The sequence below is a fragment of the Mycena indigotica genome, assembly GCF_014461135.1.
Source record: "Mycena indigotica strain 171206Taipei chromosome Unknown Mind.scaff0013, whole genome shotgun sequence".
Taxonomy (NCBI): domain Eukaryota; kingdom Fungi; phylum Basidiomycota; class Agaricomycetes; order Agaricales; family Mycenaceae; genus Mycena; species Mycena indigotica.
This window is the reverse complement of record NW_023503012.1, coordinates 2,540,001-2,608,158: the sequence shown is the minus strand read 5'-3', so window position 1 is coordinate 2,608,158 and position 68,158 is coordinate 2,540,001. Positions and strand designations below refer to the sequence as shown.

At 51.4% G+C, this 68,158-nt stretch overlaps 3 protein-coding genes across 3 annotated transcripts; 1 reads left to right on the top strand and 2 right to left on the bottom strand.

Moving 5' to 3' along the window:
* Positions 1-23,515: 23,515 nt before the first annotated feature.
* On the top strand, positions 23,516-24,813 carry MIND_01289400 (uncharacterized protein; the record flags this gene model as incomplete). Its single annotated transcript, XM_037369359.1, has 3 exons — positions 23,516-24,334; positions 24,396-24,681; positions 24,734-24,813. 3 exons carry the CDS (start codon positions 23,516-23,518, stop codon positions 24,811-24,813), a joined length of 1,185 nt encoding a protein of 394 aa, XP_037214565.1.
* A 19,121-nt stretch (positions 24,814-43,934) lies between these two features.
* Positions 43,935-48,573, bottom strand: MIND_01289300 (uncharacterized protein; the record flags this gene model as incomplete). Its single annotated transcript, XM_037369358.1, has 9 exons — positions 43,935-44,524; positions 44,598-45,288; positions 45,340-45,363; positions 45,429-45,609; positions 45,663-46,008; positions 46,053-46,387; positions 46,441-47,053; positions 47,112-47,592; positions 47,653-48,573. 9 exons carry the CDS (start codon positions 48,571-48,573, stop codon positions 43,935-43,937), a joined length of 4,182 nt encoding a protein of 1,393 aa, XP_037214564.1.
* Positions 48,574-60,601: 12,028 nt separating this feature from the next.
* MIND_01289200 (uncharacterized protein) lies at positions 60,602-61,588 on the bottom strand (the record flags this gene model as incomplete). Its single annotated transcript, XM_037369357.1, has 4 exons — positions 60,602-60,837; positions 60,881-60,950; positions 61,001-61,407; positions 61,462-61,588. The coding sequence occupies 4 exons, from the start codon at positions 61,586-61,588 to the stop codon at positions 60,602-60,604; spliced, it is 840 nt and encodes a 279-aa protein (XP_037214563.1).
* Positions 61,589-68,158: the final 6,570 nt, after the last annotated feature.

Sequence of the window (68,158 nt, the reverse complement as noted above, 5' to 3'; positions counted from 1 at the left end):
TGTCCGAATTTGTCTCCAAGTCCAGACCGTATTTTCGGGGGTCCTGTCACCATCAATCACGGATGGCACTTCTGGCACGAAAGAAGGCCAATTCTTCCCACCCTTTTTCTTCCTCCCCCCCCATCTCCTCTCGTCGTTCGCCCGCTCCACACATCCCCAGCCACGTCAAGGGCAGTTCAATGCACTTCAAGTGTTACTCAGGCTTACCCTCAACATCTCGCTTCAAGTCATTCAAGTTCGCAAGTTCCGCAAGCATACCAGCAAGTCGCAAATTCACAAGCAGCAAGAGCGCAAGTGCTGGGCCTCTGCGTTATAACTCACCGCTCCCACCCCCGCCATAACCCATCCTTCCCCCTGGCTCCCCCATCGTGGATTCACTTCCCCCCTATCGCTGTCCCCTTCCATGCCAACGCCAGTCCCGGCTTGTCTAACGCCACATTTGGTCTCACACCCACCCAACACGAATACGAAGGGGGAGGAAATGGACAGCGTAACGCAACCCGGTTGTGTGCGGCGTGCTCCGGGTCCCGGGAGTGTCACTGTGAGGCACCCTGTTTCAAGGGTTGAATGTAGGGGGGCATGTTTCGGGGCTACACGTAGGTGTTTAGTCTGCCAATGTACATGATATCGTTGAATAATACCGCTTCGTTGTTATATATCTGTGTAAAAGCCTGTATGAGTACTATCCGGCTGGTATTGTGGGTGTTGCAACATATCGTTCTGGGGCCAGAATTCGTTCTGGGGGTGTTCTGGATCCCTGAGCGCATTATGCTTCCAAAAGTAATTCTGGGCCCAAAATGTGTTTTGGGCTACTGGGTGACCTGGGATGTCTGGTCCCAGACCGCCCAGTAAAATGTAGTTTTGCTGATGTAACGTGTCCTACTTATGCACACTGTAGATGGAGATTTGCGTGAGTATCCTCACTTGTGGGCGTTACCGGGTTTTGAACACAACACAACAGGATACAAGAAATGCACATCATCGCCGCAGAGCTGATCTGCAACTTCGCTTTCATGCCCGCTGCTGATGGCGTCGTTCACGCGCGACTAGGGACATTTCTCATGCCGACGGACTCGACCGGGCGGAAGTGTGCTTTGTTGAGAGTGAAAAGGGAAGCTTCAGATGTGTCGACACAAATATGAATATTATTATTTTGTTACTAGCCTGAGCCTGAGGGCCCCAGATATCAGAATACTTCAAGTTCGGGGGCTAAAATGTATGATTTCAAGTAAAGCGTTAGACAGTTTCAAGTTGGGTTATTTGATGTTCATAGACCAGATCCGTGTTACATGAACTGGTATAGTGCTGTCCAATTATGATTATGAATACGAAATTTTCATAATTTATTCATATTCATAATATATTCTCCCTGCTGGAGCATATTATAATTGTATTCATATTCATAATCATAATCGAGCTCAGAATATGAATATATTCAATTATATTCAAGCTACACAAGTTTGTACATAGGGCATATAATCCACCTTATCTTGTGGTTTATTCAACCACTCCTTGGTTATGCTTGCTTCTGTCACCAGTTTTGCAGTCATTGAAGCATACATATCTGTCATCCTATGCTTGATGCTGTAGAACAGGCACTCTACAGAGATACTCCTTGCAGCAATGACTAGGATTAATAACATAGCCTGGATATCCGACAATAAAATATTAACCTAAACAAAACTCTAGATTAATCATGATACCTTTATACCCACCAAGAGTGTCATCAAAGTTTGGGGCAACAATGTAAAGGTCAACTTCAGCCCTCTGTCAGGGCTGGATACAGATGTTGTTCTGCCTGATTTACTGCTAAGAGTCATTGATATTGCAAAGACTGAGTTTGAAGATGTTGTCACTGCTTTATAGTAGCCTGCTACAGAGCTAGTACTTCTGGCTGAAGGGCTTGCTGGTGTATTTGAATATGGTCAATTATGGCCAGGGTATAATATATTATATTCATAATATATTCATATTCATAATCACTCATATTCAATGGGTCTGAATATGCAGAGGGCATAATATAATCATATTTATTCGAATATATTCAAAATATATTCTAGCATAATATAATTGTGGACAGCACTACATGAACACATTGTTAACAAACTGCATTTCATGGGCCTGGCCACTTTCGTTGCAGCAGGTTCCACTTGTCAACGTCGGTGAAGCACCTGTGCGGGTTCCATCGTAGGAAGTCTTCAAGCTCCGCATATTTGCTCCAGTTGCGCATCGTTTGCAGTCGAAAGAATTAAATTTTGTTAGAAACTTTTAGCGCCGGGAATTAATTCTGAGCTAGAAATTGCTAGTCCTAAGTTGTGTACTGTACTTGTGTAGTGGGATTAATCCTCCCCAATTAATTCCAATGTGCAATTAATCCTACCTTGTATGTGTAAATCCTGCCTGTGTTAAATCCCCCAGGATTAATTATGCCCTCAATTAATCCTGCGGGACCTTCCTCATAACCCAACTTGAAGATTCATCCAACCCAGAATTAAATTCCGAAAATTAATCCTAATCCTGACTTCAGAATTAATTGTGGCACCGCACAGCAAAATCGTGACATTAAGATTGTAGGACAGTTACAAGGCTATTTCATCTCTTCTTTGGCGGACGGCTGTCGTCATCAATACCCACCTCTTCTTGTGTGCGCTTTCGGGCGCGAGTCATATGCACTGTTGGCGTAGTAGGTGCCACACGAGTTAGGCTACGACCACCACGACCGTGACCACGGCCACGGCCACGATGGACTGGTGTGGCTGGTGGTGGGGTTAGACGCGAGCTTCCGAATAGCTGCCCAAGATGTGCTGGAGCTCCTTGGAGTGGTGTCACTGGAGGCGAAGTAACCACTGGCAGAGGCGGCACAGGGTCACGGTATTCGGTGGTGGAGTAGTCGACTGTGGAGTTGTGGGCGGGGTCACAGGGGGTGGAGTCGAGGGAGGCGGGGTCGAAGGAGGCGGTGCCACGAGTACCCACCCGGGGTTCCCATGCATCAATGTCTCTGACAAGAGACATGCAATGATGAATCAAGGTCTGTGGTTGAGACCTGCCCATGATGCATCATTGTGTCTCTGGTTCGCTGGGTGATCTTCCTGGCATTGGCAATGTGGCCGTTGTATGACAACCTTCCTGTCAGCGTCCATCACTGTGATCAATATCCGTCGCCACCGCCATCAACGTCGTCGCCATCGCCATCAACGACGTGAACAAGGTGTTTGTAAATAATCCTAAAAAATCTGAAAAAATTGTGGCATCTAGGGACGTGAAATTAAATGCACGAACGATGGTTTCTCGTGACGAATTCGCGGCCAAAAGCACTCAAATCCCGATATTACCCTCTATCTGGGCACCAACAAGCCACTGGTTGGACCCAATAGGACGCGTGCCTGCCTAAACCATCCACCACTCTGTTGTCTCCTTCTGAGTTGACCCCCCCCCTGCCCGCCGGAGGACTCCGGCGGGAAACCCGCGCACATCTCGCCCACATGTTCTACCTCCAACCAGCCAGCCTCGGCCTCGGCCTCGTCCCTCCCCCCTGGCTTTGTACATCACCTGCTCACCCCCGACAGCCTTCAAAGCTTCCGCCCGTTCTCCCCGACAGCGCTAGCCCTGGCCGGGTCCCCGGTCCAGGGCCAGCCCATTGCCACGGCCGTCGCCGTTGCCCTACCCGGCACACCATCTCCCCGCAAAGCTCTCTCCCTACTCTACCTGGACGCGGACTCCAGCTTTGGGGACGATGCGCTCGCTGGTACTAGCACTCATGTGCGATTCCCGATATTGGGGATCCAGGAATCACGCCGCGCGGTCCGCTTTTAGCGGGACTGTTTTGGCTAGAAGCTTCCCTGGCACATCCCGGCCTTTGCCAGAGCCAATCGCGTGCCGTGCCGGGCGTTTGTGCGCACCTTCCGGGCCCATCCGGCATGCTCCAGTGGGCCGCCGGGCGTGGCTACAATGCGCTTCTCCGCCTTGCATTTTGTTGTAATGTGGACCCGGAGGTGGTCAACGGTCTGCCGCCCTGCCCCCCAGCTGGTTTTGAGCTCTCTGATCTTGTCCATCGGCTCACTTACTTGCTACATACTTGCCGCGGCACCGGCCCGGTGCCCGCTTCTGGCATCCGCATGCTTCCGGGCAGGCACTAGTGGGTCGTATGGACCCGGATCTGGCCTGCATTTCGTATCCCCATGGTACCCATGCCCCAGCCTCTCGATCCGAGCTCACCGGGCGTTGTCTGCTGGCGGCGCCGCGGCAGCTCACTCTCCCCTGCCATGCAGACCAGTCCCTCCGAATGCACATTTGCACAGCGCCCACTGCCCGCATGGCCGCCACCAAGCTCCCACCATGTATCCTATATCACAGAATGTAGGATACTTGCAGCCTGTTACTTTGGGAGCTTGTCCAATGGTCCTGCTCCGCGCTTGGTCAGGCCGGCAGTTTCCCCTCGACTCTACAACAACCACTCGGAATACTAGGGCCAGGGGAGGCACTAGGGCCATAGTCCTGCTTATGAATATGTAGACAAATCCATTAGTAGTAGTTCATAATAATAGATGAAGTTCTTCAACAGTGGTTGGAATTTAGTAGTGGTCTGCACCAGTACTTCTGCAATATACAAGTTCGGATAAAACTGCTGGATTTTCATTCAGAAATGTGTACATAGGCGGGGGCTAACTACCAGACACAGATGGTATAGATCTCCTTGCATAGTTGGGTCAATTGAAGTCATCAGCGTTGGTTTACCATGCCCCGATGCTGTGTCATCAGCGCCGTGTCATCGACACCGAGCCATGATCAACGGCGGCTGTCATCGCATAGTTGCAAATGGGCAGATATATTTCGCCGCCCACCGCCGCCCACCAGCCGCCCACCGCCGCGTCACCTTACCCCATCGCCGCCCACCTGTGTCACGCTGCCGCCGCAGTCACACCAGGGGGTGGGCGGCGGGGTGGGCGGCGAAGTGCACGATGTGACGTAATCCTGCACTTCGCCGCTCGCCGACGTTGATCAATGCCAGTAGGACTCTGGGCGTTGGCGCCAAGTGCTGGTCTTGCAGCGCTAGATGATGGATCTGTGTGGCAGACACTCGCACTGACAGCTAATGTCGTCTCCGTTAGCTCTGGGGCCGCGGCGGCCATGTTCGCGTGCCGCCCAGAGCGCCCGCCTAGGGGTGGGCGGCGAAGTGCTCAAATTTAGTGTTTTGAGATTTTGGTTGGATTGTATACTCTTGGGTGCTCTGTATACAGCAGTGAAGACCCCGATGCGTAATTTGTAGCCAATGTGCTGCTATTCCCATTCTAAGTAATGACAAATTTTTAGGGATTGTTGAGTTGATGTGTTATATTAGATGGATAACCCCTCAGCTGGTAGAGTTGAAGTGTCCAGCAACTAGATAAGGCATGAAAATCTAGTGGTCCACATTCTACTTACGGTATACAGCATATACTAGTACCGTCACCGGGTAGCCAAATCTCCTCCTCGGTGCCGCCTCTTCCGCCGTCCCCTGCAGCTGCAGCGCCATCATGGGGCTGGCCAGCGTCCTCGGGTGGGCCTGCTGCTGTCCCGCGCAGCACCATTGGAAGAACGTGCAGACGCTGAGGCCCTGGTCGTATATGCGGGGGGTTGGTGAGTTTGTATGCGAACCAATATCAAGAGCGCAGTCATCGCGGCTGCGAGACATCGAAGAACTCCCGCCGCTCATGCCAAAAAGCCGCTGACCCAGCCGCGAATAAGACGCCGCATAGCCATAGCTGGCCATATGCGCAGGGCCATTCCGCCAGCGGGTTGTGCGCGCAATGCACGAGGCGCGGGCTACAGGGACGGTGTCACGGTGCGTGAGCGCGCGGCGTGGATGCCTGCAGCCCGGGATGTCTCCCGGGAGAAGGTCGAACTCTCGACAAGATCTGGGGCCGCTCATGCCGCCGCGTACCAAGCGGCGGCGATAGCGATGGAAACCTTGTCGGCAAAAGCCGCATTCTTGGAGTCAAGGCGGGCAATGACTGAGGATGGTGGTCGAGCGTTGCGCGGCGATCATGTGCGCTGGACACCACGTCGCACCCTGGCGTTTGCAGCCGGATGTATATCGCCGCTTGCGCTGCACACCGCCGCTGACCTAGAAAGATGCTCGGATCCGAGCCGCTCCAAGTGACTGGGCCGCGCACCATTCGCCGCCACAGCTCATGGTGAGAGCTAGCTTGCTGATCGTAGTGCCCTGTCAGTAGCGAGAACGAGTGCAGTGTTGCGACTTGCTGCGGAAGAGGAACTTGAAGGCGCAGCGCAGCGGCGGCGGCAATATAGTAGTGCTGCGGTACGATGCAGATGGCGCTGGGACGTGCACCACTGGCATTCACCGCCGCGGATTAGGTGAGAGCACCAGGGTCGTCGTTGGATATGCTGCTCAAGTCCTGTGAAGACATCAGCCTGGCATGTGCGATGATGCTCGACACCCAGGCATTCTGTGTGAATAGCTACGCTGCTCACTCGGAGTCCTTAACCAAGTAGGCGGTGCAGTGGGCGGCGCGAAGCAAACCAGATAATAGCGCCGCAGCTACCGTCGGTTTCGTGCAAAGCAATTTGGCATGCCGATCCAGATGGGTGATGCCGCGGGGTGGCGGGGCTCGGACTCGAACACAGCTTGACGTCCGCGCAGTCTAATGCAAGCAGCTTAGCGTTGTTGCAACAAGAAGCCGCAAGTAGGTGATGCACGAGAGACTTGGCAGCATAGCGGCGACGCTACATCGTCGCCCTCAACCTAGAATGTTAGCTCGCCGAGCCGCTCACTGAGCCGTCTGCAATGAGGACAAGCGTGGCGCTGCGAAGACGGCGCGGCGCGGAAGCCATACTAGTGGTGCTGAAGGCCGGGAAAGCTGCGCGCTGCCCAATTTGAGCATGCGGGCCGGCGTCGTTGTCGTCCGACAGTCGCCATGGAGGATGTTGGCCAAGTCGTGGTGGTGGAGCAAAGACAAGATGCAGAGATGTCAATCACTGATCATCTGTCAGCGTCGACGCCGCCGGCGAATGTTGATGGCGACGACGACGACGGCGCGGGCAACGCAACATGCGTTCACGACGCGGAGAAGTGGCCAGCGACGAAGGCGACGGCCTTGTGGTGACGAGGAGTGATGTTGATCGAAGAGAGCGGCGCCGCAGCTGCCGCTGACTAGGGTGGGCGGCCATATTCATCGCCGCCCAGGCCCGCCCTCCTCGCTTGGTTGAGAGCCGCCCTCTGTCACACGAGCGCCGCTTCCACTTGTGCGAGAGCCGCCCACAGCCGCGGCAACACTGCCACCAGCCGCCCACCACGAAAAGAGGGCGGCGAAATTCAGGCAAAAAGCCGCCCACCGCCGCGTCCAAGCCGCCCACCCAAAAAGTCGAAGGGCAATGCTCGACAACGAAGCCACCGTTCGAGCCGCTCAATAGCGCGTTCGAAAGGGCTCGTCGGGGGCTATCGAACACCCCGGGAATGTCGTTATCATGTGAAGTACTTACAAAGATATTGTCTACAGAACTTTGGTGGAGCCGCCCACCAGCCGCCCCCGAGCCGCCCACCCCAGAAGCGGCGAAATATTTTTGCCCGTTGCAAATCTGTAGATCTTCAACAATATTGACACCGGCAATGGTCGAAAATAGCACGGCACCTAATTGCCAAGCATCTGCTAGGCAGCGTGGGTGCGCCATAGGACCAGCACGGGCGCATCGCCGCAATGAGTACTTATCCTAAGGCGACCCGTTAACCCTGGAGGGCGGTAAGCTAGGCTCGTCAAGCGGCGCAGCGCTAACCGATACCCATGATGTGGCATGTCCAAGCGGGCAGGCAAGTCACCAGTGAGGTCAAGCGGCGGGCAAGCAGAGCGGCGGGCAAGCAGAGCGGCGGGTGGGCAGAGCGGGGGGGTGGGCATCCTGGCATCCGGGCATCCACGCATCGGGCGGGGTGCCGGCCCTCAGAGATTGACATCAGCGGAGGAGGCGGGAAGTGGGCAAGCGGGAGCCGATGGGCGGGAAGGCGGGGGCGGTCGCGTGGGTGACAGCATGGTTGGGATGGCTTCAGAGAGATGCCATGATGCATCAGAGCAGGTCGGTGCGAGAGACCTTGATGCATCATGGCATCTCTCTTACAACTGTAATTTGATTGATGGAATCCCCAGGTACGCCTGGCCACGAGAGGCGGAGTAATGGGAGGCGGAGTAACGGGAGGCGGCGTAACGGGAGGTGGCGTAACGGGAGGTGGCGTCGCAGGAGGCAACAAAGCAGTATCTGCGGAACCCTTGGTGCTAGTACCAGCTCCGGAATGTTGCTCTTTCAAAATCTGCTTGTACTTCCGTCGGATTAGTTGAGCTTTGGCATCGTCAATATTGATCGACTTGTCGCCGTCTTCAATTGTAAATGTTCGTTGCAAATCATCACGACCTGGAGGTTGTCAGTGGAATGCAGGCCGGGTTGGAACTGCTCACCCTTGCCGCGCTGCGCGTACTCCTTCAACAGCCGACGAAGGTCTACAACATCCGTCTTGTTGACCTTAACATCCGGTAGCATGATTTTGTTATTTGCGTCGACCTGGAGTTGAAGAGGTGAGTCGGCTGTGGATATGATTAGAATTCAATGATCAGCAGTGCTACAGTACTACGAACCATTGAATGTGCAACGGACCAGGCCATTGAACTCGGTCACATTAGTGTCTTCTTCCGATGGGGCAAACGGCTCTACTGTTGTGCTGGGTCCAATCGTGAAGCTGGATATACTCAGTTATGAAATGGAAACTCGATGCAACGCACCAGAATGAGTGGACTGTGCCCGTTTTGAGGTATCCACCACGAATGAACAGAACCATGTGGGCCACCAGAAATTGGCGCTTCACCGCTGGAAGCGCCAATCTGTCACGCTCAGAGCGCCACTTGTGACGTGTGAAGCGCCAAGGCTGTGACAGATAGTGACAGTGTAATATGTTGCTCACATCAAGGAGGACTGATGTGAAATGAGTGGACGCAAATGTGCCAACCTCTTTCTTTACCACTGAATTAGTGGGTCAGATATATAAAACTGCTTAGCTAGCATAGCTACATGTGGTTTGCACCTCAATATACAGTGTAATAATGACAGAATTCAACAAAATCCCCTTTCCTTCGTTGACTTAGAATTGAATTATGGGGCTTATTATGAGCAATCTATGTTAGAGCCTGTGAGGAAACTATCTACTAGGTCTCATACTATGTATCTAGCACATTTCCTCCTTGTCATAAATTTTGCACTTGGTGCATTGTAACACTGCAGCGCCAAAGTGTGACCTACATGTCACCCTGCAGCGCCAGATGTGTGACATGTAGCGTCAAGCGTGGACGCGCAGCGCCAATGCAGCGTCACAGCAGCGCCAATGCGACGGAACTGCAGCGCCAGCATGACGTGACTGAAGCGCCAGTATCACATGTTGCTGCGCCAACATTCTGTGGCGCAGCGCCAACATTTTGTCAGTGCACGGCGTTACTAGTAAGGCTTGACTGGGGTGCTGCAACTGACCATTGACAGTTAATACTATTGGTAGTTACTACACTGATGCCTAGCTCTGAACTTCACGCAAGAAGCCGCTGAGGAAACAGGCTGGGTGCCCGGCCCCGGATCCAAGTCGGAATTCCACGATTAGCGTTCGTCCAGACGTGAGGGCGCCACCGGGGCTCGCTGGCCGCTAAACGCGGAACGACAGCTCACGCTGTCGCGTCCTCACACCTGGAGGACTGGAATGCCACGGTCCAGTCCCCGCAGACTGCCCGAATCCCCATCCCACCTCCATGCGTCCTGAAACTGTGCCGCGCGCACCCAGTACCAGTCGTTCATCGCAGAGTACCCTCTCCACCGCGCCAAACGGTGGCTCACGCTGTTCGAGCAACAGGCCACGAGCGACGGCCGGGGACACCGTCCAGGTCTTCCGTGACGCTGTCAACGTTGAACTCGACGAGACAGTCGTGGATGGCCCCGCCAAAGCCAATGCTGACCTCGCCATTGTCCATAGGAGCGCCGCCGGTTACACTGCGGCCCAAGTCGTGGTGCACCAGGACGGCCCAGGCAACAATCTCACCCAGCATACTGATACTCTCGAGCTATGCCCGCAGGCGTACGCTGAAAGGATGCTCGAAAGCATGCTGAGCGGCGAAGATGTGGAACGGCCCCGATATTCACGCGACGCAGCATTTCGCGCAGGTTCCCAATGATCATTTGGGTTGCCGCCAAGTGTTTAGTACGCCGGTTGTCGGTTGTAAGCGATAAAGCCTGAGGTATCTTTGCAGCATTCATGTCCATCGATGGAGTCAGATTCAGCTGCTGCGCGAAACACGGACAGCCCAGGAGCCCGGTGCGCTGAAGCCTTATCAAATAGATACGCTATACTAGTCGGAACACATGTTTGGGTCTTGCCCGGCGAGATGAGCGGAAGCACTACCCATGCATGGTCAGCACCCGCTACTCGTACGGCGCGCAAGAGGGAGACATACCTTGGTATTCGTCACTGCCACTGGCATCAGCGGCAAGAAGGGACGACGCCCCCGGTAACCAGATTCGCGCACGCGTCATTGACATGCGGGTTGAGTGTGTAGAAGCTGGGGAGCGTGATTGCGTCTGCAGAGTCAGCAGTCGGCACAAAAATGACTGGTTATGGATGTATGCGCACTGCTGATGAGAAGCCGTGGGCAGAAGTCCTCCTACTGGACGGTGCCACCGGCTGCACACGCTTGGATGCATTACCGCGGTACCGGGTCAGGTATGCGGTTGGCGCCAATTCCGATTTGCGCAAGACCTCTGGAGCCAAGATTGAAGTGTAGTGGCCGAGCACAGTGGCAGAGACAACAGTCGTGGCGGTCACGCTGCCACAAGACCATGATAGAGTTAAATTTCAGCCGAAACAGGCCGCGAGGAAGCTCTCGAAGCGGAGGCCTGCCAGCCAGCACACTGCGAGTCTTAATCTACGACTAACGGAGAGCCGTTGGAGTCGTCACCAGCAGAGGTGTGACAGTAGTTGTCCAGTTTGATGCCTTCATGAATGAGAATCATCCACAGAGTGTCAGTGTTTCCGTTGAGGCAGGGAACCAGTTGATGATGGTGGTCCAGAGTCAAGAAAATCTGCGCGTGACATCAATCTGATGGGTGCGCCAAGATGTCGTAATGCAGCGCCAACCGCGGAGATAATGCGTCGATGCAGCGCCAAAAGAAGCAGTAGAAGCGGTGAAGCGCCAATTTATGGTGGCCCGAACCATGTCACCAAGACCTTGAAAGTGCTTTGTCGTCAGCAGATGCTTGAGCGTGTCAGAAAGAATTTCGGGTGCGTGTTCTTGGTTACTGCCACAGCTAAGTAGAGATTTGTCGGAAATTGACAACCTACTCTGCAATGGTGTCCGCTGTCAGCCCATTACGAAGCAGCTCGTTCTCTGTTTCTGCGGCAGCCTCTAATTCAGCCTTGGATTCCTCGTTTGAAGTGGCCTCCGCGAAGAGTCGATTAAGCTCGGATTGGTAATAAACACCATTTTTCGTGCTCCCGCCTTGCGCTGCTGCTGCCAAGCGAGCAGAGTTTGCTGCCTCCGTAATAGCCACCTTGTTACGCTTCTCGAATATTGCTTTGGCGTTGGTGGCACGGGGAGCAGAAAGTCCTTTGGGCACTTTCGGCGCGGCAGCGGGACGGTTACGGTCAGTGTTGGCGTATTGGTTGCTCAAAATGGTAGCAAGAGTCTGTGTGGGGCGTTTGGTTTTGATTTACAGCAGAATAGAAGTCGCCTTACATTGGCAAAGTCTCCCATGTTATAGTTCTTCCCAGTAAAGTCAAACTCCGCGTCGAAGCGGTGGAGAAGCGTCGTCTTCGCATACTGATCACGCTTCCCGTCTATACGGCCAGACTTGATTGCGTCGACATAGTCGGGTAAAAGATTTTCGATAATCCATGCACGATGCGGATCGTCCCTTGAGCCCTGCTGCGCGATACTGGTGAGCAGATTGTTTTTTCCAAACGATCTTTGGTGTGGAACTGGTGACGCCAGTGGCATTGTCGTTGGTAGTCATGATGAGGAGTGGGATGGAGTGTTGAAGGGAGAGAATCGCATAGGTTGAGGCGAAGGAGATGATATTTAAGACAGTGCTTGGGATGCCGAAGGGGCCATCTTGTCGTTCAGCGCTGAGTCCAAAGCCTTGCGCTGGTCCAAAGCTTTAAGCTGGTCTGAAGACAGTGATCCAAGCTGGCAACTCACAGTCCCTTGCATCGCTTTGAATGGTGGTCCAAGACATCTGGCCAAAGCAGCGAACGGCGGTCCAAGACATGTGGCCAAAGCAGCGAATGGGTGGGAGGTAAGCCGTCTGGAAGGCAATAGGCAGCATCTGGAATAACTCGTTGCATGTAAAGAGGCCGTAGAGGCAAGCAAGGCGGCAGCGAGTCGTTCGGAAAGTGCAAAAGGTGGGGGTACAAAAACGGGAAAATGTCACGGTCACAATTGGGTCACAGTGGAATTGGAAAATACAGCGCAAGTCTAGTCTAGTCCGAAATCTCGATGATCTCCTGCTTTACATGACGAGCTCGCTTTGCGAATATTCTACCACTCGATTGATGCTTGCGTTTCTTAGTCATCTTGCTCGATGACGCTTTCGGCACTGCAGCGAGCGTGAAGATGTGCTATCGATGCAAAGGGTTGGCACTTACCAGTATCAACAATCTCCACATCTGAATCATATTCCAAGTCCAAATCTGTCAACGTGTATGTAGCACATCCACCAAGTCTATGAATTAACATACCTTGTAAACCATTTGCAATTGATGATAGAGCCGCAACGAGCCAGTTCTCCAACCCGAGGCATTCCGACTCCATGATCCATGACCGACGCAGAATCAGCAAGGAACCATCCTCGAATAGGTTCTCGGCATTACGAACAACAGCCCAGTTGTTTGTTTTCCCACAAAATCGCAGCATTCGGCCACTCTTTCCTTGCTTTCGATCTTTGCTACACAGACGCTCAAGTTTCGCAATGTCGACACAGGTGATGGAACGAATATTGAAGAGATGCTGCAAGGGCAACTGGTTAGGCTGGCCAAAGAGAATAACATCAACTTTGCGGCCTTGAAACGCAAGATTAGTAAGTTGGATGGAATAAAATAATAACTGACGGTGTCCATCTGCAAGATCGTAATCGTCACTATCGTATGGGTCAGCCAGTTGCTCGGGAAGCTGCTTATTGGATGCCGGAGAAGCTATGAACAGGTCAGGATGCGTACAGGTATTCAAGGGCATGTATGCTCTTACAAGAGAGGGGTTTTGCAGTGCGAATCGGCGTTGGAGTTACCGGCACTACAGGCATTTCCCGAAACTCGTTGAAACGAAGGCGTAGTTGGGTTCGAAGTGGCTCAGCTAACGGGTACTTCTTCAGGTGGCTGACACAATGCTCCTTGTACCGGCGACACTGTTTCTCTTCAGGAAAGCATCAGAAAGATGAAGAAAGGTACGTACAAAAGTTTGTACGCTCGCCGAACCGTTCCAATTGTACTGGCGAGTTCAATGCGAGGTATATGTTCAGCTGGTGAGGTGTCTTCCATTGGTTTCCGGGAAGCTCGGATTCATTGAGAGCGCAAAAGTCCCAGTGTTCGGGGAAGGGGATGTGGGTTTGGGCCCATTGCTGGTTGCGAGATGGGGGTGTTGACATTGGATATCGTGGGTGAGGACCAAGAATGAGCCACATTTTAAAATCGACGAATGTCCGCCGCTTGGGACAAACAGCGAATATGATGAAGGCTTGAGCGTACTTTGTAAATATCAGTCAAACCACTGAGTCACCCAGTACGCTCCCTATTTTGTGTTCCCTTGCGTCTGCTAACGACAAATTTAGAGAGAAGATCACGCGGCTCATTGCTCTCGCAAGCCCCGAATCAACTATCAACTCCATGCGGCAAAAGCTTCTCGCAGACCTGACCGTCTATCGAACCCGACTTCTCCGACGCATCCCACAACTCGACACAGTTATGGATGTTGTTGACCCCGACAAACCGGAATCCGCCTCGCTGTTTCTGCCATCAATGCTTGAACCAGATGCCCGCAGTCGATGGCAGTTGTCAACGCTTGCTCAGCTTGAATTGGATCTTCGACGCGCTCAAGCATTTGATGCTTTGGCTGCCTTGCGGTCCGCTATCCGCACTTTCAATTGGAACCTTCAAGTCAAGAAGCAGGAGGTACATGGGATACACAGCAATACACAAGCTCAAAACTACCTCAAAACACTTAGCAACGACGTCCAGATTGCTGGTGACTGGTACCGATGGCTGCGAGAAGCACTTCTAAAGCTGGGTCTATCGGAGGACGATCCAACACTGCAGCCACTGTATCGTGGTGATCAGACTGGGAAGGGAGCACTGAGCATGCGCACAGGTGATTCGCGAAAGCAAGAGCCATGGTTTTGGCGTGCGCAACAACCAGCGGGTACGGACAATAAGAAATGGGAGAAAGAACGTGAGTGTGACTTGGTGCTTTGACCATTGTCACTTCTTGCTCATTACCTTCTCAGTTGACCGTGTTCAGTGGTTCCGTGACCATGCACTGGTTGACCGTGCCCGGGAGGAGATTGAAATCCTCGAGGCTGAATTCGAGCGCACACACACTGCTTTCACACGCTACGAATCGATCTGGACGACAATTGCCACCGGAACTTGGGTGCCAAGCACTGCCCTTGACACGACTCCTTTGGACGTTGTTGGCGATAACAGCCAGCTCTGCAACTGGATGGAGAATGGCTCGCGGGCTTACGCATTCAAACAAGCAGCCATGTTCCGCCGATTTGCTCAACGGACAGCAGCAATGGAAGCGTCGCTCCCTGACATGTTCAGAAAAGACGAGGAGAGGGAACGGAAGAAAGCAGAGGAGGTTGTGGCAAAGCTTCGAAAAGCTGGGAAGTCAATGTATAACAATGACTATTCGGTGAGTGGCAAAGCCTTTGCTTTCATGCCACTTAATGTTTCTCAGTGGTACTATACACAGCTGCCGGATTTGTAATGTCATGCGAGCATGAATTAATCCTCATTCACTGACACAGGATTAATCTTGGGATTAATTCAGGCAGCTGGTGGACTTGGGCCAGTTCCATGTGCAGCAGTGCGAAATTAATTGTCGGATTAATTCTGGCCTTGGACATCTGGTCGTTGGACTTGACAATAAATCCCATGATTAATCCCCGATTTAATTCTGGTATGCTACCCAGTACTACACCCTTAGCTTTAGCTCTTCCTAGCCTACAATTAATTCTCGTGTCTTAAAAGTTGTTAAAAAATTAAATTTTTTCAACTGATATCACTGATATTGAATGTCGGAGATGATATAGTGGTCGTAGATTAGCTGGAGGACTTGTCAGGGAGACGAAAAACAGGCCGATGGTAAAAATTTTGACTTACCCCAAACGAAGTCGCTGAGACCTCCGTTTTTGCGATTGTATACGTTGCAGACGTTGCGGAGGTTTTCGATGATCAGCTGCATAGCTGGAAGACAGCAAAAAGGCAGCTCGACGCCGATACATATGAGTACCCTGTCGCGACAAAACGAAGTCCATGGCAGCGGAAAGAGAAGTCGTCCTTTGCATCGATGAGCATGCAGATAGTTCAGAGGAGAGTGAGATTAACGCACGCATGGCCATAGGTAGCTCGGAATCCAAAACTACATGCAAGTCTTCGTCATAGCTCCAGTCGCATGGCCATCCCGCGGCTGAAAAGCCGCGCTGCACGGCTCCAGCATGAGCTGGACAGGAATAAGTGCCACGGAAAAAACAACAAGTTTTTAACTCACCAAAACAGTCTGTTCAAACAGGCGGGCTGCGACGACGCCGAGTCAGCCCCGCGTGGAGCATTGGCAACTGAATATATGACCATATTGTCTACTGACGTGCTGTCGAGGCCTATGGACGACCATAACGCAGTTCGACGCCGAAATGTATGACTGCAATCTCGCAATGGGGCGAAGGCGCCAACAGGGGAAGAAAAAGCGGTCCTTGAACTCAGTCAGTATGGAGGTCCAAGACATTAGTGAAGTTGACACACGGATGGTGGTGCGCCTCATTGCGTGGCTCAGGCTGCAAGAACACATGCAGCACACAATTCCATCTCCACAATCCGCCAGCCGACTAGCCATTCACGAGTATAAGCGGTCAAAAGGGCCGTTTTTGCGTCCTCTAGCCGTATTAATAACCGCGTTGCAAGCGAATACACTCTGTTGTCGAGCACCTAGCGGGCTGGTGGAGGAAGAGGAGGAAAGGAGGTGATCGAATGAGAAGCTGGTTTTTGCGGAGGCAGCGAAAACCCGTTTAGTCAGTCGAAACGCTATGCGGGACCTAGATTGGTCAGACGCTTTGAGCGCGAAGGAGCAGGGAATAACAGACATACCTGCAGACCCCAAAGTCTCGATTCGCGCTTAATCCCTCCATTTAGCTGCTCTATGACCATTGTAATCATCACTTGAGGTTTCCTGCAGCGCGGCGTGGAGTTTTATCGTCATGGAGTCGCCACAGTCGTCGCGATTGGCGTCCTTTGGCGGTTGTCGAAAACCTCTATTCCAGCTATAACTGGCTCAGAAAAGCTTGATACGAAGAATAGAGCAACGCATACCACTTATTGGTATACGGCCATGAGTTCAGAGGGAAAAAAATTTCGTCGACTGACTTTCCAAATTAGGAAAGTGGCGAAAGCGGCGAAATTGAAGTATCTGCCGTTGCGCTCATCCTTCCCAAGCGTGAACACGACCAGCGATAGAGATATCGCATGTGAAATCGTGGGCACAGCTGCGGCCGGGGATATGCAATGATTTCCGACTTTGACTCGTCGCCACCCAAAACGACCACGAGAATGAGCTTGAAGACCGCGAGTTTCTTTGAAAGCTGCTCCCCGGTTGTTTGTATCATGCGAGGAGTCGCGGTATCGCATGTACGGGTCACCAGGATTGTGCCCGGACAAAGTCATCTTTCTTGCCTCCAAGGGCGAGAACGTGTCGGTCATAGGAGACACCGATGAGTACGGGAGTGCGTGGTCTAGTGACGAGGGCCACATCCTGCGTTTTCAGAGGAACTGTCGCAGAGAAAGCGGCAGGATGGACGGAAATGGGGGAATAAGTGAATGGGAGCTGAAGGTGGGGAAATCGTCGTCCACGGGATATTTAATGTCGACGGAGATCATGCAGTGGCTGGAGATTAGCTGGAGTATCGTCAGGGAGACGAAAATCAGGCCCAAAATAAAAATTTCGACTTACCCCAAACACAGTCGGTGACCGTGTCGCGACAAAGCCAAGCCCATGACGTCGGAAAGAAAAGCAATCCTTTTAATGGTGAGCATGCGGATAGTTGCGAGGAGAGTGAGGTTAACGCACGCATGGCCATGGTTGGCCCGGAATTCAAGACTACATGCAAGTCTTGACCGTCCCTTCTGGCGCATAGCATTCACAACAGCATTCGCCAGCTGAAAAGCCCTCCTTCACATCTCCAGCATCGTGAATGGCCGCATCATTGTTTGTCGGCCTTGACCGTGTCTTTTTGGCGGATGAGGAGCAAAGAGGTAGTTGAGTGAGGGTGCTCTTGGTTGTGGAGGCGGCAGAAGCCCGCCAACAGTGTTAAGGCACGATGAGGAGTCTGGCTAAAGAGAAGTTTTGAGCTCCAAGGACGGGCGGAGATATGGTGAGGAGCAGACTTACCTACGAGCCCAAAGCCTCGCTTATCGCCAACCCTCCGTGAATATACACCACCACAGCACGATTCCACTGATAGTCTGGGATCGATTGAGGCCCTTGATGGATCCGTTTTCGTCATGCGCGTTGCCACAGAGGTTGGAATGGGTGAACTCCGCTGCGACTTCGAAAAACGGCGCTTGCAGCTATAAGAGGATAAGAAAAGGCTTGAAAATGTCGAGAGAGCATACCATACCGCTGATTCAGACGTTACGAAAAGCGTTTTGACGTGTCTGCCGGCTGGGGATGCTGCAGGTGGTCGTCGTGGTCAAGAAGAGAAAAGTGTCACGCCGATGAGTCAGCACCATTCGCCCGCTGTCGAAGCAATTGATTCACTTCTACCCTGCTCTACATTTCCTAGGGCTTATGAACTTGTACTCGGCACTCGCTCGATACGAAGTTTACTCCAGTCGACGTGTAGGCATGTACATCGACTCCGTCTTCTCTCTTGCGCGCTTCTCTCTCAAATTCGCCCGTCATCTCATTGTAAAGCCTCTCACAACTTCGTCTTTCAAACGGGCCAGTCGAAGCTGGTGCTGCTCCGGGTGATCAGAAGGATTATCACGAAAAGTCAAAAGTCCGGCAGCGAAAGACACTTCAAAATGACGCTACGAGCCATATGTGGATCCATTCGGTATGAAGCTCTCGGTAGCGCAAGCGGGAGGGAGTGGTGATTGTGGTGGTGTCTTCTCGTAGATGCGTATAAGTGATATCCATGAATTTGAACTATGTGGCGAGGAAGCAGAAGGATCAAGGGTCGATGTAGTTGATCATCGATATTGTAGTATGGTGGTTGTGCATCCATGAAGTTTGTCAAGTGACATGGCAAATGATAAGGTGAAATATGAGGTAAGTATTTGGAGACGCCCAAGGGGAATGTAGGTGGCAGCGAAATGGGAGGGTCAGATAAAAGAGCAAGTAAACAGAACTCGTATTTGAGGGGAAAGGGGAACGTGTGTGTCAAGCAAAAAACTTGGAGAACGATCGCAGGAATGGATAGATTGCGGGAGCATGAATATATAATCTCAGTGTTTCCCGTCGGGTTTATGACAGGCAGGTCCAAACGAGCAGTTCGTCCAAGGCTACGAAAGACAGCGAAGTCGAGCCAGATTTCGATGTAGACGCCGGTGCTTGTTGCGGAAGGTGTGTGCAGTGGTCACGGAAGGTGAGGAAGAAAGCGCTGAACGACCAGAGAGCGTTGTGTTGGACGCGCAAATCCATTTCGGAAAGAGGGCATTGTCGAAGGGATGAGGAAGGTAGATATATGGAGCCGGCAGCGGAAACTAGACAAGTGTATATCAGCTTCGAAGGAACATGAATTTCGGTCACCCACTTGTACCTTGCCCATTAGGCATGTGGCGAAATCGCGGAGCTCGCGAGCCTTGAATGACTCTCGAGGTCGATGTCCTGTTGACTTGACAATGCAACGAGTCGCTCGAAACCGAGCACCAAGAACGAGGTCGGCGGGAGGCCCATATCGTCTGCCTTCGCCCCAGAAGGCGCTGACGTGGCGGCCATAACAAACGAGGTGAGGATGCAAAGCCAAGGGAAGTTTTTTTTGTCCGGATAGGAAAATGGTTCAGCAATGATACTTTCAAAGGCATTGATTGAAGCCAAGAAAGTGCCACCAAATTGGTCGTACATGAACAGGCTGAAATGGGGCTGAAATCGAGAACCCCGTTGCTGTGGGGCTGAGGGAATGGGAAGGATGGACGAAGATGACCTGGATAAGGATGAGAGGCACGAAGAGTCGGGGAAGGACAAGTTTTAACTGACCCATAACTGACCCAAAGTTGGGCCGAAATGGACACCGCTGAATCCACACGGAATCCGTCCCATCTTCTCAAGATTCCGAGGAAAGGTCTGAGAGGAGCATTTAATCCCCATGTGTCGTACTGGAGCGTAGTTCGTTCGACAAACGTGTCGCAACCCGCAAAAGAAAGCAAAAGGCAGAGCCCGCCACTGTCGATGTAATCGGGTATCTCTTCATTGAAAGTCGAGAGGCCAGTCCGTGCGGCAGTCCTGTTGGGGGCAGCAGTGTGCCAGCCTTCATCACCCGCTCGCCTCCGAATCCCGCCCCGTTGACCGTGACTTTTCGAGAGTGAAGAAAGCTGGTGAGCTCATTTTGTGGAATCCTTCCCGTCTAGCATGAGCTCCCCTTCGAGTATCTCGTGTCTACATCCTGCATATTTGACGCGAATGAGAGATGACTGGAGTAGTTCACCACGCCAGGCCACGAAACTACTGGTTTAGGGTCAATTTGAGGAATCGACAAAGTATGGGGTTAACACACCAAATAGCCCATACCCGTACCCAGAAAGCCCATCTGTACACTTTCTACTGCTCTCCGATTGTGTCCTGCTCGTGTGGCTGGTGGGAGATGCAGCAATAGGCGGAAGTCAAAAGAGTTAAAAGGAAAGATGAGTCACATGCGTTACTTGCCTTTTCTACTCGTCAACCACAGTTAAGCAGCGACTGCTGACAATTCCACTCACAATGGCCGATCCACAACCCAAACGAAAGCGCTCCGACTCTGAAGATGCTGTGGACCTTCATGCTGTTATCCACGAGACTAAGCCTATCATACGATCTGAAGTGTGGTTTGACGACGGTAATATCGACATTGAAGCGCAAAGGACGCAGTTCCGGGTCTTTCGTAGCCAACTGGCGCTCCATTCTCCCAAGTTCAAGGCTCTCATGGACCCACTGACGCCAGCCGCCATTCTGGTCGTGTCAGACAATCCCGTCGATCTGAATTATGTCTTCAAGCGTCTCTTATATCAGTATTGATATTGCTTGTTTACTCCGTTTCGGCCCGTATTGACATGGTTCCCAGTCGCTACCCAGAGAACGAGCCCCTGCCTCTTCCCGTCATTCAAGCTTTTGCGCGTATTGGGAAGAAATAGGAGATTACCTGGCTCTTCGAGAACGCCGTACAGCGCCTAACGACCGCATATCCATCTACCCTTGACAAATGGACTTCGTCAACGGGTGTCGAAGCCTGCATTATGCCCGACCCAGACTGTCACTCGGCCGTGGCAACTACACACAAATATGCGCTTGAAGTTAGCATTTTGGCGCGAGAGATAGACCTCCCACAGTTGCTCCCGACTACCTTTTGGCTACTTACCGCCCCACGCCGTTTACCGCAGCTCGTAACGCCACGCGCGGCGGCACTGCCCGAGGCCGACCGTCGGGCGATACTCGAGGGATTGTGCAAGCGTATGGAGGTGCAGCGCCAGACAACAGCAAAATGGCTCCGCGCAAAGGGCCACTACGAGTGCTTGACACCGTGAATCTGTCCTTTGACCCGAATAGAGTTGTTCGCCTCGCTTTGCAGCCCGACGCCTTTGAAGGGACTCTGGTGCTGGCGTTCCTCCTGGTCCAAAAATCTATGCCATCGGTGCGCCATTTCCGGGAAAGCATCGCATAATCAGGGCAGGCGGGAATTGTGGGACCGTTTACCCTCGTTATTCGATCTTCCGCCATGGGAAGAGCTGCTGAAGTAGGTGAGCTCCAGCCGACCCGTCCAGCTTTCAATATTCTGTGAACTTGAATATTCAGTAGCATCCTCGGAGTCGACGCCCAACCCGGACAACACAACGACTTGGAGCAAGGTTGAGCGGCGAGGCTGGGCCAGGAAACATTACAGGCCATCTCGTGATTGGCAAACATGTATATAAGTATGAGTAGCCCGCCCCAGTACATTCGAGAACACGCATTAACAGTACCGCGCTGCAAAACCAAGATTCCAATTTCTTGTAGAACAAAGGTTTCTTACAGATAACCACCATGGTCCATGAGAGATAGTGATGATATCGATACCCGTGGCAGTGACGGGTGGAGGAGATGACAATATGAAGAACGGGGGCACAGATATCGGAAGAGGCTGCTTGTAACAAGATACCTAGATGCGGCTTGGGAAAAACAAGTCTGCGAACGATGATGTAAGACGATATAAGGTGCAAGAATGAGGTCGTTGTGGGGGGAATGTATGGTGTAGATACAGAAGATACATCTAGGACGAGCTGGTAAGAGTAACGGGAAAACGACAAGTAACTTGGCCAGTAACAAAGGCGATTGACCTGCGCTTCCAAATAAGGTAAGTTAAGTGGCGAAACCGGGGTACTTCGATGTGTGGACGTCCTTAGCGGCCACAAAGGTAACCAGAGATGGTGCAGGCGAAGTCGGGGCCGAGCTTGCGACCAAGGAACCCACAGAATTGTCGATGTCGATTTGTACACCGAAAACGACCAAGAGAGAGGGACCTCGGTCCTCAATGCTTTGAATGTTCCGAAAGTCGCTTCCCGTGAGATTGAATCACGCAAAGAGTCGCAGGAGCGCAAGCAACAAGGACATGGCCGTATGGCGGGCAAAGTCGCCTTGCCTCGCCTCGAAGGCTGCTGACGTGTCCGTCATAGCAATCGGCCACGACCTCGAAATGGCGAAGGGATTTTGTGGGATGGAGAGGAGGCCCACTGGACGCGGTTGTAAAGGGATTCGAGCAAAGAATGCGGTGGGGAAAATGAAAATGGGTGATTATGCGAATGACAGCTGGAACCGAGGAAAGCGTTGGCTATCGGTAAGCCAGATGGTTGTGAAGGCGATGAGGGTGATCGATAGACAGCTGGGTAGCCATAAGAGACCAGAAGAACGAGGCAAGCGCGAATTCGGACTTACCAAGAAACGTCCGTCGACCAAGCAAGTAACCACGGCGTTGAACCCACTGCTCATTCGTTCTTCGCAGTCCCAATAAAGTATAATGTGGACCGCGTTACACGTAGCGGGCAGATGACTTTGGCGGGGCTATTCGCTGGAACGAGCAAAGACAATTTGCTTGACGAGTGTTCCTTCTCTCCAGTATTGCGACCATTTGGGGGGTTTGGGGCCTCTCTATTTGATTTTGGTATCTTTCATGCTCCTCTCCAAGAAGAACAGGTGAGGATTTCGGCCCTCAGCATATCTGGTGGGCGAGTGGTGGTTAGGAACAAGAGCCTGAGGGGTGGGTAAACGAAGATGCTGGCGACGGAGGAGGAAGTGAGTACTCGTTCGGGAAATCATGCATATGATGAGGCTGGAAAAGAAGACGTTTGCGCTGAGACGAAGCATGGAGAAGAAGGTAGCGCAGACAGACCTTCGAGTAGCCCAGTCTCGACTCGTGCTTTCACTCCCTCCGCGCAAGGCCGCTCTGTTATGCCTTTCTCATCCCTCGGTCTTGTTCCGTCGTCGCATTAGGCAGAGTCTTGTCGTTGAAGACGCTGGCGGGTACAGTTTCAAAAAGAAAGCTTGCGCCGTCTAGAGAGAGCTCAGAACGGCGTTGGATATAGCATAAAGTGAGGTCTCACCAGAGCTTGGCTGGTTGCTGAGAAGGTACTATCAGCAGTTCGGCGCGGTCATTGTGGTCAAGGAGGAAAAGAGTTGTGAGCATGTCACATTTGCTTCTTGATCTTTTTGACGATTGTCGATTCCGTGATATGGCGCCTGTAGCCCTCCCACTCGAACTCTGGCTCGAGATCCTCTCCGAAAGCGCACGAGTATCTGCATTCCATGCCTTCTGCCAACTTGCCCTTATCAATCGTGAATTCGCCGAGCTCTCCCGCCCCCTTCGATTTGCCACCTTCCGCTTTCACCCTTACGCGGTCACCTATCGGACAAGGGCCGTCAATACGCCGACCATACCTTCTCCCGCAGAAAAGCTTATTTCGGAGGGCATGGAACGCCTCGAGTTCTTTGCGTCAACGGCGATCGCGCTGCATGTACGCAAGTGCATTCTCCGTCCATGACGAGCAACTTCCGACGGACTAGAATCCCGTTTCACGATGTCAGAAGACCCATACCTTCTGCTCTCTGCCTTCCTCGACCGCCTGCCGTACTTCCATAATCTCCAGTGCCTGCGGCTCCAAGAACTCAACTTGAAATGGTCGCATATCGACAGCCTCCCTCGCTTAAAGAGACTGGAGGTTCATGGTGGCAACTTTCTGGCGGATATTCAACACTGTCCGAAGCATTTGATACACAGGCTGGCTGTGGACGATTTCTGGGTGGCTGATATTGGCTCCCAGCCCAACTTATTCGGCCGTTGGATGAGACTTCTCAACCCATCAACACTGCGCTCTATCTTCGTAGGCTGCGAAATTGCAGATTTGGATGCAGTTTTCCCTCTGGTCACCGATATTACCCTCACTCCCCTGCAGAAAATAAGTATGAAGCAAATCACAGAATTCCTGTCCGTATTCCCCGCCCTTACTAGTTTCCATACGCAAGTTCTATTCATGGTGTTCGACGAGCCACCGCCGACAACACCACATCTCATTCTGCCCAGCCTCTCCACGCTGACGCTAACATCCATAAACACACCTTTTGAACTTCTCAGATATGTGGCGCTACCGCGGCTCACACATCTCAAAGTGCCACTCTGTATGCTGGACACCTTTGTCGATGGTATGCCCTCCATGTGTATGTCCGTGGCCGCCACTATCACTCGTCTGCACATCCGACTTCTCTTGGAAATGTTTCTGGATGATATTCCATACGACAAACTCCGCACTATTATAACCTCCTTCTCTGCCCTCGAAATACTCGACATGGAGTTGGTCTGCAGCTTCAAAGACACCAACGCTATCCACCTCAATCCTCTGGTGTGTCGAATCTAATATTCCCCAGTTCATCCCAGCTAATTCAAGTTGTCTCTCTCGCTAGCTAGCAGACCTTTTTATAGGCCTCCCCAACCTCCCCCATCTCCCTCTTGCGCTCGAGCGTATGGCGCTGCACTGTACATTCAGCAACAGTCGGGACACTGACATCTACCCACGGGGCGAGCACCACTCTGCTGGTGAGACGGGTTCCTTACTCGCCGATGCCCGCCGCGAGCTTTCCCAGCGCTGCCCCAGCCTTCGAGACGTCTTCATCGACGGTGCCCTCTTCGGCTACTGGTGGCGCGCGGCATCGAGTGGTATAGAATGCGAAGACTTTATCGACAATTCAGGTGGGATTAACTCGCTCTTTGTTAGCCGACTTTCTTACTTCTGCCACAATAGCCGACTCACAGAACGGAAAAGCTTTACAGGAGCTCAGGGAGCGCTCGTGGGCAGCCAACGGACGGGTGTATTATGAATAAGGCACTTCTGCACAAAAGGTCTGACGGTGACACGGGGAAAAAAGAAAGGTGCTGGTTTGTGAAGACTATTTAGACGTCGAGATGCGGGGGCCCGGGGGACTTCGTTGGAGTAGAAATATGTGCTTTATCATCGACAGAATTCGAATTGTTCATCGCAAACTCTCCATACATTGCACAAGTCTCGCCTCGGGCATCTCAAGACGTGTTAATTTCCCCAGCTGTCCCCGTCTTTCGCCACTCCCAATAGGCTTCCCGCAATGAACAAGGAGATGTAGTCGTGCTACGTCGGTGTGGCGATGGCATATGCCATTGTCGAGGCTCCGCAACAATGAACCCACACAATAGAAGGAGGACGGGCCCGGGAACACCTACAGCCTCCAACCAGCCTGCCAGGGTTCCGCCGTTTCTGACTCGGGAAAAAGCGGACATATAAGGCTTAGGTCGTATCCCCATGAGATGCGGCTGCGCTACCGCGTATGCCGACGATCTCGGAAAAAAAGTCGAGGATGAGTCCTGAGGGTGAAAGGAATCACCAGCGAAATCCTGTCCAACGACAACCGTCCCGGTCAAAACCACGGGCCGAAAGAGTTAAGTAGGCGCGGTATAAGTTCGCGCAGGCGATGGTCGGGTCGATTGAGCCACAGAGGATATGCTTGTGGAGTTATATGGCCGTCAAATTGAGAGCGAAAAAGGTAATGTGACCGATGTGACCGATGTGACATTATTCGCAAGGGGAGAGGAAAGGCGGGTCATGAGGAGGAAACCGAAGCCGAAAGCTGGCGATATATGACGGGGGAGGTTGACACAAAGTTAAGGTGAGGTTGTAGAGGTTTTGGGGGGTCGGGTGTCATGTTAGGCATATGGAGGAGGAAAACACGGTGGGAGATGGCAGGATATATTCAACAAGGAAAGTGTTGGCTATCTGAATCGGTTGGACACATGGTTGCGAGGCAATCAAGTGATAACTTGAAATGGACAGCTAGGTAGCCGTAAGAGACCAAAATAATGAGGCAAGAGCGAACACGGACTCACTAAGAATGTCGGTCCACCAAGCAGTTAATCCACTGCTTATTCGTTCTTCGCAGTCCTATACAAGAAGTAGCGTGGGAACCGCTTTACACGTAGCGGGAAGTCGACTTCGGCGAGGCTATTCGCTGGACAAACACAATTGCGTCTTGAGTGTTCCCTTCTCTCTGGTGGTGCGACCATGTTGGGGTTTGGGGAGCCTCTCTGTTTGATTTTGGCATCTTTCATGCTCCTCTCCAAGACGAAGGGTGAGGATTTCGGCCTTCAGCGTGTTTGAGCGTGTTTGGCGGGTGAGGAGTAAAAGGCAGGGAAACGAGGATGATGGTGTTGGAGGAGACGGCGAAATACTCGGTCAATTAGACGAAGCGGTGTATATGAGTCAACTGAAGATGTTCGAGCTGAGACTCAGAGCAAGCGTGGAGAAGAAAGTAGCGCAGACAGACCTTCAAGCCCAGTAGTTCCGTCTCCACTCATGCTTCCACTCTCCGCGGGAAGCCGCTCTGGTATGTCCTTCGACTCATCCCTCGGTTTTGCTCTAGGCAGAGTGACAGAGTCTTGTCATTGGAGATGCTGCGGGGACAGTTTTCAAAAAGAAAGCCGGCGCCGTCTACACAGAGCGCTCAGAACGGTGTTGGATATAGCATAATATGAGGTCTCACCAGAGCTTGGCTGGTTGCTGAGAAGGTACTATCAGCAGTTCGGCGCGGTCATCGTGGTCAAGGAGGAAAAGAGTTGTGAGCATGTCACAACAGCAGTGTAGTCCTTGATCTCTTCGACGATTGTCGATTCCGTGCTATGCCTGCCGTAGCGCTCCCACCAGAGCTCTGGCTCGAGATCCTATCCGAAATCGCAGGGGTATCCCGCTCCTATGATTTCTGCCAACTTGCATTCATCAATCATGAATTCGCCGAGCTCTCCCGCCCCCCTTCGATTTGCCACCTTCCACTTTCACCCTTATGCGATTTTCAACCCGACGATGGGCGCCGATCCGCCGACCATGCTTCTCCCTTCCGTAGAGCTCCTCTCGAAGAACATGGAACGGCTCGAGTTCTTTGCATCAACTGCGATCGCGCCGCATGTGCGCAAGTGCATTCTCCGTCCATGGCGAGCGGCTTCCAACGCGCTGGGTTCGATGTCAGACGACCCATACCTTCTGCTCTCTGCCTTCCTCGACCGCCTGCCACAATTCCATAATCTCCAGTTTCTGCAGCTTGAGGACCTTGACTTGAAATGGTCGCATATCGACAGCCTCCCTCGCTTAAAAAGACTCGAGGTCCATGGTGGCACCTTGGAGGGGATCCTGGGGATCAAAGACTGTCCAAAGCGTTTGATACACACGCTGGCCGTGCAGGACTTCTGGGTCGCTAATACCTTATTCGGCCCTTGGATGGCACTTCTCGATCCATCAAGACTGGCCTCAGTCTTCGTAGGCTGTGAAATGGTAGAGTTGGATGCAATTTTCCCTTCTGTCACCCACATTAGCCTCACTCCCCTGCAAGAAACGAGCATGGGACAAGTCACACGGGTCCTCTCTGCATTCCCCGCCCTCACTACTTTCCACCTTCAAGTTCTATTCTTGGTCCCCGACGCCGCGACAAATTTCATTTTGCCAAGTGTCTCCACGCTAACCCTAACTTCCCTAAACTCACCTTTTGAACTTTTTCAATATGTGGCGCTACCGCGGCTCACACATCTCAAAGTCCCGCTCTGTACGCTGGAGCTATTTGTCGCCGATTTGCCGTCCATGCCTACTTCAGTGGCCGCCACTCTCACCTGTCTCCACGTTCGACTTCACCTGGAGATGTTTCTGGATGATATTCCATACGACAAACTCAACGCCATCGTGCCCTCCTTCTCTGCCCTCGAGATACTCGACATGGAGTTAGTCTGTAGCTTCAAAGACAACAACGCTATCCATCTCAATCCTCTCGTGTGTCCAATCTAATATTCCCCCAGTTCATCCCAGCTAATTGTCTCTCCCATTAGCCAGCGGACTTCTTTATCGGCCTCCCCGGTCTTCCCAATCTCCCTCGTAGGCTCGAGCGTATGGCGCTGCACTGTACATTCAGCCACAGTCTCTACCCGCGGGGGCGAGCACCACTCTGCTGGAGAGGCTGGCTCCTTACTCGCCGATGCCCGCCGCGAGCTTTCCCAACGCTGCCTCAGCCTTCGAGACGTTTTCATCGACGGAGTCCTCTTTGGCTACTGGTGGCGCGCGGCATCTAGTGGTATAGAATGCGAAGACTTTATCGACAATTCAGGCGAGAACAAGTTTCCTTTGCTCAGCCAAGTTTCTTACTTCTGCTATAATAGCCGCCTCACGGAACGAAACTGCTTTACAGGAGCTCAGGAAGCGCTCGTGGGCAGCCAACGGACGGGTGGATTACATATAAGGTGGTTCTGCACGAAATGTCTGGCGGTGACACGGAAACAGGAAAGGTGCTGGTTTGTGAAGACTGTTGCGACGTGAAGATTGGAGGTATTTTGTTGGAATAGGGAAACACGCTGTATGATCGAGAGTATTCGAATTATCGCCAAATCTCCGGTATATAATTTGTATCCTGTGCCAAAGATGTTAGTGCGAACAAAAGCAAGAACAAACGCTACATACGTTGTACAAGTTTTGCCACACACAAGTGTCGCCTCAGAATCAACGCCCCTGCCGGGCGCGTCTTCCCCCCTTCCAGCAGGTCTTCCGCAATGGAGGAGACGATGTAGTTGTGCCACCCTGTATGGTGATGGCATGGGTCAAGGCTCCGCATCAACGGACCCGCACAATGAAAGGAGGGTGGGTGGAATACAGGAAATAGTGACCCCGACAGCCTCCCAACATTTTGCTGTCGTTGCTGGCTCGGATGACGGCGATAATACCAAGAGTGGGATGTATTGTGGCACGAGAGACGACTCTGCCGCCGCCAAAGCTCGCCACCGGAGTAAAAAAGTCGATTATGAGGGTGAAGGGATCACCTGCGAAATGGTGTCCAACGAGGACCTTCCCGGGCAAAACCACGGGCAGAAAGAATTGATTACGCGCAGAATACGTCTGCGGAGACGGAGGTCCGGTCGATTAAGCCACAGAGACTATGTGTGTGGAGTTATATGGTCGCCAAATCAAGAGCGAAAAGCGTGACGTGACCAATGTGACGCTATTCGCAAAGGGAGACGAAAAAGCTGGTCATGGCGAAGAAATAGAAGCCGAAAGCGGACAATATATAATGAGGGAGGTTGACACAACGTAAATGTGAGGTTGTGCATCTGTTTTCTGCGCCCCGGTCCGTTCGGCAGATGTAGCTTGAAGGCTTCCACAGAAAAGCGGCGGTCGGGTGTCATGTTAGGCATATGTGGAGGAGAAATGCGGAGGGAGACGGCAGGATATGGTCAAGGAGATTGTGAGCGCCAACTCCAGAGATGAGTGCCCGTATTGTGCCGGAGTGGAAATGATAGTCAAGAACGCCGTGACCAGAGCCCATTCTATCCGCTGTGGATGCCGAGTCGCACTCCTGAGCGACGATACGACAAGGGAGAGCAGTAACTCTATCCTCCGTCGCAAGGTCCTCTCCAATTTTCTGCCCTGGTGACTTTGGAATGGAGCAAGCTTGTAGCCTCTCCCGCGCCACACTGGCAGCAGCAACACCTCGGAGAGTCTCGTTAACCTCCGCCAATGAGGGGTGAGCAGTCCACCATGTGAGGCCGTGAAGCTCAGGGCAAAGCTAGCGCGATGACAGTGTCAATTTGGGAAACAATGCGTAAAAGTCGCGCACCAATGGCCCCAGAAACCGTAATGTATATCCAGTCGCTCCTTGCCGCCTATGGGCACGGCGCCTGGGGTCGTATCTTCCTTGCCGTTTTTGTGGGTGGTAGATAACAAGTGGAAGTCAAGAGGAAGAAAGTCACGCCGTTACTCCTCTCTTTCTTACCATTTCCATCATCATTCAACGAGACAAGGGCAACGTCGAAGCTTACACAGGACTACTACACTCGTCATCTCACTCGAATAGCCGTCCGCTTGACATGCCAGAGCCCCAGCAAAAACGAAAGCGTTCAGACTCCGAAGACCCGATCGACCTTCACGCTGTCGGCGAGCTTGACATTGTCCGGTCCGAAGTGTGGTTCGATGATGGCAACATCGTCATTCAAGCGCAGAAAATGCAGTTCCGGGTTCTCCGTAGCCAACTGGCGCTGCATTCTCCCAAGTTCAAGGCTCTTATGGATCATGCGCCACCACCCACAATCCTAGTCGTGCCGGATAACCCCGTCGATCTGGACTACGTCTTCAAACGTCTATTTTATCAGTGTGTGGCTTTCTATTGCACCGACCCAAGGCTAATGATCTTGATTATACTCCCCAGTCGTTATCCGGACAAAGACCCCCTGCCGTTTCCTGTCATCGAAGCCTTTGCGCGCATTGGAAAGAAATACCAGATAGATTGGCTGTTTAACAGCGCCATGCAGCGCCTGACGGCCGCATATCCATCCACCCTTGATGAATGGCTGGACTCGGCACGTGTCAACGCCTATATTTTGCCCGATTCAGACACCGAATCAGCCTGGTTCACCGTACATAACCGAGCACTCGACGTCAGTGTCCTTGCACGAGAGCTGGATCTGCCGCAGCTGCTCCCAACCGCCTTCTGGGTGCTCGCTTCCCCCAACCGCTTCCCCCTCCTCGTCACGCCCAAGGCAGCCTCGCTAACGGAAGCTGACCGTCGAACAATACTCGAGGCGGTCTTCAAGCGTGTGGCGGCGCAGCAACAAACGACCGGAAAATGGATCCAAAAGGAGGGCAGTGATGAATGCAAACATCCGTCTACCTGTGCTTTGGCTCGAATGGAGCTCTTCGCCTCGCTTTGGAACCCGTCGCATAAGACAAGCTCCTGGGTTTGGCGGTCTTCCTGGTGCAAAAATCTATGCCGTTTTTGCACTGCTGCCGGAAAGGCATCGCACAAGGAGGGGAAGCAAGAATTGTGGGAGCGTATACCATCGTTGTTTGATCTTCCACCTTGGGAAGAGTTACGAGGTGAGTTCCAGAGTACCGCACCGGCGTTTCAAGTCTTCATCTTTTTCAGGACTAAATTCGTTATAAACTTTCAACCAATGCGCGGTAACAAATTTTATTGATTCTATAGGCTAGAAAGTCAGAGTACATAAATGAGCCACGATGATCGGCGGTGATAGAGAACAGTGGAGGAAAATATACTACATAGCTGATAGTTATGGGTGATACGAAGAGAATGAAGCGGAAGAAGCAAATTGAGATGAGTGGGTACAGTAAGTAGTTGGATGTGGAATAAACAGGAGAAGAAACCATATAGAAATATCAAAGGGGAAATTTGAGAAGATGGGGAGAGGTCATTACATTTGAAGTCATTCGGATGAAGCGGGGGCGTGAATCGAATGATGATTGAGCAGGTAACACCGCCGGCATTCCATTGCCTCCCGGAATTCCGGGAGGCTACGGGCACCTGCAGCTCATCTGTCAGGCACCTGCCTTGGCGTTGCAGCTTAAGCCACAAAGAAAATCTCTTTCAATGAAAGAACGGCCCTTCGGCCCTGGACCTCCGGCTCGGGACACCGGTGTGACGTGAGAATTTGATAGAACCATGGAGATTAGATCATCCAATAAAAGCCTGTTCTGCCGTTCTACAGCCTGAGTTTCCGCCTCTGTCCCATGAGCACCCAGCTTTGCTTCTGTGAAAGCTGCCAGCCTGATGGGCAACTTTTGACCAGACAAACCTATGCAAAGCATACCAAAGCTCAGCAATTAAGGGATTCTCTGGCTGAAGCCCAATCAAGGTCTAGAAATCAAGGCAGGCATACTGGCAGGGCTAAAATAGGCAACATGGAGTCTCAATCAAGTCCTAAAATTGCTAATTCAGCTGTCCCCCTTTGGCCCAAGTACTTGAGACAGTGGAAATTCCACCTGAGGTTTTTGAGAATGGTAAGCAAAATAAAGCAGCTTGTATAAATATTCTGATTAAACAATACTAGCACTTCAACCTATAGGACAGTTATCTATCCTGTTGGTTCTATGGCTCAACCTCTCAATGGGACTTAGCCGTGATGCAGCAAATAAAGTTCTGAACAGCTTAGGCCTGATTTTATTCTTAACTCTAGAAATAATCTGGAGTGTTCTCAAGGCCTCTGGAATAAATTTGCAGATTCCTCATATTCATATTCCTAGGGATATACGAACAGCATATAAATCTTCTTCTGAACCTGAAATTGAAAGAACAATCTGTTGTTTAGAATGCTTTTCTATGTATCCACAGGGAAAGGGACAAATCCCTAGGAAATGCTCATATAGACAATCACCTCAATCAGCCATCTGTGGCACCCCTTTATTCAAGTCTATCAAGACTCTCTCTGGTACTAAAGATATTCCTGCTAGGCAATTCACCTCTCAGTCATTTGATTCCTTTCTATCATTTTTTCTATCTCGTTCTGTTATAGTTACAGCATTACAGCAATCTGCAACAGACAGTGCCAATAGGATGCTTAATGGATATCCTGCTGTTATGAAGGATGTTAAAGATAGCCCACTTTGGAAGAGCTTAGGAAACTATGTTCTTGGACCATACAACCTTGTTTGGTCAATGTACATTGATTGGTTCAATCCTTATACCAATAAGATATCAGGTAAGAGTGCAGTTAATATATATAGCAATTCATATTCATGGTGAATTAGGCAAAGTTAACTCAGTTGGTGCAGTTGTATTGTTCTGCCTCAATTTACCAGTACATCTGCGGTTTGAAACTGAGAACTGCTTTTTCTGGAGCTTGATTCCAGGGAAAAAAGCACCTGATGTTCATCAAATCTGGCATGTTATCCAAGCGCTGATTAATATCATGAAGGAGTTTTGGAATCCTGGCAAGAAAATCAAAACTACCCTAAATGCTGCAGGAGTCTTAGTTCAGTCCTTGATTATCCCTCTTCTTGCAGATCTTGGTGCAATTCGCAAAGTTGCAGGCTATCTGGGGCATAGTGCTGATATGTTTTGTACATATTGCATGATCACTCTAAAAGAGATTGCACGTCTGGATTATGATAACTGGGAATTCCGCAGTAATGAGACTGTTCGAGCAGCAGCAGCAGCTTTCCTAGCAATTAATGCTTTTACTGCCAGAGAAGCTCAAGCCTCAGAGACTGGTGTCAGATGGTCACCTATGTTTGATCTTGCACTTTGGGATCCTGTAAAACATCTTATTCTTGGGTTTATGCATAATTTTCTAGAGGGAGTTGGTGGAACTCATATTCGCTCACTTTGGGGGATAGGCCGCCAAGCAGCCAAAGTAACAGAAGTTTCTGAAACCAGGAAAGCCGAGAAGGTTATGGACTCAGATATTGCTGAAGCTTCTGATGAGCTGATGTCACTACATGAGGAAAGCTCTGAGCATGAATCTCAAAATGAACTTAGTCAATCACAAGTTATCATACCAAGTCTATCACCAATCCCAGGAGCTTGGACCTCTATGGATAGTTCTGCTTCAGAAGATGAATCTTTACAAGCAACTCCCAAGCTCCAAGAGGTCGTCTCGAAAGGGAAAAAACAAGGCTGGACAATCTAGCTCAGACAGATCTGTGACCCCAACACCAGCCAACCCACTGTTTGCAACTTTTATGGCAGCTGAATTTCCAGATGAAGATTTGGAGGATGGAGACTATCAGGCTATAGACTTTGAAGGTTCATATGAATTCTCCAAGGAAGATTTAGCATTTGTCAGAAAAGGTATCCAAGATATAGAGCTACCTTCTCATGTAGGGCGTCCTCCTGTAAATCTTGGAGAGGCTAGCCATGGTACTTTGAAGGCACAGGAGATCTTGATTCTTTTCACAGCAATATTTCCTGTGATAATGCCTGAGCTTTGGTATGCAGGTACAGATACTCAGAGCCAGCTTCTGAAGAATTTTCATCATCTAGTGGCTGCTATGAATATTGTTGCATCTTTTAGCACCTCAGATACAGAAGCAGAAAGATATAAATTTCATATTCTAGAGTACAGAAAAACCAAAGCAGCCTTATTCACAGATGCAACTATTCCTCCCAATGAACATCTTGCTATGCATAATATTGAACAGCTCAAATTTGTGGGACCATCTCCAGGTCTTAGTGAATTCGCAGGAGAACGTTTTAATGGAATCATGGGTCAAATCAAGACAAACAAACAAAGCTGTAAATCATTTTTCACTTAGAGTATTTTTATAAATCTGATTAAGAATTTTAGCAAAAATGGAGTTGACAATTTTACGACAATTATGCCGGCGTGGCCGACTAGAAGCTATTATGAAAGACACACAGGCTGCTACTTCTACATCTGCTACTGCAAAGTTAGCAAAGATATTACAGCCCATGCAGGAGATAAATGAACTGCCTGATCCTGCCACCCATCTTTCAGGATGGGAAGAAGCACAAATTCTAGCAAAGGGAGAGGAAATTGATCACAGGGGCTATAATCTGATTCTGGACTATCTTCACTCTATGGGACAGACACGTTGGCTCACAACTATTGAACCCATTGGATCTCCAAATCAGCCAGGAGATTTATTTTTACCCCCAGCAGCTCTACACCCTTTAAGATTCAAGATGCACAATTATGTGTTCAGTTGCAGACATTCTCATGAAGGCAACAGCAATATCCAGTTCAAAAGCCCAAACAGACCTAGTGAGAAACTCACAGGCTACATTCAGCATATCTGGCAAATGCCTTTGCAGGGCTATATGCAAACTTTCATTCTTGTGCATAAGCATAAACAGATCCCATCTTGGCTTACTGCAAATACAGCATTTACCAGCTGCCCTGAGCTTCTGGCAAAGATTGTAGATGCCTCTCCTTCTGAGGAATACTGTATCATTGAGCCACAACATATTTTGACTCATCTTACAGTATTGAAACGGCCTAAAGGGACTTATGGTATTGAACACAGAGATTTATTGGTTCTATGCTGGGGACTCAACAGAGGAAGATGGGACTAGTCTTATAGGCCATACCTATCATTTTATTCTATTTTCTATATGAACTAAACATTTCCTTTACCAAAAGTTTCTTTTTCTCTAAAATTTCCTTTTTGGGAAGTGGAAGTCATATGTCTTACATTATAATAGTAGGTGGTGGATCCAGTTTTGACATCATTGTAACTTATAGAAGTTATGATTTAATTATATGAATATCTTTCTCCCTCATTGAAAATTTCCTTTTTTGGAAGCTGGTGTTATATGCAATATATTAATAACAATAGGTGGTAGATCCAGTTTCAACAGCATTTTACCTTCTAATACTCATGATCTAACTGTGTAATATCATTTGGGCCCTTAAATATATGTCCACAGGTATTAATTTTATCTTGCTATCATAATATTTCAGGATTTGAAGTTATGTGCAATGCATTGTAATAATACATGGTAGATCCAGGTTGATAGGCAATTTAGCTCCTACTAGTCATCATCTAACTATGTGATATCATTTGAGCCCTTAACTATATGTCCACATATGCAAATATTATATCTAATAATTAGCTGTATTATTCTGAAAAGAATATCTTAGTTGGCATGAACTTCTAAGCTTAACCATATACCAACAACACATATCCATATCAATCTTAAACCTCTAGTATATAAAATTTATACCCCCAATGTCCCACCAGGTTTCAAGCTCTATCTGATTGAAAATTTCCTTTTTTGGATTCTGAATGAGATAATGATTCCTTGCTCTGCATGGCAATCTAAGGTTGGTCAACTGATCAAAATAACTTTGCATAATCATCTCATCATATATACCATGTTTACTGCTTACTTAAGTACTACCTTTACGGCTCTAAACACTTTGTTATATAAGAAAAGTCATCTATAACCAATTCCAAGAATTATAGAAGTATATAGTAATGAACAGAAAAAAAAAACTTGGCATATTCTATCAGATTTTACCAGATCTAGTTATATTCCTCATCATCTTCCTCACTGTTACTATCCCCCTCCTCCTTTGCATTGAACTGGGGATCATCAAAAAGATCGTCCAAGTTCATACGACTCATCTCCAAATCAGAGGGGACCTTGTACTCCTCCAAAACCTCTGCCTCTATCTTGTCCCACTCCTCACCATCTAATTCCTTGAAGGATGCTGGGACACGGCCATTAACCCAATGACGGCGATGAGGAAGAGCAACACCATTCTGGTAATAGTGTGCGCGAAGCCGAGCAGGAAGTTCGTTATAGAATTCGGGTTTAAAGTAGTCAATTGGAACATTGCGTGGAAGCCGTTCATGCTTGAGCAGGCCTTTGTAGTTTGGGTCTGCCATTTCGGGAAGTTTTCGGGTGCGAAGACTGTAGCCGTTATTAGTTGCAGACATAAGCTTGATATGGTCTGTGTCATGATAGCGGAAGAAGTCGGTGGCATTTTCGCTGCGCTCTTCGCGAGGATTGATGATGTATTCACCGTCAATGAACTCGTCATCACTGTGCGCACAAGGTTCGAAGGCCAGATTGGCGACTGTCTCACCCCAGCCATCATCAAGTATTGCCTGGGTACGGCGGTGCGCATTCTGGGCATCGGTTGGGTTGAGTCAAGGTGTCTCAAAAAGACATGACTCACATCTTTACGCCGGTTCTTTGAGTTTCGTATATCTCGATCTCGCTCTAGGCCCCCCTTCTCCTTTGCTCCAGCATTGCGCTTGATGACGTGCCAGAAGTAGTGGCGGTAGAGGCGCCCAAGAAACTCTGAGTCTGACAAGGACGTAAGGTCGATACTGCCGCGCCAAAATGCAGCGCGAACAGCGACGCGTTGGAAGATTTCAATGGCGAGATCTTGATGAAAAGTATTGTATATGCTATTTGAATCATCGTCGTAGTCGGGAGCAAATCGTATAAGACCCGAGTTGTAATACATGCCCAGAATAACCTGGAGCTGCGCGAGGGGAACCTTCAGGATAGCCTGACTAATTCCCATCTTGCGGTTGTCGCCAGTTCTACAAGCCTTGAGAAGGTCCCGCGAGGCATCATCTGCGCGCTCATTTGTTCCACTGATCGTCTTCAGCTGGGCTTCCCAGTCATCCGGAGATGTGAAACGACGGGCGAAAGTGAGCACGCTCAGCAGCAGATGGTCCGTCGGGGAACGTCCATGGCGGACTTCATGCCAAGGAGGATGTGTAAAACCGTATTTAGACCGCGCTAGACATTGTTAGATACAGATAAAACGTAGCCCATATAGAACATACCTGAATTGACCGCTGTGCAGGATCCAAATCATCGTCTGCAATACGCTCAGGCTGCGAGCGCTTCTTTCTCCGCTTTCGTGCTGCCTCCCTCTCCTCCTCCTCCTCCTCCTCGGCGGTTTTCTGCTTCTTCCGTGCACGTTGCTTCGACGCATCTCCCTCGCTGTTGCCTCCAGCACCATCCCCACCGTCCCCAAGACCGTCCCCACCCCCGCTGCCGTCCCCGCTGCCTCTGCCTCCACCCTCCATGTCGGCATGCGTACGCTTGCGGCGGTGGGCAGACTGAGAGGGGCTCGGACTCGGACTGGACCCCTGGACCATAGGGTCCGAGTCCTGCTCCATGGCTGTATCGCCTGCAGCAGTCCCCGTCGATGACTTGGATGGACCAGGCCGAGATTTCTTGGCCCCGCGTGAAGGCAGCTGTCGGCCCGCACTTGGGCGGGATGAACCCGGTGTCTTTGTCGGGCTTGATCGTGCCATTGAGCTCTGGATGATTTGCAGTGGAGGAGGAGGAAGGAAAGGGCCGCTGAAAGAGACTCTTTCAGTCTTTCAGCTGCCAACACGCTGTTCGTCATCGTAGTCGAACAAAGAACTCGAGGCTTGCCTACACGTGGCGGCCGCGCCACCGGCCCACACTGTCATTCGGCAACTAATTGCTGAAAGAGTTGGTCCGAGCGCAAGTCTAACAGCCTGCGTCTGAGCCCTGGGGTGCCCGTAGCCTCCCGGATTTCCGGGAGGCTATGAAATGCCGGGCGGTGTAAAGAAAACCAGAGACAACCCGCAGTTATCGTAGGAGAACCAGGCAGGATGGCGAGGCTTGCCTAAAGGTAAGCCTGTAGGAGGTTCAGTAAATGATGCAAGTAGCGAATTCGTTGACAGCACCATTTGGAGGACGTTGCGATAAAGTTGATGAGAAGTTGGCCGCTATTATGAGGAAAGCCATGGATATAGATCTGTCGACAAACGTGCAAGTGGTGAAGGATGGCGGGGATTTGGGTGGACAGAGCCTGCGACCCGGAATTTGCTTTGAAAAAAGCGCTCCACATTGTCGGTGCATCGCAAAAAGCCGCAGGAGCCAGGTAAGCAAGTCGAACGTCGTTGGGAAGGCGAATTCTACGGCGTATCCCTCAAGGTGTGCTGAGGAGCAAGTGGAGTAAACTATAATGGCCACGGAGACACGATGGGAGCAAGTTCTGTCGATATATTTGAACGTTTATCGCGAGGTTAAAAGGGGAGGGGGGGTGTGGGGAGGTAGCTGGGTGAGATGAAAACGCCGACAGGACCACGATTACTTGGATTGCGATAAAATGGTTATTGTCAGAGGACAAGGATTTTGTCGAGACGGAGGACTTGCGTAGTTCTGGTTGTATAAGAGAACTGTACGAGGATGACTGAGTTTACGAAAAGAAAGAGATGAATCGCGTTCACTGACAAGCATCTTCCGAATTAGGCAAGTGGCGAAAATTGCGTCGTCTGCCGTTGTGGCTTATCCGTTGCAAGGAACGAAGAAAGCAGCGATGGGGATATCGTATGCGAAGAGCCCTAGAAACAGTTACGGCCGAGGAATTGCCGTATTTACGACTTCGATTTGTCCACCAAGAACGACCATTGTGAGGCCTGCGAATGCCTCTGTGCCGCATATAGTGGCTTCCCGTTCCATTTCATCGTATATAGAGTCGCAGGAGAAGATGCGACAAGTCCCAAGTTGGCTGGGGGGGAAAGTCGCCTTCATTCGCCTCGACGGCAGTTCACGCGACAGTTATGGCGAGCGAAGATGTCGATGGTAGGATGAGGGGGGGTTTTATGCGGTAAAGATGGGGCCCGTGTTTTCGATTTTCGAGGGCGTAAGGGAATAGATAGTGGCGGGGGTATACAAAAATGCATCGACAGGCGGACATCGGCGGGAATGAAGAAACACGTCGTGGATGGCTGAAAACATGGATATCGAGGTGAAATATTCGTCGTAAAGCATCTGGGCAAGTGTCAGAGAGAAGAATAACAAGGTAAAGAAAAACTTCGACGGACCAAAAAGTCGGTCCAAATTAGGAAAGTGGCGACAGCAGCGAATCTGCCTCGCGTTTGCCTTTGCACGGTTTCAGACGTTTCCGAAGGGTCTGAAGAGGGCGTGTAGAAGCTTGAAGATAGCCACAATAGAGTTTGACGCCGACAAGTGTCATTCGGTGAGATGAAGTTAACAGCGGTAGAGAAAAACGATTCTTGGTGTTGCTAAGCACACACACAGCTCCAGGAGGAGATTGAGGATAACGCACATGTGGTCCCAAGCTCCCGGACTGCTCACTAGACAGTATCACTTTCGCCTTTCCCCGTTTCTGCCCGCTAGCGCTGAAGAGACCGTCCCGGTCTTTAAGGAGTCTTTACTCATCCTTCTAGCATCATTCATAGCCTCCACGTTGGTGACTGGGTCGAGTCGCCGGCCTTCAGCGTGTCTTGACAGCGGATGGGGGGAGGAGGAGGAAGATACAAGGACGAATGAGGACAATGGTGGCCGCCGGTGCAAGATAGAGTGGCTCGACACATTAAAGAAGTGGAGGTGAGTACTGACGAATAGTTTTAAGCTGAAAGAAAGCGTGGAAGGGGGAGTGAGGAGAAGACACACCTTCAAGCCAAGCGTTTCCCCAACGCCTCAGTCCTTCATGTATCCGCTGTGGTAAGCCGCTATTCGTGCCGAATTGGATATACCGCAGCGCTAGGTGAAGTCGCGGCCATCATGAGAGTCGCTGAATTCGTTGGGAATGGTCTACGCTTGAGTACGGCCGCAAAGCATCGGCACCGGCTATAAATGGATGAAAAAGGATTGGAAGACAGTAAACAGAGAGGTTTAATACGTTGTGGCACGATTTCCTGAGGGTCCAAAAAGTGTTTGTGGGCTGGGGACGTTCCAGGTGGTGGTTGTCGTCAAGAAGAAGAAGAAGCTGTCATGCTGATGAGTCAGCACTTCTCTCTTGCAGCTGACGACGATTGACTCTCACAATTGACTCTGCAGACACAATGTCCCCCTCAAATCTCATGCTCCTGAATGACCCAAAGCCAGCAAACAACTTTCGATGGGCCGATTTAATCCAAAGAACTTGAACGTCTCCATGAGAGAGATAGAAGCAGCGCGATAGCTTTCTATTGTTACGCCACTCAATGTCGTCTTTTCACGTCCGCGAACGAGTTTCGCTCCCGAGTGGAGGGAGGACGGACAAGAGCCACAAGACCGCTTCTTCTGTCTTCGGCAACTCATGCCATGCAGGTGTGTTCTCGCGGTCCCGGGTCTACTAAGTATAAACGAATGGCTCGACGTGGGAGCATGTAGTCGCCCACCCTCACATGTTATCTGCAATCGTCTTCCTTCTGCTCTCCGCCTACCTTACTCGCGCCCTTTTCAACGAGGCCCGTCGGCGGGCGCGCAATACAGCATATCCAAGGCCCACTTCCCAGCTCATGGCTCCTTGGTGCGCTTTTGCTTCACGTTACTTGTCGTCGGGAGCACTCACTCTCACCACTAGGCAATCTCGTGGAGCTTCAAATCCCGCAAATCTACGGCGACTTTGAATCCGCTTGTCGCAAGGCATATGGGCTTGTCTACCGGTTCAAGGGCGGGTTTGGTGTAAGTTATCAATCATTATATCTTTGAATCGCTCCAATTGCAACGCGTTGACTTTGCATTTTCTCCAGCGATAGACTGGCCATTTCGGACCCCAAAGCACTCCAATACATCTATAACAGCGCCGCATTCGTGAATACGCCTGCGTATGGGACACTTATCGTCTGGTTGCTCAGCGAGGGCGGCGTCAGCGGCAAAATGGGTACTTGTATTTTTTAATGCGCTGTGCCAATAGGTTGACTGACTCCATTTATTCAGGACGGGAGCACCGGGAGCTGCGTTCGGCGCTCAACGTCGGCTTTTCCCCAGCAGCTATCCGGAACTACGGAGTGATATTTGAGCGCGTTGCACAGAAGGTACGCAACAGTCAACGAGAACGAATAGTCTGTTTAAACTAGGGTGTAGCTTGTGGATCGTTTGGCCGCATGTATGGACGAGAACAAACATGGAGTCGTTGATATCGTCCCTTTGTTGACCAAAGCGGCACTGGCAAGCATTAGTGAAGGTGAATTGAAGCCGTCAGTCGATATTGATCAGCCGAGACTCACATAGTACAGCTGCTTTAGGAGTACCACTGGAAGAAGTCCCGCCGGAGGTCGTTGAAACCAATCGCCAAATTGTGTGGGTCAAACACATACAATGCTCGAATGCTCTACTCACTACTACCATAACAGCGAAGAATCCGCCACGCGCAGGCCCGCGCAGCTCATCGTGGACGAAATACTGAACCTCGAGCTTCTGCCCGGCTGGCTGCTGCGCGCCATGCCCAAGTTGGCCATCGGGGAGGTCTTTAAGCGCATCAGGGACCAAGTCCGCTATACCGAGCGGCTTGGTTGGCAAGCAGTGGATAGCTATATGGAGAGGGGACTCGACGACTCGAACGCGCTAGAAACCCTCTATGGCGCTTCTCTCTGACAACAAGCAAGGTATGTATTCTCATCATGATAATTACTATGAATAATCAAGTTGGCTGAGCACTGTTGCAGGACTCGGAAATCTGACGGTAGAGAATCTTGTACAGCAAACATCCACGCTGTTCATTGCGGGGCAGGAGACGAGCGTATGGGCTAGCCCAGACGGCATTACCTCAAGCTGATCGTTCAATCTAGGCGATCGCGCTGTCGTGGCTATTCACCGAGCTCGCCCGCAAACCAGCGCTACAGGACGCTCTGCGCACGGAGGCGCTTGAGCTGCGCGCCAAGCAAGTTCCGTTCGAGCAGTACCCGTTGCTCAATCGCGGCTATCAAGGCCAGTTACATGGCCCTTACTAAATACCTGCTTTTCAAGTGACTGTCATCGCAGGAAACACTCCGCCTGTATCCGGCCCTCCCAATTATGCATCGGATGGCCGACCAGGACGCCGTCATACCGCTTTCCCAGCCTATCACGACAACGAGCGGCAGCACGGTGGACCATATCGAGGTGTGCAAGGGGCAGCTGCTGGTGCTGTCGATCGGCTCCTTCCAACGGCGAGTTGAATTCATGGTCACCATAGCCATTTAATTATGCTACATATAGGCTTGAATCACGCTGGGGAGCAGACGCCGACAAGTTCGACCCGTATCGCTGGATCGAGGGGCGCGTGGTGCAAGGCGATGGGATGGGCCCATATGCAAATTTGTACGTGACCATCGTCTTCTGTCGCAACTGCAAGCTGAGGGCAGGTAGGCTGAGCTTCGCCGCCGGCCCGCATGTCTGTCTCGGGTAAGTCGCCCAGTCTCTTGACATGCTACATCAGCAAAACTACATTTTCCTGGGGGCTCTGGGGGAGCTCTGGGGTGACTGGCGCCGGACTGGGCAGACTGGAATCACTGGATCACTGGGCGGGCAACATGATGAGTTCATCGGGACGAAATGGCGTCACCATAGGACCCCCCGAAAATACGGTCTGGACTTTGATACCTCCTAGGGTCAAATTTGTCCGAACAGGCGACGAAATTTGGGCCAAATTTGTCCGTACAAGTATTAAAGTCCCAATTTTTTTAGGCATCTTTGCGGCACTAGTACATAAGTGAATAAAGTTTCTTCGCGTGCTTGCCCGCGTCCATTCTAAGCCGAAAAACCCTACTCATCGACCTCCTCCGCCACCTTACGCTTCCGAGCTTGGATAAGCGCCTTGGATATGTTGGCGCGGGACCCTCTCAGCGCGGAAAACAATGTAAAATCAGCATCCGAGAGGGCAACTTGTGAGCTAGTGTGGGATTTCTGTGGTGCCTTAACTAGTGCGAGGATTTGGAGAGATGGAAGATGGGCAAAGGTAGAGGTGTCGAGATGCACTGTCTGCTTGGTAACGGATTGGAATGTACCGTTAGAAAGGGAAAGCTCATATAGCTGGACCCCAACGAATGAGAGGGCAGCGATATTTGATTTGCCGCCATCCACCACAAGCCCATGCTTGCCATATTTTCCAGCCCCGCGCGCATACAAGGTGAGGACTATCAAAAATTGTGAGTTTGAGTAAACTTGAAGGACTATGACAAGCGGCCACCAACCTTGAGCCAGATATACGTCAAATGTGTTCCGGGTCACTACATCTGCAGCTACAAGAACCCAATCATGCGGAAGGAGTGGCCGCACAGCAGATATACGCGCTGATTCGATATCGGTCAATCGAGCAACATTGGCGTCAGCAAATAGCTTTCGTCGTTTCCGAAAAGCCTATCAACAAGTAAATTCAAAGTGGCTTCAATTGGACAAAGAAGAATATTACCTCTCTTGCACGAAGTTGCCGCCGACGCAGCAGCATTGGCAGCATTACCAGCCGATGTCACGGTAGCAGGCTCTCCCCCAAGAGATTGTGTGCGGAGCGCCCGGTCAATGCCAGTCGTAAGGCCACGGTCTTGAGTCTGCTTCAAAATGGCTCGCATTGACTTGATAAGCTGTCGCTTTGCCGATTCGGAAGCTGGTTCGACATGCACATGAACACGGACACCTTGCGCTGCTTGATGTGTCTGATGCTCTCGTCGTAGAGATACAAGGGCAGAGTAATCGAATTGTGTGGGCTGGGTGAGACGAGTTCCAGCAGTTCCGAATAGACTAGGTATAAGAGAAACTGCTGCCATGCCGCTGATGGGTGTAGTGTCAGTGCTAGATAGTCGGGAAAGATAGTGTGCAATTTCTTGCGCCTCTTCGTCTTCATGCTGGTGGTCATCAACGGTAGGCTGGGAGTATTGCTGACTATAATGAATGAGTACTTGCTCACAAAATATCAGTTTAAGGACGTACACCATCGCATATTGGTCAACCAGTAATGTTGCTGCTGCCATAGACAGTGTTGTTGCTTTAGCGACCAGCCGCAGTAGTCGATGAGCGAAAGGACTCAGTGTCGAGTTGGCTGAGCAGCTCATTGAGTTCATTTCCATCTCCTATTGAGGCGGATATTGATGCATTGTCGTCGTTCTCGGAGTTTATGGACTCCACGTCATCTCCAGACCGATGAAGCCAATCTGCGATTGACGGGATTCTTTCGCGACGAAAGCGATCTTGCATACGACGCACAATAACAGCATCGACACCACAAGCAGTGCATAGCGCATTTGCATCTGCTCGAGCTGCTGTGGCGAGTGGCTTCATTTCATCCGTTGTTGGGAAGCTCGAGAGGCCTTCCAAGTTCATTCCACGCGTGTCCCAAAACGTGTGACAGTACCCTCCTGCTCGTGCTTTCCCATCGGATGTTCGAGATCGTAGAATGGCATGTCTAATGGAAATTCGAAGCCGAGGTACCATGTACAGGAAGTCGAGGTATGTGAAGTCCTTGACAAGTTGACGGCAAATACCAAATGTGTGTTCGCAGGCCTCGCTGGAGTGTAGCCATGGGAGAAGTGGTGTATCGGGAAAGTCGTCGCGATAGATGATTAAGAGCAACAGGTAGCCTTCGATGATTATTCGTGAGATGTCGAGGCATTCGCGTGAAAGGTGGTGGGCGGGCTTTGTCATACTCCGCACAGTCAATAAAGTCAGACCACGCATCAAGAAAATATTTCGCCCGCATAACCATTTGAAAACGGATATGATGAGAGAGGGACCGGTTTTGGTACGCGTCGACGAGCTCGCCAAAAACAAAGAGGTATATGATGGCAAATGGCCAGTCGGGATGGTTTTCGGCGATATATTGGAGGGTGTCAGCAGAGAACATTCGAGTGGCTGCACCGTCATCCTGGCGATCGAGCTTTTCGACATCACGATGGTAGAGCGGGGAGCCCTCTTCAAATGCAACTTGGTAAATTTGAGCAAAATGTGCAATGTGGTTGCCGAGAGTGAGTATGCGAGCACCAGAAAAAAGGTTGTTGCGAAAGGTCTTGAGTGCGTGTTTGGAGTCCTGGATCATGGCAACTTGCTGGCCCCGGAAACGGCCAATCACAATTTTGAAGTTTGCACTGTCATCGTCGCCAGGAATCTCGTACTCTATCCTTTGGTCTGCATGCTCTACAAGTAGCCGTTGAATCGCCCTTTCGGACTCTGTTCCATCACATGCATATGAGACGACCCGAATACCTCGCTCAATTAGACCGGTGAGCAGGGTCAGAGAATACGGCTCAAGTTTCTCTGCTGGCCAGTTTTTTGAGCCAATTGGCATGGCATGCAATAAAATTGGTGTCGATCCTGGTGCTTGTACTGAGAGTGTGAAAAGACGAAGCTAAGAGAAGGTCGTCAGACCTGGAACAGGACTTAGAACAGAATATTTTACCTTGGTTGCCTTGTCTAGTTGAGCCTGCTCAATTAGTTTGCGAACAGCATCAGGGTTATCCACGGGAATGGACCCGAAGAGCTTCCGACCAACATATATGCTCCCTTCTCCGAGTCCCAATAGAGACGATGCGCTGCACACAACTTTGTATCGTCTACACTCAGTCCAACGGGCCCCGTCCAAGCCAGAGCCTCTAAGTGCTTCAACGCGAGCTCATATGTCTGCTCGCAGATAGTCATCGGAAACTTGGGCTGTTTTCCTTCCTTCAAGCTGTCCAACGGTTAGTTTCAACATTTGGAAGACTCAAGATAACGAGAGGATACCGAAGATTGCGTTGCGACTGTGCTGGCAGATGCTCGGAAAATGTACGGTATGCTGCCGGACTTTGTAGGTTAAGAATTTGAGTGAAGTCGTCATATGCCGGCGCGTAGCGAAAGTTTTGGAGCCCCACACCCCGACTCTCCTTGTCGTGTTGAGTGACCATGGCTTCCGTCAAACCCTTGAACACTTCATCGTTGTATTCGCCACGCAAGGCACCAAGCGTGTACCGGATAAATGGTGAGTCGCGGCTCTTCCGTTCAATCAGCTCCTTCACACCAATAGCGCGCGCGTAGATTTGACCCATCAGTGGAGAGCGAAAACGATAGGGTGTATGGACATAGTGACGGTCTTCGGGTTTAGGTCGATGGATTGCCGTTTTGAAGGAACGCGACCGGAGAACTTGTTGGCATTCGCGACATGGAGCGGTCCGGTGGAGACAGGTCGCAGACGAAGTTTCTTGCATGTCCGCGAGTAAACACGGACTGGAAGGGAGTGGTGCTTATTTTCCCAAGTATGTGACTGCTCCTGCGCATCTAGCACCTGGCGACGTTGCTTTGAGTCGAGGCGGCTGAAAAAGCGCTTGAAGAACTGCTTCGACAAGGCTGTAACACTTTGACCGCCACCTCCGGAGACTGCTGTGCGTTCAAGATATGTAGTGACTCGAATATCATCATCCGGTCCAATGCCCGGGCATGGGACGCGAGATAACGTTCTGAATTCAGCTTCCCTATAAAGACATGAGTGCTAAGCTTCTCGTCAATGAATTATTGATGGACCCACTTCCGACTTGCTTTCCCAGCAGACAAATACTCGTCCATACGGTGAGTGTTTTGCGTATGCTTTTTGTACTTCCGTTTCTTGATACCGCAGCTTGCTGAATGCTGTCGCGCTCGTGTCAAATCGTAAGGTTGCTTCCCCTTCATCCACTCGTAACACTTCGAACAGCGCCATTCAACCACATTTCCGGGACGATACGCAAATTTATCATCGATTTCTGCCATTCCCTCTAGCCAACCCTTGTAGCGCAACATATCCAGGCGAAAGGTACCCTCCCGGAACGCTTGACGAGCATTGCGGGTATGGACGGATGATCGTGCAGTTCCCGTACCCGCCGGCCTGGCTTTTGGGGGTTCGACGTCCGACTCGGAGTCGTCCAGGCTTTCGCTTTCGCTTTCGCTTTCGCTTGCCGATGATCTTCTTTGTGGTTCTGCTTGTCGCCATTGTGTGTACTTCATTCCCGCAGTAAGTGTTGTCTGAGTTGTCGTCGAGACTTGCTGAAGACCATGTTTGAGTGCTTTCCCGATTTTGGCTGCTGTCGCCGACAGAGTACTCCGTTCGGAAGTCGAAGAATGTAGGGATGTGTCAGAGTCATCCCCACCCGTACGACTGGCTGCTGTATTACGGGTAGTCAGTGAAGCGGAATATTGGCCGAATCACTATGCATTACTTACCGTTTGAGGCTTCTTCGTCTTCTGAATCAGTGTCAGGCTCAATAGCCACTTGCTCGGGTGGTAGTGTATGCGCAGCCTCGACATCAGGGTTAAGCAGCTCGTTGAGGTGGTGACGTCGGAGAGATGGGAGTGTGACTGGTGTCGACGTCGAAGACGCTGTCATGCGCTCAGCGCCAGCAGTCGGAGAAACAGTTGTTGGCTCTGAGCAAACACTGGCACACTCCTTAGCCATTCGAATGCCCCAGCGTATTCTGCGCATGACACCCAATTGGGGTTTCCATCCTGGATCACCCCAGACTGCAGTCATGACTGCGTCAGCCCAGCAAACCCCGCAGTTAAGACTATCTGTCTGTTGTCCGATAGGAAGAACATTGCCCATATCGTTCAAGGGGACCATAAACCGTTTTTTTCGACCATAGCTGTAGTTTTTGAATGATCTTTCGGGGGTAGACACCATAGCGGCTGTCAAAGAGCGAATCTCCTAACACAATCTCAGTGAAAAAAGCTTGTACTTGACCCAGAAACACTCACCAAAGGAGACCGTCCCATCCTTGAAGTTGGCAGCAACCACAATCCAGTGATTGTTTTGGACATGTGCTGGCGCATAGAGAACATCGATATCTTCGCGGTAGACCTGCTCCTCAATCCTTCTCATAACGGTGTCTCGGACATGCTCGTCATCGTAGCTGTGCTGAATCGAGGTTTGAAGAAGCTTGTTGGTGAAAAGCAGTGGCGCGAACAGCACTCGAAGACCGGATTTTGGGCGTTCCATTTTCAGTCGTTCGCGCATATGATGTACTTGAAGCGCAATTTGTTCCTCGGACAGCCAAGCTTTGCCAAAGAATCGGATGAGACTGGTTGTTTGAAGTCCCGTCGTCCCAATGGGCTCCTCCCAGCCGATTTTCCCTAGTAACCCTAGCATCTCCTCCGCTGCCTTTCGTGTCACCTCTGGCGCATCAGGCACCGCTTGGCGACGCAGATATGTGAAAGCAGACCTCCATGACGCTTGGGTATCGCTTATTAACCCCAGCTCAAGCCACAACTTGAGAGTCCAGAGGGGGAAGCGGTCTTGTCCGTCATTGCATCGTGGGTCAACAATCGACTGATATCCGTCAAGCCAAAACTGACCCAACGCTGCAAGTAGCCGTTGAATGACCTCCCTCGACGGAAGAGAGCGCGAAAATGTACTGCTGATAGAGGTACAGGGGGCGTCGCGACTGAACCAGCTTGCGACTGACCCGCTGACAATGTCAGACGAGCGCGAAGCATATGGCAGTTGGAGCGCGATGAATTCTGCAGCGGGGAGGTGGGTCGGTATAGGAAATAATGGGAATTTGAGGCCGGTGGGGAGGCTGAGGAGCTCCGAACGTGCTGCAACGAGGGCATCGGGTGGTTTGCCCATCCAAGACTGCAGGTCAAAAGACACTGAATCTGCATCTATATCAATGAGCTCGTTAGACATTTTGTATGCACCAGATGAACGCGCGAGTCGACGGCAAAAAAGAGAGAAAAAAGTGCGGAAAAAGCCCCTATGCGTGACACACGATCGGTCGTCATGATGCGAAGTGAGCGCGCAACAAACCTACAATGCATGCGCAAAGCTTAGCTGCAAGCAATTGTTGCCAGTAGAATAGCAGAGAATAAGATATTTGCATTGTTGACAGCTCCATCGAGCATCTGAGCTCATGAGGCCGGCGCTAGCAGTCACTTACATCTCTCTTGGAGGGTAGCTTGTAGTGACCAGAAGATGGTCCAAGGGCCAACTAGACACGCTATTGTCAGGAAAGGGAGTTTCATTGACGGTGGTGGTGAGTCAGAAGAGAGAAAGACATGAGGCATCGACACGTCGCTCGGCGCTGCTCGGCGCTGTCCGGCGGCGAATGATTTACGTCTATTTACGTAGCATCAAAAGTATACTACATTAGACTGCATTTTGGCAAAAGAACAAGACATAATGCGATACTAGATAAGATGGCCTCAATTGGCAGAGTTTGGCGCAAGTTGGCGCACTTTTGGCGCCTCGGATCCTCTCAGATCGCCCAAATATGTCCGCACCTTATCACATAGTTACCGGACCTCCAGACCAAATTTGTCCGAACTTTGCACCAAAGTTTTGGGCACTTTTGGACCCAATTCTGTCCGAATTTGTCTCCAAGTCCAGACCGTATTTTCGGGGGTCCTGTCACCATCAATCACGGATGGCACTTCTGGCACGAAAGAAGGCCAATTCTTCCCACCCTTTTTCTTCCTCCCCCACCATCTCCTCTCGTCGTTCGCCCGCTCCACACATCCCCAGCCACGTCAAGGGCAGTTCAATGCACTTCAAGTGTTACTCAGGCTTACCCTCAACATCTCGCTTCAAGTCATTCAAGTTCGCAAGTTCCGCAAGCATACCAGCAAGTCGCAAATTCACAAGCAGCAAGAGCGCAAGTGCTGGGCCTCTGCGTTATAACTCACCGCTCCCACCCCCGCCATAACCCATCCTTCCCCCCCGTCGCTCCCCCATCGTGGATTCACTTCCCCCCTATCGCTGTCCCCTTCCATGCCAACGCCAGTCCCGGCTTGTCTAACGCCACATTTGGTCTCACACCCACCCAACACGAATACGAAGGGGGAGGAAATGGACAGCGTAACGCAACCCGGTTGTGTGCGGCGTGCTCCGGGTCCCGGGAGTGTCACTGTGAGGCACCCTGTTTCAAGGGTTGAATGTAGGGGGGCATGTTTCGGGGGCTACACGTAGGTGTTTAGTCTGCCAATGTACATGATATCGTTGAATAATACCGCTTCGTTGTTATATATCTGTGTAAAAGCCTGTATGAGTACTATCCGGCTGGTATTGTGGGTGTTGCAACATATCGTTCTGGGGCCAGAATTCGTTCTGGGGGTGTTCTGGATCCCTGAGCGCATTATGCTTCCAAAAGTAATTCTGGGCCCAAAATGTGTTTTGGGCTACTGGGTGACCTGGGATGTCTGGTCCCAGACCGCCCAGTAAAATGTAGTTTTGCTGATGTAACGTGTCCTACTTATGCACACTGTAGATGGAGATTTGCGTGAGTATCCTCACTTGTGGGCGTTACCGGGTTTTGAACACAACACAACAGGATACAAGAAATGCACATCATCGCCGCAGAGCTGATCTGCAACTTCGCTTTCATGCCCGCTGCTGATGGCGTCGTTCACGCGCGACTAGGGACATTTCTCATGCCGACGGACTCGACCGGGCGGAAGTGTGCTTTGTTGAGAGTGAAAAGGGAAGCTTCAGATGTGTCGACACAAATATGAATATTATTATTTTGTTACTAGCCTGAGCCTGAGGGCCCCAGATATCAGAATACTTCAAGTTCGGGGGCTAAAATGTATGATTTCAAGTAAAGCGTTAGACAGTTTCAAGTTGGGTTATTTGATGTTCATAGACCAGATCCGTGTTACATGAACTGGTATAGTGCTGTCCAATTATGATTATGAATACGAAATTTTCATAATTTATTCATATTCATAATATATTCTCCCTGCTGGAGCATATTATAATTGTATTCATATTCATAATCATAATCGAGCTCAGAATATGAATATATTCAATTATATTCAAGCTACACAAGTTTGTACATAGGGCATATAATCCACCTTATCTTGTGGTTTATTCAACCACTCCTTGGTTATGCTTGCTTCTGTCACCAGTTTTGCAGTCATTGAAGCATACATATCTGTCATCCTATGCTTGATGCTGTAGAACAGGCACTCTACAGAGATACTCCTTGCAGCAATGACTAGGATTAATAACATAGCCTGGATATCCGACAATAAAATATTAACCTAAACAAAACTCTAGATTAATCATGATACCTTTATACCCACCAAGAGTGTCATCAAAGTTTGGGGCAACAATGTAAAGGTCAACTTCAGCCCTCTGTCAGGGCTGGATACAGATGTTGTTCTGCCTGATTTACTGCTAAGAGTCATTGATATTGCAAAGACTGAGTTTGAAGATGTTGTCACTGCTTTATAGTAGCCTGCTACAGAGCTAGTACTTCTGGCTGAAGGGCTTGCTGGTGTATTTGAATATGGTCAATTATGGCCAGGGTATAATATATTATATTCATAATATATTCATATTCATAATCACTCATATTCAATGGGTCTGAATATGCAGAGGGCATAATATAATCATATTTATTCGAATATATTCAAAATATATTCTAGCATAATATAATTGTGGACAGCACTACATGAACACATTGTTAACAAACTGCATTTCATGGGCCTGGCCACTTTCGTTGCGCAGCAGGTTCCACTTGTCAACGTCGGTGAAGCACCTGTGCGGGTTCCATCGTAGGAAGTCTTCAAGCTCCGCATATTTGCTCCAGTTGCGCATCGTTTGCAGTCGAAAGAATTAAATTTTGTTAGAAACTTTTAGCGCCGGGAATTAATTCTGAGCTAGAAATTGCTAGTCCTAAGTTGTGTACTGTACTTGTGTAGTGGGATTAATCCTCCCCAATTAATTCCAATGTGCAATTAATCCTACCTTGTATGTGTAAATCCTGCCTGTGTTAAATCCCCCAGGATTAATTATGCCCTCAATTAATCCTGCGGGACCTTCCTCATAACCCAACTTGAAGATTCATCCAACCCAGAATTAAATTCCGAAAATTAATCCTAATCCTGACTTCAGAATTAATTGTGGCACCGCACAGCAAAATCGTGACATTAAGATTGTAGGACAGTTACAAGGCTATTTCATCTCTTCTTTGGCGGACGGCTGTCGTCATCAATACCCACCTCTTCTTGTGTGCGCTTCGGGCGCGAGTCATATGCACTGTTGGCGTAGTAGGTGCCACACGAGTTAGGCTACGACCACCACCAGACCGTGACCACGGCCACGGCCACGATGGACTGGTGTGGCTGGTGGTGGGGTTAGACGCGAGCTTCCGAATAGCTGCCCAAGATGTGCTGGAGCTCCTTGGAGTGGTGTCACTGGAGGCGAAGTAACCACTGGCAGAGGCGGCACAGGGTCACGGTATTCGGTGGTGGAGTAGTCGACTGTGGAGTTGTGGGCGGGGTCACAGGGGGTGGAGTCGAGGGAGGCGGGGTCGAAGGAGGCGGTGCCACGAGTACCCACCCGGGGTTCCCATGCATCAATGTCTCTGACAAGAGACATGCAATGATGAATCAAGGTCTGTGGTTGAGACCTGCCCATGATGCATCATTGTGTCTCTGGTTCGCTGGGTGATCTTCCTGGCATTGGCAATGTGGCCGTTGTATGACAACCTTCCTGTCAGCGTCCATCACTGTGATCAATATCCGTCGCCACCGCCATCAACGTCGTCGCCATCGCCATCAACGACGTGAACAAGGTGTTTGTAAATAATCCTAAAAAATCTGAAAAAATTGTGGCATCTAGGGACGTGAAATTAAATGCACGAACGATGGTTTCTCGTGACGAATTCGCGGCCAAAAGCACTCAAATCCCGATATTACCCTCTATCTGGGCACCAACAAGCCACTGGTTGGACCCAATAGGACGCGTGCCTGCCTAAACCATCCACCACTCTGTTGTCTCCTTCTGAGTTGACCCCCCCCCTGCCCGCCGGAGGACTCCGGCGGGAAACCCGCGCACATCTCGCCCACATGTTCTACCTCCAACCAGCCAGCCTCGGCCTCGGCCTCGTCCCTCCCCCCTGGCTTTGTACATCACCTGCTCACCCCCGACAGCCTTCAAAGCTTCCGCCCGTTCTCCCCGACAGCGCTAGCCCTGGCCGGGTCCCCGGTCCAGGGCCAGCCCATTGCCACGGCCGTCGCCGTTGCCCTACCCGGCACACCATCTCCCCGCAAAGCTCTCTCCCTACTCTACCTGGACGCGGACTCCAGCTTTGGGGACGATGCGCTCGCTGGTACTAGCACTCATGTGCGATTCCCGATATTGGGGATCCAGGAATCACGCCGCGCGGTCCGCTTTTAGCGGGACTGTTTTGGCTAGAAGCTTCCCTGGCACATCCCGGCCTTTGCCAGAGCCAATCGCGTGCCGTGCCGGCGTTTGTGCGCACCTTCCGGGCCCATCCGGCATGCTCCAGTGGGCCGCCGGCGTGGCTACAATGCGCTTCTCCGCCTTGCATTTTGTTGTAATGTGGACCCGGAGGTGGTCAACGGTCTGCCGCCCTGCCCCCCAGCTGGTTTTGAGCTCTCTGATCTTGTCCATCGGCTCACTTACTTGCTACATACTTGCCGCGGCACCGGCCCGGTGCCCGCTTCTGGCATCCGCATGCTTCCGGGCAGGCACTAGTGGGTCGTATGGACCCGGATCTGGCCTGCATTTCGTATCCCCATGGTACCCATGCCCCAGCCTCTCGATCCGAGCTCACCGGCGTTGTCTGCTGGCGGGCGCCGCGGCAGCTCACTCTCCCTGCGCACATGCAGACCAGTCCCTCCGAATGCACATTTGCACAGCGCCCACTGCCCGCATGGCCGCCACCAAGCTCCCACCATGTATCCTATATCACAGAATGTAGGATACTTGCAGCCTGTTACTTTGGGAGCTTGTCCAATGGTCCTGCTCCGCGCTTGGTCAGGCCGGCAGTTTCCCCTCGACTCTACAACAACCACTCGGAATACTAGGGCCAGGGGAGGCACTAGGGCCATAGTCCTGCTTATGAATATGTAGACAAATCCATTAGTAGTAGTTCATAATAATAGATGAAGTTCTTCAACAGTGGTTGGAATTTAGTAGTGGTCTGCACCAGTACTTCTGCAATATACAAGTTCGGATAAAACTGCTGGATTTTCATTCAGAAATGTGTACATAGGCGGGGGCTAACTACCAGACACAGATGGTATAGATCTCCTTGCATAGTTGGGTCAATTGAAGTCATCAGCGTTGGTTTACCATGCCCCGATGCTGTGTCATCAGCGCCGTGTCATCGACACCGAGCCATGATCAACGGCGGCTGTCATCGCATAGTTGCAAATGGGCAGATATATTTCGCCGCCCACCGCCGCCCACCAGCCGCCCACCGCCGCGTCACCTTACCCCATCGCCGCCCACCTGTGTCACGCTGCGCCGCCGCAGTCACACCAGGGGGTGGGCGGCGGGGTGGGCGGCGGCGTGCACGATGTGACGTAATCCTGCACCGCCGCTCGCCGCGCGTTGATCAATGCCAGTAGGACTCTGGGCGTTGGCGCCAAGTGCTGGTCTTGCAGCGCTAGATGATGGATCTGTGTGGCAGACACTCGCACTGACAGCTAATGTCGTCTCCGTTAGCTCTGGGGCCGGCGGCGGCCATGTTCGCGTGCCGCCCAGAGCGCCGCCTAGGGGTGGGCGGCGAAGTGCTCAAATTTAGTGTTTTGAGATTTTGGTTGGATTGTATACTCTTGGGTGCTCTGTATACAGCAGTGAAGACCCCGATGCGTAATTTGTAGCCAATGTGCTGCTATTCCCATTCTAAGTAATGACAAATTTTTAGGGATTGTTGAGTTGATGTGTTATATTAGATGGATAACCCCTCAGCTGGTAGAGTTGAAGTGTCCAGCAACTAGATAAGGCATGAAAATCTAGTGGTCCACATTCTACTTACGGTATACAGCATATACTAGTACCGTCACCGGGTAGCCAAATCTCCTCCTCGGTGCCGCCTCTTCCGCCGTCCCCTGCAGCTGCAGCGCCATCATGGGGCTGGCCAGCGTCCTCGGGTGGGCCTGCTGCTGTCCCGCGCAGCACCATTGGAAGAACGTGCAGACGCTGAGGCCCTGGTCGTATATGCGGGGTTGGTGAGTTTGTATGCGAACCAATATCAAGAGCGCAGTCATCGCGGCTGCGAGACATCGAAGAACTCCCGCCGCTCATGCCAAAAAGCCGCTGACCCAGCCGCGAATAAGACGCTCGCATAGCCATATGGCCATATGCGCAGGGCCATTCCGCCAGCGGGTTGTGCGCGCAATGCACGAGGCGCGGCTACAGGGACGGTGTCACGGTGCGTGAGCGCGCGGCGTGGATGCCTGCAGCCCGGGATGTCTCCCGGGAGAAGGTCGAACTCTCGACAAGATCTGGGGCCGCTCATGCCGCCGCGTACCAAGCGGCGGCGATAGGGGGCGATGGAAACCTTGTCGGCAAAAGCCGCATTCTTGGAGTCAAGGCGGGCAATGACTGAGGATGGTGGTCGAGCGTTGCGCGGCGATCATGTGCGCTGGACACCACGTCGCACCCTGGCGTTTGCAGCCGGATGTATATCGCCGCTTGCGCTGCACACCGCCGCTGACCTAGAAAGATGCTCGGATCCGAGCCGCTCCAAGTGACTGGGCCGCGCACCATTCGCCGCCACAGCTCATGGTGAGAGCTAGCTTGCTGATCGTAGTGCCCTGTCAGTAGCGAGAACGAGTGCAGTGTTGCGACTTGCTGCGGAAGAGGAACTTGAAGGCGCAGCGCAGCGGCGGCAATATAGTAGTGCTGCGGCACGATGCAGATGGCGCTGGGACGTGCACCACTGGCATTCACCGCCAGGGATTAGGTGAGAGCACCAGGGTCGTCGTTGGATATGCTGCTCAAGTCCTGTGAAGACATCAGCCTGGCATGTGCGATGATGCTCGACACCCAGGCATTCTGTGTGAATAGCTACGCTGCTCACTCGGAGTCCTTAACCAAGTAGGCGGTGCAGTGGGCGGCGCGAAGCAAACCAGATAATAGCGCCGCAGCTACCGTCGGTTTCGTGCAAAGCAATTTGGCATGCCGATCCAGATGGGTGATGCCGCGGGGTGGCGGGGCTCGGACTCGAACACAGCTTGACGTCCGCGCAGTCTAATGCAAGCAGCTTAGCGTTGTTGCAACAAGAAGCCGCAAGTAGGTGATGCACGAGAGACTTGGCAGCATAGCGGCGACGCTACATCGTCGCCCTCAACCTAGAATGTTAGCTCGCCGAGCCGCTCACTGAGCCGTCTGCAATGAGGACAAGCGTGGCGCTGCGAAGACGGCGGCGGGCGCGGAAGCCATACTAGTGGTGCTGAAGGCCGGGAAAGCTGCGCGCTGCCCAATTTGAGCATGCGGGCCGGCGTCGTTGTCGTCCGACAGTCGCCATGGAGGATGTTGGCCAAGTCGTGGTGGTGGAGCAAAGACAAGATGCAGAGATGTCAATCACTGATCATCTGTCAGCGTCGACGCCGCCGGCGAATGTTGATGGCGACGACGACGACGGCGCGGGCAACGCAAACATGCGTTCACGACGCGGAGAAGTGGCCAGCGACGAAGGCGACGGCCTTGTGGTGACGAGGAGTGATGTTGATCGAAGAGAGCGGCGCCGCAGCTGCCGCTGACTAGGGTGGGCGGCCATATTCATCGCCGCCCAGGCCCGCCCTCCTCGCTTGGTTGAGAGCCGCCCTCTGTCACACGAGCGCCGCTTCCACTTGTGCGAGAGCCGCCCACAGCCGCGGCAACACTGCCACCAGCCGCCCACCACGAAAAAGAGGGCGGCGAAATTCAGGCAAAAAGCCGCCCACCGCCGCGTCCAAGCCGCCCACCCAAAAAGTCGAAGGGCAATGCTCGACAACGAAGCCACCGTTCGAGCCGCTCAATAGCGGTTCGAAAGGGCTCGTCGGGGGCTATCGAACACCCCGGGAATGTCGTTATCATGTGAAGTACTTACAAAGATATTGTCTACAGAACTTTGGTGGAGCCGCCCACCAGCCGCCCCGAGCCGCCCACCCCAGAAGCGGCGAAATATTTTTGCCCGTTGCAAATCTGTAGATCTTCAACAATATTGACACCGGCAATGGTCGAAAATAGCACGGCACCTAATTGCCAAGCATCTGCTAGGCAGCGTGGGTGCGCCATAGGACCAGCACGGGCGCATCGCCGCAATGAGTACTTATCCTAAGGCGACCCGTTAACCCTGGAGGGCGGTAAGCTAGGCTCGTCAAGCGGCGCAGCGCTAACCGATACCCATGATGTGGCATGTCCAAGCGGGCAGGCAAGTCACCAGTGAGGTCAAGCGGCGGGCAAGCAGAGCGGCGGGCAAGCAGAGCGGCGGGTGGGCAGAGCGGCGGGTGGGCATCCTGGCATCCGGGCATCCACGCATCGGCGGGGTGCCGGCCCTCAGAGATTGACATCAGCGGAGGAGGCGGGAAGTGGGCAAGCGGGAGCCGATGGGCGGGAAGGCGGGGGCGGTCGCGTGGGTGACAGCATGGTTGGGATGGCTTCAGAGAGATGCCATGATGCATCAGAGCAGGTCGGTGCGAGAGACCTTGATGCATCATGGCATCTCTCTTACAACTGTAATTTGATTGATGGAATCCCCAGGTACGCCTGGCCACGAGAGGCGGAGTAATGGGAGGCGGAGTAACGGGAGGCGGCGTAACGGGGAGGTGGCGTAACGGGAGGTGGCGTCGCAGGAGGCAACAAAGCAGTATCTGCGGAACCCTTGGTGCTAGTACCAGCTCCGGAATGTTGCTCTTTCAAAATCTGCTTGTACTTCCGTCGGATTAGTTGAGCTTTGGCATCGTCAATATTGATCGACTTGTCGCCGTCTTCAATTGTAAATGTTCGTTGCAAATCATCACGACCTGGAGGTTGTCAGTGGAATGCAGGCCGGGTTGGAACTGCTCACCCTTGCCGCGCTGCGTACTCCTTCAACAGCCGACGAAGGTCTACAACATCCGTCTTGTTGACCTTAACATCCGGTAGCATGATTTTGTTATTTGCGTCGACCTGGAGTTGAAGAGGTGAGTCGGCTGTGGATATGATTAGAATTCAATGATCAGCAGTGCTACAGTACTACGAACCATTGAATGTGCAACGGACCAGGCCATTGAACTCGGTCACATTAGTGTCTTCTTCCGATGGGGCAAACGGCTCTACTGTTGTGCTGGGTCCAATCGTGAAGCTGGATATACTCAGTTATGAAATGGAAACTCGATGCAACGCACCAGAATGAGTGGACTGTGCCCGTTTTGAGGTATCCACCACGAATGAACAGAACCATGTGGGCCACCAGAAATTGGCGCTTCACCGCTGGAAGCGCCAATCTGTCACGCTCAGAGCGCCACTTGTGACGTGTGAAGCGCCAAGGCTGTGACAGATAGTGACAGTGTAATATGTTGCTCACATCAAGGAGGACTGATGTGAAATGAGTGGACGCAAATGTGCCAACCTCTTTCTTTACCACTGAATTAGTGGGTCAGATATATAAAACTGCTTAGCTAGCATAGCTACATGTGGTTTGCACCTCAATATACAGTGTAATAATGACAGAATTCAACAAAATCCCCTTTCCTTCGTTGACTTAGAATTGAATTATGGGGCTTATTATGAGCAATCTATGTTAGAGCCTGTGAGGAAACTATCTACTAGGTCTCATACTATGTATCTAGCACATTTCCTCCTTGTCATAAATTTTGCACTTGGTGCATTGTAACACTGCAGCGCCAAAGTGTGACCTACATGTCACCCTGCAGCGCCAGATGTGTGACATGTAGCGTCAAGCGTGTGACGCGCAGCGCCAATGCAGCGTCACAGCAGCGCCAATGCGACGGAACTGCAGCGCCAGCATGACGTGACTGAAGCGCCAGTATCACATGTTGCTGCGCCAACATTCTGTGGCGCAGCGCCAACATTTTGTCAGTGCACGGCGTTACTAGTAAGGCTTGACTGGGGTGCTGCAACTGACCATTGACAGTTAATACTATTGGTAGTTACTACACTGATGCCTAGCTCTGAACTTCACGCAAGAAGCCGCTGAGGAAACAGGCTGGGTGCCCGGCCCCGGATCCAAGTCGGAATTCCACGATTAGCGTTCGTCCAGACGTGAGGGCGCCACCGGGGCTCGCTGGCCGCTAAACGCGGAACGACAGCTCACGCTGTCGCGTCCTCACACCTGGAGGACTGGAATGCCACGGTCCAGTCCCCGCAGACTGCCCGAATCCCCATCCCACCTCCATGCGTCCTGAAACTGTGCCGCGCGCACCCAGTACCAGTCGTTCATCGCAGAGTACCCTCTCCACCGCGCCAAACGGTGGCTCACGCTGTTCGAGCAACAGGCCACGAGCGACGGCCGGGGACACCGTCCAGGTCTTCCGTGACGCTGTCAACGTTGAACTCGACGAGACAGTCGTGGATGGCCCCGCCAAAGCCAATGCTGACCTCGCCATTGTCCATAGGAGCGCCGCCGGTTACACTGCGGCCCAAGTCGTGGTGCACCAGGACGGCCCAGGCAACAATCTCACCCAGCATACTGATACTCTCGAGCTATGCCCGCAGGCGTACGCTGAAAGGATGCTCGAAAGCATGCTGAGCGGCGAAGATGTGGAACGGCCCCGATATTCACGCGACGCAGCATTTCGCGCAGGTTCCCAATGATCATTTGGGTTGCCGCCAAGTGTTTAGTACGCCGGTTGTCGGTTGTAAGCGATAAAGCCTGAGGTATCTTTGCAGCATTCATGTCCATCGATGGAGTCAGATTCAGCTGCTGCGCGAAACACGGACAGCCCAGGAGCCCGGTGCGCTGAAGCCTTATCAAATAGATACGCTATACTAGTCGGAACACATGTTTGGGTCTTGCCCGGCGAGATGAGCGGAAGCACTACCCATGCATGGTCAGCACCCGCTACTCGTACGGCGCGCAAGAGGGAGACATACCTTGGTATTCGTCACTGCCACTGGCATCAGCGGCAAGAAGGGACGACGCCCCCGGTAACCAGATTCGCGCACGCGTCATTGACATGCGGGTTGAGTGTGTAGAAGCTGGGGAGCGTGATTGCGTCTGCAGAGTCAGCAGTCGGCACAAAAATGACTGGTTATGGATGTATGCGCACTGCTGATGAGAAGCCGTGGGCAGAAGTCCTCCTACTGGACGGTGCCACCGGCTGCACACGCTTGGATGCATTACCGCGGTACCGGGTCAGGTATGCGGTTGGCGCCAATTCCGATTTGCGCAAGACCTCTGGAGCCAAGATTGAAGTGTAGTGGCCGAGCACAGTGGCAGAGACAACAGTCGTGGCGGTCACGCTGCCACAAGACCATGATAGAGTTAAATTTCAGCCGAAACAGGCCGCGAGGAAGCTCTCGAAGCGGAGGCCTGCCAGCCAGCACACTGCGAGTCTTAATCTACGACTAACGGAGAGCCGTTGGAGTCGTCACCAGCAGAGGTGTGACAGTAGTTGTCCAGTTTGATGCCTTCATGAATGAGAATCATCCACAGAGTGTCAGTGTTTCCGTTGAGGCAGGGAACCAGTTGATGATGGTGGTCCAGAGTCAAGAAAATCTGCGCGTGACATCAATCTGATGGGTGCGCCAAGATGTCGTAATGCAGCGCCAACCGCGGAGATAATGCGTCGATGCAGCGCCAAAAGAAGCAGTAGAAGCGGTGAAGCGCCAATTTATGGTGGCCCGAACCATGTCACCAAGACCTTGAAAGTGCTTTGTCGTCAGCAGATGCTTGAGCGTGTCAGAAAGAATTTCGGGTGCGTGTTCTTGGTTACTGCCACAGCTAAGTAGAGATTTGTCGGAAATTGACAACCTACTCTGCAATGGTGTCCGCTGTCAGCCCATTACGAAGCAGCTCGTTCTCTGTTTCTGCGGCAGCCTCTAATTCAGCCTTGGATTCCTCGTTTGAAGTGGCCTCCGCGAAGAGTCGATTAAGCTCGGATTGGTAATAAACACCATTTTTCGTGCTCCCGCCTTGCGCTGCTGCTGCCAAGCGAGCAGAGTTTGCTGCCTCCGTAATAGCCACCTTGTTACGCTTCTCGAATATTGCTTTGGCGTTGGTGGCACGGGGAGCAGAAAGTCCTTTGGGCACTTTCGGCGCCGGCAGCGGGACGGTTACGGTCAGTGTTGGCGTATTGGTTGCTCAAAATGGTAGCAAGAGTCTGTGTGGGGCGTTTGGTTTTGATTTACAGCAGAATAGAAGTCGCCTTACATTGGCAAAGTCTCCCATGTTATAGTTCTTCCCAGTAAAGTCAAACTCCGCGTCGAAGCGGTGGAGAAGCGTCGTCTTCGCATACTGATCACGCTTCCCGTCTATACGGCCAGACTTGATTGCGTCGACATAGTCGGGGTAAAGATTTTCGATAATCCATGCACGATGCGGATCGTCCTTGAGCCCTGCTGCGCGATACTGGTGAGCAGATTGTTTTTTCCAAACGATCTTTGGTGTGGAACTGGTGACGCCAGTGGCATTGTCGTTGGTAGTCATGATGAGGAGTGGGATGGAGTGTTGAAGGGAGAGAATCGCATAGGTTGAGGCGAAGGAGATGATATTTAAGACAGTGCTTGGGATGCCGAAGGGGCCATCTTGTCGTTCAGCGCTGAGTCCAAAGCCTTGCGCTGGTCCAAAGCTTTAAGCTGGTCTGAAGACAGTGATCCAAGCTGGCAACTCACAGTCCCTTGCATCGCTTTGAATGGTGGTCCAAGACATCTGGCCAAAGCAGCGAACGGCGGTCCAAGACATGTGGCCAAAGCAGCGAATGGGTGGGAGGTAAGCCGTCTGGAAGGCAATAGGCAGCATCTGGAATAACTCGTTGCATGTAAAGAGGCCGTAGAGGCAAGCAAGGCGGCAGCGAGTCGTTCGGAAAGTGCAAAAGGTGGGGGTACAAAAACGGGAAAATGTCACGGTCACAATTGGGTCACAGTGGAATTGGAAAATACAGCGCAAGTCTAGTCTAGTCCGAAATCTCGATGATCTCCTGCTTTACATGACGAGCTCGCTTTGCGAATATTCTACCACTCGATTGATGCTTGCGTTTCTTAGTCATCTTGCTCGATGACGCCTCGGCACTGCAGCGAGCGTGAAGATGTGCTATCGATGCAAAGGGTTGGCACTTACCAGTATCAACAATCTCCACATCTGAATCATATTCCAAGTCCAAATCTGTCAACGTGTATGTAGCACATCCACCAAGTCTATGAATTAACATACCTTGTAAACCATTTGCAATTGATGATAGAGCCGCAACGAGCCAGTTCTCCAACCCGAGGCATTCCGACTCCATGATCCATGACCGACGCAGAATCAGCAAGGAACCATCCTCGAATAGGTTCTCGGCATTACGAACAACAGCCCAGTTGTTTGTTTTCCCACAAAATCGCAGCATTCGGCCACTCTTTCCTTGCTTTCGATCTTTGCTACACAGACGCTCAAGTTTCGCAATGTCGACACAGGTGATGGAACGAATATTGAAGAGATGCTGCAAGGGCAACTGGTTAGGCTGGCCAAAGAGAATAACATCAACTTTGCGGCCTTGAAACGCAAGATTAGTAAGTTGGATGGAATAAAATAATAACTGACGGTGTCCATCTGCAAGATCGTAATCGTCACTATCGTATGGGTCAGCCAGTTGCTCGGGAAGCTGCTTATTGGATGCCGGAGAAGCTATGAACAGGTCAGGATGCGTACAGGTATTCAAGGGCATGTATGCTCTTACAAGAGAGGGGTTTTGCAGTGCGAATCGGCGTTGGAGTTACCGGCACTACAGGCATTTCCCGAAACTCGTTGAAACGAAGGCGTAGTTGGGTTCGAAGTGGCTCAGCTAACGGGTACTTCTTCAGGTGGCTGACACAATGCTCCTTGTACCGGCGACACTGTTTCTCTTCAGGAAAGCATCAGAAAGATGAAGAAAGGTACGTACAAAGTTTGTACGCTCGCCGAACCGTTCCAATTGTACTGGCGAGTTCAATGCGAGGTATATGTTCAGCTGGTGAGGTGTCTTCCATTGGTTTCCGGGAAGCTCGGATTCATTGAGAGCGCAAAAGTCCCAGTGTTCGGGGAAGGGGATGTGGGTTTGGGCCCATTGCTGGTTGCGAGATGGGGGTGTTGACATTGGATATCGTGGGTGAGGACCAAGAATGAGCCACATTTTAAAATCGACGAATGTCCGCCGCTTGGGACAAACAGCGAATATGATGAAGGCTTGAGCGTACTTTGTAAATATCAGTCAAACCACTGAGTCACCCAGTACGCTCCCTATTTTGTGTTCCCTTGCGTCTGCTAACGACAAATTTAGAGAGAAGATCACGCGGCTCATTGCTCTCGCAAGCCCCGAATCAACTATCAACTCCATGCGGCAAAAGCTTCTCGCAGACCTGACCGTCTATCGAACCCGACTTCTCCGACGCATCCCACAACTCGACACAGTTATGGATGTTGTTGACCCCGACAAACCGGAATCCGCCTCGCTGTTTCTGCCATCAATGCTTGAACCAGATGCCCGCAGTCGATGGCAGTTGTCAACGCTTGCTCAGCTTGAATTGGATCTTCGACGCGCTCAAGCATTTGATGCTTTGGCTGCCTTGCGGTCCGCTATCCGCACTTTCAATTGGAACCTTCAAGTCAAGAAGCAGGAGGTACATGGGATACACAGCAATACACAAGCTCAAAACTACCTCAAAACACTTAGCAACGACGTCCAGATTGCTGGTGACTGGTACCGATGGCTGCGAGAAGCACTTCTAAAGCTGGGTCTATCGGAGGACGATCCAACACTGCAGCCACTGTATCGTGGTGATCAGACTGGGAAGGGAGCACTGAGCATGCGCACAGGTGATTCGCGAAAGCAAGAGCCATGGTTTTGGCGTGCAACAACAACCAGCGGGTACGGACAATAAGAAATGGGAGAAAGAACGTGAGTGTGACTTGGTGCTTTGACCATTGTCACTTCTTGCTCATTACCTTCTCAGTTGACCGTGTTCAGTGGTTCCGTGACCATGCACTGGTTGACCGTGCCCGGGAGGAGATTGAAATCCTCGAGGCTGAATTCGAGCGCACACACACTGCTTTCACACGCTACGAATCGATCTGGACGACAATTGCCACCGGAACTTGGGTGCCAAGCACTGCCCTTGACACGACTCCTTTGGACGTTGTTGGCGATAACAGCCAGCTCTGCAACTGGATGGAGAATGGCTCGCGGGCTTACGCATTCAAACAAGCAGCCATGTTCCGCCGATTTGCTCAACGGACAGCAGCAATGGAAGCGTCGCTCCCTGACATGTTCAGAAAAGACGAGGAGAGGGAACGGAAGAAAGCAGAGGAGGTTGTGGCAAAGCTTCGAAAAGCTGGGAAGTCAATGTATAACAATGACTATTCGGTGAGTGGCAAAGCCTTTGCTTTCATGCCACTTAATGTTTCTCAGTGGTACTATACACAGCTGCCGGATTTGTAATGTCATGCGAGCATGAATTAATCCTCATTCACTGACACAGGATTAATCTTGGGATTAATTCAGGCAGCTGGTGGACTTGGGCCAGTTCCATGTGCAGCAGTGCGAAATTAATTGTCGGATTAATTCTGGCCTTGGACATCTGGTCGTTGGACTTGACAATAAATCCCATGATTAATCCCCGATTTAATTCTGGTATGCTACCCAGTACTACACCCTTAGCTTTAGCTCTTCCTAGCCTACAATTAATTCTCGTGTCTTAAAAGTTGTTAAAAAATTAAATTTTTTCAACTGATATCACTGATATTGAATGTCGGAGATGATATAGTGGTCGTAGATTAGCTGGAGGACTTGTCAGGGAGACGAAAAACAGGCCGATGGTAAAAATTTTGACTTACCCCAAACGAAGTCGCTGAGACCTCCGTTTTTGCGATTGTATACGTTGCAGACGTTGCGGAGGTTTTCGATGATCAGCTGCATAGCTGGAAGACAGCAAAAAGGCAGCTCGACGCCGATACATATGAGTACCCTGTCGCGACAAAACGAAGTCCATGGCAGCGGAAAGAGAAGTCGTCCTTTGCATCGATGAGCATGCAGATAGTTCAGAGGAGAGTGAGATTAACGCACGCATGGCCATAGGTAGCTCGGAATCCAAAACTACATGCAAGTCTTCGTCATAGCTCCAGTCGCATGGCCATCCCGCGGCTGAAAAGCCGCGCTGCACGGCTCCAGCATGAGCTGGACAGGAATAAGTGCCACGGAAAAAACAACAAGTTTTTAACTCACCAAAACAGTCTGTTCAAACAGGCGGGCTGCGACGACGCCGAGTCAGCCCCGCGTGGAGCATTGGCAACTGAATATATGACCATATTGTCTACTGACGTGCTGTCGAGGCCTATGGACGACCATAACGCAGTTCGACGCCGAAATGTATGACTGCAATCTCGCAATGGGGCGAAGGCGCCAACAGGGGAAGAAAAAGCGGTCCTTGAACTCAGTCAGTATGGAGGTCCAAGACATTAGTGAAGTTGACACACGGATGGTGGTGCGCCTCATTGCGTGGCTCAGGCTGCAAGAACACATGCAGCACACAATTCCATCTCCACAATCCGCCAGCCGACTAGCCATTCACGAGTATAAGCGGTCAAAAGGGCCGTTTTTGCGTCCTCTAGCCGTATTAATAACCGCGTTGCAAGCGAATACACTCTGTTGTCGAGCACCTAGCGGGCTGGTGGAGGAAGAGGAGGAAAGGAGGTGATCGAATGAGAAGCTGGTTTTTGCGGAGGCAGCGAAAACCCGTTTAGTCAGTCGAAACGCTATGCGGGACCTAGATTGGTCAGACGCTTTGAGCGCGAAGGAGCAGGGAATAACAGACATACCTGCAGACCCCAAAGTCTCGATTCGCGCTTAATCCCTCCATTTAGCTGCTCTATGACCATTGTAATCATCACTTGAGGTTTCCTGCAGCGCGGCGTGGAGTTTTATCGTCATGGAGTCGCCACAGTCGTCGCGATTGGCGTCCTTTGGCGGTTGTCGAAAACCTCTATTCCAGCTATAACTGGCTCAGAAAAGCTTGATACGAAGAATAGAGCAACGCATACCACTTATTGGTATACGGCCATGAGTTCAGAGGGAAAAAAATTTCGTCGACTGACTTTCCAAATTAGGAAAGTGGCGAAAGCGGCGAAATTGAAGTATCTGCCGTTGCGCTCATCCTTCCCAAGCGTGAACACGACCAGCGATAGAGATATCGCATGTGAAATCGTGGGCACAGCTGCGGCCGGGGATATGCAATGATTTCCGACTTTGACTCGTCGCCACCCAAAACGACCACGAGAATGAGCTTGAAGACCGCGAGTTTCTTTGAAAGCTGCTCCCCGGTTGTTTGTATCATGCGAGGAGTCGCGGTATCGCATGTACGGGTCACCAGGATTGTGCCCGGACAAAGTCATCTTTCTTGCCTCCAAGGGCGAGAACGTGTCGGTCATAGGAGACACCGATGAGTACGGGAGTGCGTGGTCTAGTGACGAGGGCCACATCCTGCGTTTTCAGAGGAACTGTCGCAGAGAAAGCGGCAGGATGGACGGAAATGGGGGAATAAGTGAATGGGAGCTGAAGGTGGGGAAATCGTCGTCCACGGGATATTTAATGTCGACGGAGATCATGCAGTGGCTGGAGATTAGCTGGAGTATCGTCAGGGAGACGAAAATCAGGCCCAAAATAAAAATTTCGACTTACCCCAAACACAGTCGGTGACCGTGTCGCGACAAAGCCAAGCCCATGACGTCGGAAAGAAAAGCAATCCTTTTAATGGTGAGCATGCGGATAGTTGCGAGGAGAGTGAGGTTAACGCACGCATGGCCATGGTTGGCCCGGAATTCAAGACTACATGCAAGTCTTGACCGTCCCTTCTGGCGCATAGCATTCACAACAGCATTCGCCAGCTGAAAAGCCCTCCTTCACATCTCCAGCATCGTGAATGGCCGCATCATTGTTTGTCGGCCTTGACCGTGTCTTTTTGGCGGATGAGGAGCAAAGAGGTAGTTGAGTGAGGGTGCTCTTGGTTGTGGAGGCGGCAGAAGCCCGCCAACAGTGTTAAGGCACGATGAGGAGTCTGGCTAAAGAGAAGTTTTGAGCTCCAAGGACGGGCGGAGATATGGTGAGGAGCAGACTTACCTACGAGCCCAAAGCCTCGCTTATCGCCAACCCTCCGTGAATATACACCACCACAGCACGATTCCACTGATAGTCTGGGATCGATTGAGGCCCTTGATGGATCCGTTTTCGTCATGCGCGTTGCCACAGAGGTTGGAATGGGTGAACTCCGCTGCGACTTCGAAAAACGGCGCTTGCAGCTATAAGAGGATAAGAAAAGGCTTGAAAATGTCGAGAGAGCATACCATACCGCTGATTCAGACGTTACGAAAAGCGTTTTGACGTGTCTGCCGGCTGGGGATGCTGCAGGTGGTCGTCGTGGTCAAGAAGAGAAAAGTGTCACGCCGATGAGTCAGCACCATTCGCCCGCTGTCGAAGCAATTGATTCACTTCTACCCTGCTCTACATTTCCTAGGGCTTATGAACTTGTACTCGGCACTCGCTCGATACGAAGTTTACTCCAGTCGACGTGTAGGCATGTACATCGACTCCGTCTTCTCTCTTGCGCGCTTCTCTCTCAAATTCGCCCGTCATCTCATTGTAAAGCCTCTCACAACTTCGTCTTTCAAACGGGCCAGTCGAAGCTGGTGCTGCTCCGGGTGATCAGAAGGATTATCACGAAAAGTCAAAAGTCCGGCAGCGAAAGACACTTCAAAATGACGCTACGAGCCATATGTGGATCCATTCGGTATGAAGCTCTCGGTAGCGCAAGCGGGAGTGAGTGATTGTGGTGGTGTCTTCTCGTAGATGCGTATAAGTGATATCCATGAATTTGAACTATGTGGCGAGGAAGCAGAAGGATCAAGGGTCGATGTAGTTGATCATCGATATTGTAGTATGGTGGTTGTGCATCCATGAAGTTTGTCAAGTGACATGGCAAATGATAAGGTGAAATATGAGGTAAGTATTTGGAGACGCCCAAGGGGAATGTAGGTGGCAGCGAAATGGGAGGGTCAGATAAAAGAGCAAGTAAACAGAACTCGTATTTGAGGGGAAAGGGGAACGTGTGTGTCAAGCAAAAAACTTGGAGAACGATCGCAGGAATGGATAGATTGCGGGAGCATGAATATATAATCTCAGTGTTTCCCGTCGGGTTTATGACAGGCAGGTCCAAACGAGCAGTTCGTCCAAGGCTACGAAAGACAGCGAAGTCGAGCCAGATTTCGATGTAGACGCCGGTGCTTGTTGCGGAAGGTGTGTGCAGTGGTCACGGAAGGTGAGGAAGAAAGCCCCCCCCCCCCCCCCCCCCCCCCCCCCCCCAAAAC